Source organism: Lycium barbarum, chromosome 4 (assembly GCF_019175385.1).
Source record: "Lycium barbarum isolate Lr01 chromosome 4, ASM1917538v2, whole genome shotgun sequence".
Taxonomy (NCBI): domain Eukaryota; kingdom Viridiplantae; phylum Streptophyta; class Magnoliopsida; order Solanales; family Solanaceae; genus Lycium; species Lycium barbarum.
In genome coordinates, this window is record NC_083340.1 from 111,003,289 (window position 1) to 111,075,377 (window position 72,089).

The window sequence follows — 72,089 nt, forward strand, 5'->3', positions numbered from 1 at the left end:
TAATACATTCGATTCTTTTACCGGGTTTTGATTTATGTGCACCTAATTTCTTACTACTCCGCTCGTATATATGCTATGATCCCTTTCACCGAGTTCCGGGCCGGTATGTATCGTGCGTATGGTTCGCCGAGTACCTTGTCTAGGAGTCGGGTTCCATGTATGTAATTTTCGAACTATGATGTATCCGGCTCTGGGGTACTGTGGTATATGTCCGTCCCCAGTTACTGTGTATATGGATTATGATGTGACTAGTTCCCGAGTTCTCGTGTTATATGTCCGGTTCCCGAGATACCGTGTACATGTTATGGAATCTTCTGGAGTATGGTGTGTTATGGCGCCAGAGACGGGAGTGACGACCATGTTCCTGTGCCCTTTGCATGACTTTGATATGTATCCTTTGTGATTGAAAAGTAAGTGTTCTGATGTTCTGGATAAGCTACTTACCTTCTGTATTTTTCTGATATACGATTTTGGCATACATGAATCTAATCACCGAGTCCCTCACCGAGGGCCGGGGCACGTTGTATGTATGTGTAATGCCTGATTCTGACATATGTGATTTATGTTTGGAAAGTAATAAATTTGGTTATTGACCGCTGGATTCTTGACCGCGGTGTGTGCGACATTGACCGCTGGATTCTTGACCGCGGTATGCCGCATTTGTGATGTTGACCGCTGGATTCTTGACCGCGGTGAGTGCGACATTGGCCGCTGGATTCTTGACCGCGGTATGCCGCATTCGTGATGTTGACCGCTGGATTCTTGACCGCGGTGTGTGCGACATTGACTGCTGGACTCCTGACCGCGGTATGCCGCACTATGTGACAGTGACCGCTGGACTTTTGGTCGCGGTAATTGTGTGTCTGGTTTTCTGCGTGTATGAGACGGAAATGTTTTTCAAAGGAAAGCAAGCATTTTGGCATTTTGATTACCGTATTTGTCTTCCGGAACCTCCTATGTATGATTTGTACGTCAAATGCAACACTTTGGTATTCTGGTTATTGTGCTCACCTTCTGTACATTTTACTTCGGTTATGACTTCGTTTTCTGTACTTCATGCTTTGCATACTCAGTACATATTTCGTACTGACCCCCTTTATTCGGGGGCTGCGTTTCATGCCGCGCAGGTACTCCCAGGTGAGTTGAAGACAGTGTAGAAGATGTTCCAGTGCAGATGGCAAGCTCCATTTGTTCCCGGAGTGCTGCCGAGTCAGAGTTGGTATGTTTTGCTTTCTGGATTATGTTAGAGACTTTGCAGACAGCGTCGTGGGTATTGGTTGTCAGTCTGTAAGCGGCTCCGTCAGCCGATATGTCGGTCGGTGTTATGTACTGAATTTTGTATGATTATAGATTTGTTCTGCTTGGAAGCTACGTGAAAGAATATTTCTGAAAAAAATTTACGATGTATTTCATCTCATTTGATTTGAAAAGTTTGATGTGATTTTATGTGCAGCAAGAGTCTGAGGGTTCGCTCGGCCCTATGTAAGGGTCGGGTGCCCATCACACCCTAGCGGAAGTAGGGTGTGACAATTTCCCCAAGTCTTAAAAGCCCTAGAACCTACTCTCAAGCTTATTCTCCACAAACCCAAGGGAGATTAGAGATCAAATAGCAAGAATCAAAGAATCCAAGTGTTGGAAGGCTCAATAGGGTTTGTAAAACTCAAGATATTCTTTGGTATTGAAGCTAGGGTTTTCATACAAGTTGGTAACTTGATCCAAAGCTCGTTATTATGATATATAAGGTTAGTTTCCATGTTTTTAAGAATGTTTGGTTGTTGGATAGCTTGATTGAGGGAAAGAATGCAAAAGAACACGTTCAAATGTGGGTTTGATGATGCTATGAGTAGTAAATTGGCTTGAGTCATAATTGTTGAAGTACTTGAGGTATAATCTTGAAAATAATGGTCGTAATGATGATGAGAGAGTGTGGTATACGAGTGTATATAGAGTTGTATTGAAATTGTTGTTATGTGTTGGTTATGAAAAGGAGTTTTGAGCATGTAATGAGGTCTCTTAATTACGAAATTGATGATAATGTAATTGTTGCTTGGGAGCTGTTTTATGATATGATGGAAGTCTATAAACAGAGGAAATGCTGCCCAATTTTCTCTAGCTCATGAATTATTCTAGTTTGAACTTAAGAATGTCTTTAAGACTTAACCTTAGTATGATCCTTTTTAATTTAGATCTTGTGAACGTGAGAGGAGAACGTTAAACGATTGAGAGGAAGTTAAGGTATGTTAAGGATATTCCTTCTTCTTTTGGCATGATCCTATGTTATGAGCCAACAAGTGATTAAATGAGCTTCCATAATACTCTACTCTTAGAAGCACTAGGAGTATGTCAGTCTTTGATGTTCCCATACCCCATATGGTTGTTCCTTCTGTTCATGGGTCTTGAGATTACTTATGTTGATAATGTTAGCTCAAAGGTTGTCCATCGGGGGTAATATGACCTTATGTCACTCTAAGAGTTCAATGTACACACTTCAGTTATGCATTGCATTCATATACATATGCATATTGACCCATGACCAGAAGGCGTTATATACGCGTGCATTATATGTATACGAGGTGTGGGGAAAGGGATAGGCGTTATATACGCATTACCACCTGATCAGCTGGTGAGCCTTGATGATGATATATGGAGCGAGTTGTACGTTCCTCGGCATTGTTGTATGATATATGGATAGGGCCGTACATTCCTCGACACTTTTTATATGACATATGGAGTGGGCTGAACGTTCCTCAGCACTATGACCTATATTTATATACATGAGCATGATTGTCATTGAGAGCATGCCGATTATGCACCCACAGAGGCATTGTTAGTTATACAGATACTTGTTTATACAAATATATGCAAACAGTCAGTTTAGCTTTGAGTTCCAGATTTCGTTTATGTTTCTCATGTTTATACTTATGTTGCTCTTATGCCTTACGTACTCAGTAAATTATCTGTACTAACTCCCCTATTGCTCGAGGGGCTACGTTCATGCCCGCAGGTTCAGGTAGATAGACAGGTGGTACAGCTCCGTAGGCCCTTCACTCAGCAGTAATGGTGCGCTCCTTTGATCTGGGGCTTCAGTCCATTTTGGTATGCCATTCTTTTGGATATGTATATGCATATGGGTATGACGGGGCCCTGTCCCATCCTTTCTGTAGTTTTCTATTCCACTAGAGGTCTGTAGACAGATGTATGTGTATGTCAGATGATGTAGCCTTGTCGGCTCAGATTCTTTTGTATACAGTATATGTAGCAGCCTAGTTGGTTGGCACTGTTTTTTTCAGCTTGTATGTATGTAAATGTACAAAGTTCATTATGTCGCTCCTTCATGAGGCAATTTGAGATTAGTCTAAGTCACTTATGGGCCCTTGATGTTTAGATTTGAGTGCAGGGGTGTTTGGTCACTAGAGGTCAGACACTCGTGTCACGACTCATCGGTTTGGGTCGTGACAGTAACACCTCCAAGTAATATTGTGAGTCAACTAATACCAATATACGATATCTCTGAAAAGCCATGGACATGGAATATACCAAGATATAGTCGCACTATAGTCGACCGCGTAAGCACCTATCGTGCAACCATTGATCAGCTGGGTATTCACACCGAGTCTCATTGTGGTCGGGTAGTTTCACACCGAGTCCTATTAAGGCCGAGTAGCATATATTGATGACATAGCCCCACTGAGTGTCTTATATATAGTATACATATATGATTTTTATTTAAAGGAAGCATGCTTAGTTTACACCCTCAGAGGCATTCAAACATACTGGTTGTTTCTCTTATCTCATATTATTTCTATGTTTCTCATATACTGTCTTCCATGCCTTACATACTCGCTACATTATTCGTACTGACTCCCCTATTGCTTAGGGGGCTGCGTTCATATCCGCAGGTTCAGGTAGACAGACGGACAGTCTAGCTCAATAGGATCCTCACTTAGCGGTTGTTGGTGCGCTCCACTTAGTTCAGAGCTGCTGTCTATTCTGGCATGCTAGTTTTGGTGTACATATGGGTATGACGGGGCCCTGTCCTGTCTTTTCTATAGTGACGTACTTTCATAGAGGTATGTAGATAGTCGTATGTAGTTGGGATGTTATATAGCCTTGGTGGCTTTTGTTTTTGTTATACAGTATCTACGGCGTCTTGGTCGGCTTGCACTGTTGCTTCCATTATATATATATATATATATATATATATATATATATATATATATATATATATGTCTTTTACGCATGATTCATTATGCTTTTCATACGGAAGTCACTATAATACAGATATGAGTCATATATAGGCCACCCTTTCAACCTTATGAGATCTAGACGCAGGTATGGGAGTGTTTGATAGGTAGAGCTCAGGCACTTGTCACGATTCATCGGTTTGGGTCGTGACAAGCATCTTGCTGGGCTTTGCTCCAAGCTTCAATGAGTAGACGCCAGGTGCACACCATAGAATCGACTGCTACCAGGGAAATAAGGGCATCTCTTGACTTACGTTTCTGGCTAGAGGAGGCAGCATTGAGAATGTTCAACAGAGAGGCCTTCTGTGTTTGGACTCTCCGGGGATTAGGTTTTTGAACCGAAAGATCTGCAAAAAGTAAGCGTTAAAAAAAGGGGAGAGTGAAACAGAACAAAAGGGTTGTCGAAAGATTGAAATACGTCTCACCATGGTTCTTTCCTCTCTATCAGTTAGATGTCATGCTCCTCCAGGAGCGAATCAAATTAGGAGAAGCGCTCCTTAACGCTACTACCCATTCAAATATCCCAACCAAGAGTTCTGGCTCAATGGGAACCGTTGAGGAAAATATAATAATGTTCAAGGAAAGGGTGAATGAATTATGATCCATACTGATGATTCAAAAGGAAAGAAAGAGAAATATCAGTGTGAAGACTTACAAGTTGGATTCTAAGCCTCCGGGAAGGGCTTAGGCTCAAAAAAATGGAGATGGCTGGTCCGGATCATGATGAACCTGTGAAGCCAACCTCGGTCAAAATCATCCTCTGGGTTAACCAGGCTGCATCTTCCCTGAGTATACAAGTGAACTAACCCTCCTCGAAAAACCTGAGGAACATATCAATGCATCAGATAATCATGGGCGAAAGGAACTCCGGCTTGATCAGCCAAGAATTGGATGCAATAAACAAGGGGCCAGATTTGAGGAGCGACTTGGCCGACTTAAACTCGATACCAGCGATAGAAGTCTTCAATTATATGAGGAATAGGAAGGCTGAAATCTATTGCAAAAGGATAGATATAAACCATAGAAAAACCTTCTGAATGATGGTTCATCCTGGCCTCATTACCGATAACAGCAATTGCAATTTCAGGAGTGAAATTGCAATCTGCACAAACTTTGGGGATGGTTTCAGCAATGATGAACGACTCAATTTCTTTAACATTCTGGTGATGATCGGCGGTGCTAAAGTCATCGTGGTATTTAAAACCAACGCGGAGAATATCAACAACAAGAGAATTCAAGTCAACTTCTTGACTTGTGGATAAAATCAGAGCCTTTCCAGAGTGACGTCCAGGGGATAAGGTATTGTTGTGAGAAGAAGAGATGAATTTTAGAGAAAAAGGAAAAGATGTTGGCAATTAAGGTTGCAAAAATGGGAGTACTTTGTTTTAGGAATAGAATAGATTTGATTGAGTTTGTGTTTTGATTTTTTGCCTTATTTATAACCCAAGCGGGGAAGACGAAACATTTGGTATTCAAAGGGACACAACTTCCAATGAATGACATCTTTATGTCGATCGTCTTGATTAAAGGGTTGCCGGCATTTTGCAGTAGATACATTAACTTCAAGTTTGACGGGTTCCTTTTCTAATGAATCAATGGGACGATTCATTTTCCCGCCATTAAGTGACAGGTCTTGTGACATTTTTAAATTCCACTTCCTGGTATCACTTCATTACACTGGAGATTGGGGGGACTATCTACATGTCAAAATATAGCTCGACACATGGCAAAATGGTATTAGAACACGTGTCAGTAGAAGGGGGACGTTGCAAGTTGTCTCATCTAATTCAGATAAGGAACCCAGAGTCATCCAGAGTAAATCTGTGAAGGCAATGTCACTGGGTCATTAATGGAAGAATGGTGTTATATGGCTGGTCCAGATACGGAACAAGCTTTAAGTTTTAGAATTAAGACACCATTTATCACACATTATTATTCATTCTTAGAATTTAAACATAGCTTAAGAGAAGATGTATTTTTACTATAAAAGGAGCTTAACAACCCTTGGAGAGGGGCATCGAATAACAATCATTTTCTACTCATTCTTTGTTATTCAGTCTTTCCAAATTAGCTATTTGTTTTATACTTTAATACCGGAATAATTCTCATCTTCTTAGAACCAAAGCTATTATTTGTTACAGCGGAGGAAACCCTATGAAGGATTTGCTCCAAGGATCCATAACATACAGGCTTATTTATTCAATTATAGCTTATTTAACCTTCAATATATTTTTACCTGACAAATTATAATAGTTATTATTGATTTTATTTCATCCATTTATAACAAAACAAATTACGACTCCTTTAAACCACAAATAAATTCAACTGTTCTCCTTGTTAGGGTAAACACCTACACAAAAAGAAAACGAAAAGGGAAAAACAAAAGCAGCCCTAGCTTGCAATAATGGAAGTATAGAAGAAATTATCAAAATCTAAATCTTGGTGTTGAATTAATCATGGGTAATGTAAATCCTCGATCAGGTTTGAGTGGTGCAATTTGATGTATTGATGATCAATTTTCATCTCATCTTGGCCCTTCCATTTCTAGTTACAATTCAAATCTCCTTGCAAGCTCAGTTGAGAAAATATAAAAATAACTTAGAAAATATGAAAATAGTACATAACGGTTTCAGTGTACGTACTTTTCCTCAGTTTCACTAGTTCTCCTTTAGACGACCGGGGGAGGTAAGGGACAATCCAAAACTCACCTTAATTCCATGTCGGATCAGGCATTCTAGGATGTTATTGTTACACCTTGGAAAATTTTTCGTTGGTACGCAAGTAAACGAATTAGTGATGTGTGCGAGGAGTGCGAGTGTATAATGTTTCATGAGCAATGTGCGTATATGGACGAGAATGATTAGAATGCAAAGTCGAGAAATGTGAAAAGTTGAAAGTTGGCAAAACTGCCAGTGGTCGTAAAGTGCAAAATACGAACCGTATAATGGAATACGGTCCGTAAACTGGCAGTCGTAAAGTGGCATGCAAAAACTTCAACTTTCTGTCAGTCGAGTAAATGGTTAAAAACGACCTGGTGGACGGACCGTAAAGTGATTTACGGCCCGTAAACCATGGTCATAAATCACCATGCATGCAGCCAAAGTTTTTGGTTCTGCTTAGGGTTAAAGATGACCACGAGGGACGGTCCGTAAACTGGAATACGGACCGTAAACCTCCATGGACGACCACTGTTCACCTCAGCACAAATTTTCAATTCATTAAATATGAGAACCAAGACTTGTTTTAATTCATTACAACATTACACCACTTCTCTCTAAAACCTCTCTCTACATTTATTATACAAGTTTTCAAGGATATTTATGGATCAACAACACAAAACAAGGTGAATCGAGAGTAAGAACATCATCAAAGATCATCTAGGTCAAGAAATCCAAATGGAGAAAAACTAGGGTTTTGCTCAAAGTGGAGTATTATTAACCAAAGCTTGTTCCTACAACTTCTAAGGTAAGATTCATGATTTTTACATGATTTTTAAGGTATTGAAGAGTTGAAATACATGGATTGTAGAAAATATGGTCAAGTAGGTCATGAATGATAAATAGTGACATTTTGAGGAATAGTTTGAATTGAATCATGAATGTTGTTGTGTTGTGATATGAATGCATTATAAATGGTACTAAGATCATGAACTAGACACTTTAGGCGAATGGATGAATTTGGATGTTATGACCATGAATATGGGTGAATTAGAGGCAAATTAAGGAATCTAAATAATGTGGATAAAATGAATGACTAATGGCCATTGTTATGATATTAATGAAGGTATAGACGCTAGCATTGGAAGGAAGCGTGCAAGTGTAGAATAGTCCGACGAAAAGGTATGTAAGGCTAACCCTTCTTTCATAAGGCATGGTTCTTTGGCCAATTCTATAAATCCTCTATACGCGTATGTTGCCTTCAATTGATAAATTTTCCGAGCTTGTGAGCTCACGATCCTTGATACATACTACGATTGCACTACGCTCCTCGTATGACGAGTAGGCCCATGATCTAGATGTAACGAAAATGAAGAGGATAATAATGATGACGATAATAATAATGATGCTAAAGGTGCCTATGGGCTATTATACGTATGTGTGCCTATACAGGGCTATAATGAACCCCGAGCTTATAATGCCGGGTATAATATATGTATATGGATGGCTATATATATGTATGTATATGATTACGTAACGCGCGCACACATCTGCAGATGGTACGGATAACCCTGAAGCCTTGGCAGGGCCAGGTAGAAATAACATCGAGCCTTGGTTGGCCAAGTATGTATGAAACACCGAACCTTATGGTCGGGTACGCTATGTATGTATATAAGTGTATGGCTATGTTTATAATATGAATATGAATGTGAAAAGGCTATGTATATAAATGCGAATAGGGGCATGTATACGAATACGAGCACTATTATGAAATACGCATGAAAAATGGAAAGTTCCTATGAAAGGCAGGTAAGTGCCATGATGATGATATTGTTGTCTTCCCTCATATGCCACTTCATATATTGTCTATGATGCTTCTATATTGATGTTGATCATGCTTTACATACTCAGTACATTATTCGTACTGACGTCCTTTTATTTGTGGACGCTGCGTCATGCCCGCAGTTGCACAGGGAGACAAACCTGATCCATAGCTGCTTATTCAGAGATTACATAGCGGAGCTCCATTTCCTTCGGAGCCATAGCTTTTGGGTACTTATTCTTTTGTTTATATAAGTATGGGCATAGCGGGGTCTTGTCCCGCTCATGTGATATGTTTTACTCTTCTTAGAGGCTCGTAGTCACGTGTATATGGTTAGATATGTTTGGCCTTGCCAGCCTATACTTTGTATATCATTTTGTTGGCATCGTCGGCCCATGTACATTGTTGTGGCATATATGCCTATGATGATTGAAGATGTTGTCGTTCAATTGGACTAGCATGGTCGATGCTTAGAAATGTATGATTAATGATGTGGCTCACCTAGATGCAAGTCTAAGTGTAAGCTAAGGGGTGCCCGAGTGGGCTAGCACTGGGTGCTCGTCGCGGCCCCCTAGTCGGGTCGTGACAGTTATGGCCCGTGTACTTCTTCATCTTGACGGCCAGCATGCCGTAGGTGGTGCCACTACTACGGGTGGTTCCCAGACTTGAATGGGAGTCTAAAATCCCGACCAGGGCCAGGCTATGGGGATGCATCCTGCTGCTGCTATGGCCCTGCGTTTGGGTGGTATTCCAGTCCCTGAGGGTGTTCTCAGTTCCGTGGCAGTTCTAACCTTGACTGTTGCTGATCAGGAGCTTGTTGGGAGTTTTTTCAAGATACAGTGGCTGCCTAAGTTCTTTAGCTTGTGTAGTCAGGATGCGTATGAATTTATAGTTGAGATACATGAGAGGCTTTATAAGATGGGTATTGTGGAGTCCTATGGGGTGGACTATGTATCGTTTCAGTTTCGCGGTGACGCGAAGACTTGGCGGAGGACTTTTATTGAGGGCAGACCTGTAGGTGCACATCTAGTTACTTGGACCTAGTTTCATCAGGATTATTTGGAGAAGTACGTGCTGCATACTTTGAGGGATGAGCGTAGAGATGAGTTCCTTCATTTGCGACAGCGAGACATGGCAGTGTCAGAGTAAGACGCTAGATTTCTGTTTCTGGCTAGGTATGCTACCCGGTTGATTCCCACAGAAGAGGAGAGGGTTCATAGGTTTGTTGGTAGGCTTGTGTATCCGCTCCATGTTGCTTGTCTCCAGTTGGTGACTTTGGGATCTTCCTTCCAGGCGGTTGTTGGTCTTACTATAGGTGTTGAGTCTGCCAAAGCTCAATCTTTGGGAGAGTCTAGTGAGAAGAGGCCGCGTTATCATGGTCGTTATAGTGGTTCTAGCTACAGGGGTAGGGGACAGTCATCCAGGCCTTATCAGTCAGCCCCCAATTACTCTATTCAGTTCGCGTTGCAGGTTCTTTCAGGCGCTCCTTCTAGACCCAATGGTCATGGAGCTGGACAGTCCTATAGTGGATCTTACTCTCATCCAATTGATCGTGGTGGACCCTCTACTTCATCGGCTTCCGTGTTTCGACCTCCAACCCCCAGATCTTACTATATTTGTGGTGCCTCTGCTCACCTGATAAGAGATTATCCCAGATCAGGATAGAGTGGGTCCCAACAGGGTTCTCGATTCCAGACTTCGAGGACTCCGGCACCATCAAGTGGTCGGGGTGGCTCGTCAGCTAGAGGTGGTGCTTAGTCAGCCGTGGTGGATCTTATCAGTCTAGGAGTGGACACTAGTCAAGTAGAGGAAGTTCTTAGGCCTCCAGAGAAGGGGCACGGTCGGGCCAGAGTGTCTGTGGTGGTGGTCTTTGCTATTTCTTTTCGGGTAGGCCCGAGGTTGAGCCCTCTGATTCTGTGATCTCAAGTAATATATCTATTCGTCATCGACCTCCTTCAGTCTTGTTTGATCCAGGGTCTACTTTCTCATATGTATCTGCTTATCATGCTGTTGGTTGGGATTTGACTAGTAATCATCTTGTTGTACCTATCTATGTATCTATTCCGGTTGGAGATTTAGTTGTTGTTGATCGAGTCTTTCGGTCTTGCTTAGTTACTTTTATAGGATATGATACTTGGGTAGATTTGATGATATTGGACATGGTAGATTTTGATATTATCTTGGGTATGACTTGGTTATCACCTTATCACGTGATCTTGGACTGTCACGCCAAGACAGTCACGTTAGCCATGCCTGGGATTCCTAGACTAGAGTGAAGGGGTACTCCGAGCCCTGCTCGAAAGAAGATCATTTCTTATCTCCGCGCGAAGAATTTAGTTAGCAAGGGGGTGCTTGGCTTACTTGGCCCATGTTTGTGATGCTAGCATTGATTCTCTGCCTCTTGAGTCCGTGCCCATTGTGTGTGGGTTTGCAGAGGTCTTTCCTTCTAATTTGCTGGGTATGCCACCCGACCGCGACATTGATTCTGTATCAAGTTGGATCCGGGAATGCGTCCTACCTCTATTCCTCCTAATAAGATGGCGCCTGCTGAGTTGAGGAGTTGAAGGAGCAGTTACAGGATCGTTGAGTAAGAGGTTTATTAGATCGAGTGTCTGTCACACCCTAATCTATCTAGGGTGTGATGGGCACCCGACCCTTACTTAGGGCCGAGCGAACCCTCTGACTCTTATTACATACATACTCTTTTGGACTTTTAAATCAAATAAAGATGAAATGCATAGCACAACTTTCAGAAATATTCTTTTTCGTTGCTTTCAAAATCAAACAAAATCTGTAATCATATAGAACTTATATCATAACACTAAATGACACATCGGCTGATGGAGCCGCTTACAGAACTGACAACCAATACCCACGACTATGTCTGCAAAGTCTCTAACATTAATCCGACATCATAGCACACATACTCTGACTCGGCAGCACTCCAAGAACAAGTGGAGTTTGCCAACTTCGCTGGAACATCTTCTATAATAGCTTCAGCTCATCTGAGTGTACCTGCGAGGCATGAAACGCATCCCCCGAAGAAAGGGGGTCAGTACGGAAAATGTACTGAGCATGTAAGGCAAGAATCACAGTAAAAGAATCATAACTGATACAAGAGGTGCCGAAACATATACAATGTCCAGAATACCAAAACTCTCGAATTTAGAGCGTAATCATGCATATCATTATCACATAGCGTACCCGGCCTGTTAAGGGACTCGGTGGATAAAATCATGTCATCATACTTTCATATCATCATGCATACATATATATATACCGTACCCGGCCCTCTAGTGAGGGACTCGGTGAATGAAGTCATACCGTACCCGGCCCATTAAGGGACTCGGTGAATAGAATCATGCATGTGAACATCATATATCATATACATACCGTACCCGGCCCTCTAGTGAGGGACTCGGTGAATCAAATCATCATATGCCCTCCTGGCCACCATAACACATCATCATCATCATATCACATCATCATATACATATACCGTACCCGACCCATTAAGGGACTCGGTGAACAATGCAATGGAGTGCGCACGATAACATACCCGACCCGGGACTCGGTGAAAGACATATTGAGGGTGCACGAGCAGAGTAGTGAGAAACTATATGCATATAAATCAAGATTCAATGGATAAGTATTCTTACCGACATCTGGAGGCTCAAAAACAAGTTTCGGGTCAATCCGACTTAGTATAAGAAAGTTATGAGCGTTTGAAGTACAGAACGTTCTACAAGCGTTTCAGGAACCATTTTTGGAAAATCAAAGCCATAATCATGTCAAGTACCTCTCGGATATCGTTATGGATCAAATCGGATAGAGCTTTTGGAAGCGTATGTACGTATCAAAATAGATTACAGACTCAATGGAATACTCAAACATGTTATCATTTGACAATCAAGACATTAGCCATATCACTTATCTTTCGAATGCCAATTCGGAAACATATCAAATAGAACTTCGGACCATCATGGATAGTATCGAAATCATATGAAACAGCTTATGGAAATCAAGAACGTTAGCCATCCTAGTGGCTCTAGGAATTGGAGTTTCTTTGAAATCATACACATGCTTTGTCATATTGGTTTCACAAAGATCATGCCAAAAGAAAGAAAGGATAAGCCTTACATACCTGTCCCACGTCCAATTATCTACGCTTATTTGTCTAAACTTGCTAATCTACATTAAAGAGAATTGACATAATCATTAGACTCATCGACATATACTTGTCTTAATCTTTCAAATGAATTCGCTTATAATCTGCCAAAATTTCGGCAGCATTTTCCCTGTAAATACACCATCCCCGAGATTCTAACTCGGCCAATTTTTATCAACAACAATCCGAGAATTTAACTCGGCCAAATTATCAACAATAATACCAACAATCATACTAGCAACTTTAACAATCAATCCAAAACATATTCTAACATTAGCAACTCTTGTCACACAATTCAACGACGTTTCATTTATATTCAATTCAATCACATGTAATCAAGCCAATACCAATGATCTCACATTCGAATACTTGCCCAAGACCTTACAACCACAATTCAAGAATACTTCAAACAAGTCATACAATATTCAAAACAATCTAGCCAATATGCCATTTCACCCGAAACCTTCCAAATGCAACAAGAACCATAACAACACGCTTCCTTCTTTCAAATTCAATTACAACAACCCAACTTACAATCTTCCAAACACATGTCTCATTTCCAAATTTATGAATTATATCAACAACCCATACATTAACAAATTTATTCTTACAAATATAAGAAACCACACTAATGTCACACTAACTTCTTCAATAATGCACAAACAATTTCAAATTCATTTCAAGCCACCAAACCTTCATTTTACATCATGGAATCCACAACACAACAATCAACTACTAAATAAAATTAATTCATCACTTCTATACCACACCACTTCCATTCGGCCAACACCTATACACACATATTTTATGAATTTCATCCTTTTCTACACACTTCAACAGACATAAGTCATCCATAACACAAGTAAAAGAGAATTGAACATATACCTTTTCTCCACTTATCTCTTCTTGCTCAGCTAGGTTCACAACTTGCACAACAAATGCTTTGCTTACTTCAACAATCACTCCATGTTGTAGAGGACCTTCAATTGGTAGAAAAGCTAGGAGAAAACAATTTTTGATCCATTTTTTTCCAAGGCTTGCTCGGCTAGGCCCCTTGGCCGAATAGCCTTGTGTGTCTCTCTCCTTCTCCAAGCTTCTTCATCTTTCTAAAAGATGAAGATACTTATGTCTTATTTATCTTCCTTTTCCCACCATTTATCTATATTTATATTTAAGTCCCTCAAGTAAGAATTATGGACACATGGCCCTATTCTTTCTCTCCAAGGTCCTAGAATTTTCTTACTTTGAAAAGATGACTTAATTGTCTTGCCTTGTAAGCATTGGTCTATATATAATTGTTGACCAAGCCTTGGGTGGCCCACACTAGAGTCACACGGCCACAATTGGTCCTTCAAGAAGTTTCTTGAATTGTTGTGAAATTCCCATTTTGCCCCTAGCCTTTTCACAATATTACCATAAGCCACTTTGTGAATTTCCCTTTTTGCCCTTAGCCTTTCTCAATATTTTCATACTAATAATATTCATAAATAATATTCATAACAACTTGTACATTAAAATAGTTTTTTTGAAATGGTCTTACCCTTAACTTGCCACGACTATCTCGAAATGTCCGAACGTACCAAATACGGGTTATAACAGTGTCTCCCCTTGGGGTGCTCTTGTTTTGTTTGTGATGAAGAAGGACGGTATGATGAGGATGTGCACAGATTACCGTCAGTTGAAAAAGGTCACCATTTGTAATAAGTATCCCATTCCTTGTGTTGATGATTTGTTTGACTAGTTTCAGGGTGCTTTGGTATTTTGAAAGATTGATTTGAGGTCAGGCTACCATCAGCTGAAGATTCAGGCCGAGGATGTTCCGAAGATGGCCTTTAGGACTCGTTATGGTCATTACAAGTTCCCTGTGATGTGATTTGGGCTTACGAATGCCCCAGCTGTGTTTATGACTTTGTTGAATGGCATTTTCAAGCCATAGCTTGATTCCTTTGTCGTTGTCTTCATCAATGATATTTTGGTGTATTCAAAGAGTAGGGAGGAACATGAGCATCATTTGACCATTGTCCTTGGGTTGTTGAAAGAGAAGAAGCTTTGTGCCATGTTTTTGAAGTGTGAGTTCTGGCTTGAGTCTGTGACATTCTTTGGCCACGTTGTGTATAAGGATGGGATCATGGCTGATCCTAAGAAGATTAAGGCTGTTAGAGCTTGGGCGAGGCCCACTACTGTGTCTGAGATTCATAGCTTCATGGGATTAGCCAGCTATTAACGTTGATTTGTGAAGGGTTTTGCTTTTATTGCTTCTTCGATAACTAGATTTACTCAGAAAGAGGTTCCCTTCTAATGGTTCGATACTTGTGAGGAGAGCTTTCAAAAGCTTAAGACTCTTTTGACTTCAGCCTCGATTTTGGCATTACCCATGGAGGGTAAGTATTTCTCAGTGTATTGTGATGCATCTCATGTTGGTTTGGGTGCTGTGTTGATGCAAGAGGGTAGAGTCATTGCCTATGCTTCCCGAGATAGTCTTTGCTTTGAAGATTTGGAGGCATTATCTGTACAGAGTCCATTGTGAGGTATTCACCGATCACTGTAGCCTCCAATACGTGTTCAGTCAGAGAGATCTAAATTCCAAGCAGCGTAGATGGATGGAGTGTCACGACCCGACTAGGGGCCGTGACGAGTACCCGATAGGGGCCGTGACGAGTACCCGATACTTGTACCGAGCACCCCTTACCTATCATGTTACCTTTACCTCTTAGCAAGCCGTATAAACAGTGCCATATTTGTTTTTTGAACATTATTGAACATTAACATTAGCCGCGTCGTCATAAACATAAGTAGTAAACTTTCTGCTATCGCGTTACACATGGACGCGAACATCTCAAAATACAAGACGTCTAACTGTACATATCTGACCGTGCATATCTGTCTATGAGCCTCTAGACATAGTACACTTATACATAGAAAGGGCCGAGTACTGTCGTGCCCGAGAATACATACACAAAATAGTACCACGGAAATGAGGCTCCGGAACAATTGGAGTGCTGTCAACACTGCTGGTAAGGCTTCTAAGGATCAAGTCCACCCGTCTGCTGACCTGCGCGACATGAAACGCAGCGTCCACAAGAAGGGACGTCAGTACGAATAGTGTACCGAGTATGTAAGGCATAAAAGATAATATAAACAGGAGCATAGAGTACAATTAACAATATCAAGAGGTCGTAGGGCATGTAATGAGGTAAGGGAGTCACCTGTACTTAGGAAGGCCCCTTTTTCAGGCCGGTTATCATAAAGGCTTATCTTCTCCTCTTTGAAACATTGCTTTTTCACAGGCACAGAAAACTGTGTTTATATCATGTCATGTTTCATCGTATTATATCCTGCCCTATCATAGCGTGTCGTGTCGTATCACATCTTGGTATATTATGTCATAGCGTATCGAGTCATAGCATAGCGTTTCTTAGCGTATCATATCATAGCTTAGCTTTCCTTTGAAAATCTTTTCTTGTTCATATATATATATATATATATATAAAATAGAACATGTCATATTGCCGAGGCGTCGGCAGCCGATCCATTTAGCCATAAATACACATCCTGTGTCCGGGACAATATCATGTCATATAATGCCAACTGATCAGGTGGATATGCGTATATAACGCTCTGCCCTTATCTCCATCTTCCCCGTATACATATGCATATATCATGTACATATATCAGCATCTATAGCGCTCTGGCTCTTTCATCATATACGTATACATGTATCATGTACATATATCAGCGTCTATAGCGCTCTGGATCTTTCATCATATACATATACGTGTATCATGTACATATATCAGCGTCTATAGCGCTCTGGATCTTTCGTCGTATACATATTTTATAAACATATACATGTCCATACACATATACCTGTATCATATAACCAGCATGCATGGGAGTTCAAGGAAAGTTACATGTCCATCGGAGTGACGTAAGGTCGGTGACCTCCGATTACACTATGGAATACTCGTGATGGCTTCGTCTCACCTTGAAGGGACGAGTATTTTAAGGTGAGACTATCAACGGAGAATAATATTAAAGTAAACGTAAAATGAAATCGGGGCATCATAGATGTCAGTTCATAGGCTTTGCAATCCTTAGAAAATAATGTCATAGCTAAGGAATATAAATAAGATTCAAAAATTAGTTTATTACTTTCATATTCACATAGAATACTTAGCTTAGGAATCTTAGTCATAGAATCGTTCCGGTAGTACTTATCGTAGGCATATCCTCTCGTCTAGCATCATTGTTATCATTATCATCATGGAAGTCTCCTCGTTAGAGTAGTTATAGTACTTATCATTTGGTAACGAAATCGGGATCAAAGGATTCCCTTGGATTCAACTTCTAGTAAGTCAAACAGAACTATAAGGAAATTCCGAGAGCAACGAGCCCACCTCGGCCCGAATAAGGTAGCGTATACGATTTGCATATGGTACATGTCATGGCGTTACTTGTGAGGTTTTTAGGGTAGACGGGTCCCATCTATGCAAGTTCTAGGGGTTTAGGAGGTCTTTTCAACATTTCGCACACTTTATAGTTCAATTCTACTGAAGGAAAAAGGAGAAACTTTAGGTGCGGATTCCGGGGAATAAAGTTGTCCCCGAGGCTCGTACCCAACTTATTATATCTAAGACATGCCATAGAAAGAAGGGTGAAGCCTTACATACCTCTTTCCGCTCCTTTTGCTATTCCAAATTCACGTTGCAATTTCGTCAAAATCTGCAATTTGGTCACATTTACCAAAACTTTTATTAGGGTATTTAGAGTTGGATTCTTAAAGTAACACTTGGCTACCGAAATTCCGGCAGCATTTCCCTTGTACATACTCCATCCCACCAAGTTCAACTTGGCCAACTTCAATCAACAGCAATCCCGGGAATTCAACCCGACCAAATTATCAATCACAATGCCAACAACAATACTAACAATTTCCATATTCAATCGAAATTACATTATAACAACTCAATCAATTTACTACTTCTTTCAAAACCTTCCAACTCCAATAATAACCTAATAATCCATATCACAACAACATCATACTAACCACATTATCTTTCATACATGTAAAAACCTAATATTCAATTTACATAATCTTCCAAAACAAGCTTTCAACTACTAATATCTCACTAAGCTCATTAGGCTTTCATTTGTAATATAAACTCCACAACACAACAACCAACATACTAAATAAAACTTGCTCACTATCCATTCACCATACCACACACATACACGGCTACACACACACATATATCACACGGCCAACATCATGCATTCACAACTACAATCTCTCCAAACTCATTTAACTTCCATCTTCCACATAACATTCACAACAATAACAACCAAACACTAAATAAAATAATTAACACATGGTCTCTACACACACATAGGCATACACGGCCACATCTATATTCTTGTTCTTCAAAATTTTCATTCACTTTTGCCTACTACAACATGCATAAATATCCATAACATGTAAAAGAGCATAAGTTCTCACCTTCCTTTTCCTTCACTTCTTCACTTGACTACAACTTGGCAACTTGTATGATTATGAATTTTTCTTGCTTCAACAACAACTCCACCTTGTTAAGGACCCTCTAATTAGTAGAAAATGATTTTTGAAGGAATTTTGGTCAATTTTTCTTGTTGGATTGCACTTGGCCGAAATGGCCTTCAACTTGTCTCCTTCTCTTTCTTGTTTTTCACTTTCTTGAAAACTCTAGAGACTTAATGAAAAAGATGACTTAGTCATCTTTTTATTTAGCTCATTAAACCTTGATGTGGGCTTAAGCCCACACCAAGTGGACGGCCAAACAAGCCCAAACCTTAGCCCACTTATTTTTTTTTCTTTTGGCTAGTTCTTGTAATTTATGATAATATTTTTTTTTCCAACTTCCAAATTTGCCTTTCGTCTTCTTCCATATTTTCACGAGTCATATTGCGAATTCCCCTTTATGCCCTTGACCTTCCTCATTATTTCCACTTTTAAATTTTTCATAAGCAACTCATATGTCAAACAAATAAAATATGGCCTTGCTTGTTGTCTTCCCGCGATTGCCTCGAATCATCCGAATACGCAAAATGCGGGATATAACATGGAGCTTCTGAAATATTATGACATCACCATTCTCTATCATTCAGGAAAAGCCAATATAGTACCTGATGCCTTGAATCACAAGGCAGTGAGTATGGGCAGCTTAGCCCGATTGGTTGCTTCTAAGTGTTTGTTAGCCATGGAGGTTCAGACTCTAGCTAATAGTTTTGTGCGCCTTGATATTTCAGTTCCAGGCAGGGTCTTAGCTTGTGTGAAGGCGAGGTCGTCTTTTTTGGAGCAGATTCAAGCCCGGCAGTTTGAGGATGCCCAGTTGGGTAAGATTCGTGATAAGGTTCATAGAGGTGAGGCCAAGGAGACCATGCTTGATAGTGAAGGGATTCTGAGGATCAAGGGGCGCGTGTGCGTTCCTCATGATAGTGATTTGATTCGTTTGATTTTGGTGGAGGCTCATAGTTCCAAATATTCTTTTCATCCGGGTGCTACAAAGATGTATCGTGATCTGAGGCAACATTACTGGCGGAGTAGGATGAATAGAGATATTGCAGATTTTTTGGCTAAGTGTGGGAATGGTCAACAAGTCAAGTATGAGCACCACCGACCTGGTAGTGTGCTTCAGAGAATGCCCATTCCTGTGTGGAAGTGGGAGAGGGTTGCCATGGAATTTGTTATGGTTCTTCCGAAGACCTTTGGCAAGTTGATTCAGTTTGGGTTATTGTTGACCGGTTGACTAAGTCCGCTCATTTCATTCCAATTCAGGTTACTTACACTGCAGAGAAGTTACCTAGGATTTACATTCGTGAGATTGTATGGGGTCCTTATTTCTATTATCTCGGATCGAGGTCCCCAGTTTTCTTTCAACTTCTGGTGGGATTTCCAGGAAGAGTTGGGTACTCAGTTGGGCCTTAGTACATCTTTTCATCTCAAGACTAATGGTCAGTCCAAAAGGACTATCCAGGTGCTCGAGGATATGTTGAGAGCATGCGTTATTGATTTTGGTGATCATTGGGACCAGTTCTTGCCGTTAGTAGAGTTTTCATACAACAACAGTTGTCATTCCAACATCGATATGGCACCATTCGAGGATTTGTATGGTAGGAGGTGCCGTTCTCTTATTGGGTGGTTTGATGATTTTGAGGATCGCCCGTGGAGCACAGATTTTTGGATAGAGCCCATGGACAAGGTGAAGCTTATTCAGGAAAATGTTCTAGCAGCCCAGAGTCAATAGAAGACGTATGCGGACTGGAAGGTTCGGGACGTAGAGTTTATGGAGGGTGAGAAGGTTCGTTTGAAAATTTCACCCATGAAGGGTGTCATGCGATTTGGGAAGAGGGGCACGGTGAGCCCGAGGTACTTTGGTCTATTTGAGGTTCTCTGTCGAGTTGGAGATGTTGCTTATGAGTTGGCTTTGCCACCGGGCCTGTCAAGTGTTCATCCAGTTTTCCGCGTGTCTATGTTGAAGAAGTAACATTATGATGGTTTTTATATCATTCGTTGGGATTCTGTGTTACTTGATGAGAATCTTTCTTACGAGGAGGAGCCTACAACAATTCTAGATAGGTAGGTTAGGAAGCTGAGCTCTAAGAAGATTGCTTCTGTTAAGGTTCAATAGAAGCATCGTCCTGTCGAGGAGGCTACTTGGGAGGCCGTGTCCAATATTTGTGAGAGATATCCCTAGTTGTTTGCTAACTCTGGTATTTCCCCCCTATTTTTATTTCTTGTCGCTTGAGGATGAGCAGTTATTTAATTAGTATCTGATATAACGAACCTGATTGGTCGTTATAGTACTATTGACCATTTTACCCCTGTTGACCCTTTCCCGAAGTTATCAGGTGGGTTTGGTGTGACTCTTGGTATTTTTGAGCCTTTAAAGAAAGGTAGGTTTTACCCATAGTTGCCTTTTTGGAAACAGACTTTCCGTCAATTTCGAGAGGCTCGGTTAACCGTTTGTGAATTGGTAGTATGTTCAATTCGGTTCCTAATGCACTTGGGAGCATTTTGGGACTTGGGTTGGAAACTTGGCTTTAGACCATTGGGGGTTGACTTTGTTAAATAGACCTCCGTTGGAAATTCTGAGACCACGGATGAATTTGTAGCGCGTTTTTATGTGTGTATACATGTTTCTTATGTATCTGTGGGGCCTCGGGTGATAGTCTGGTTTCGAGTCGAGGATTGTCAAAAACTAGAAAAATCTGGTGTTTGGTGTCTGCTGCAGCGGCACCAGAATCGCTGCAACAGTCTCGCTGTAGCGAGGGAGAGACTATTGTAGCAGGCGAAGAGACTTCGTGGTGAGTCGCCCCAGCGGACTGGTATCCGCTGAGGTGGACTCACTGTAGTGAGAATGTTGTCGCCATAGTGGCTAGGTGAGATTTTGCGGGCCAGCCGTGGCGAGCTCGCTGCAGCGAGTGACAGGCAGTGTTTCCATATTTTTCTTAAGTTAAAACCCTTCCATTTCTCCTTATCACTTTCTAAGCAATCTTGGGGCGAATTAATCAACTTAAGGGTTGAAACTTCTTGGAGGTAAGATCTATGACCCTAGAATCTATCATCTACACTCCTAGTTCACTAATTCATGCTTAGAATCAATATAATCAAAGTATAGAAGTTTAATTTTATGATTATTTCTTGAGATGGGTTTTAGACTTCCTCAATAGAAATTGATGATGAAATTGACTAGAATAAATACAGAAACTGATGAATTCATTGTAGCTAAGCTTAGTTCTTCCATTATTTGGGTTGGATACTTAGGTTGGAATTAATGTTGACTATGGCTTGTCGCCTTATTTTGTTCTATTGAGCTATTGCCTTATTGTGACTTATTGGCTGATCGCCTTGTATTTGATTCTAGAATTGATGCTTAGAGTTTCCTTATGATTTGGAGAGCGTATTTATCATAGTTGAGGATGTTGGAAAGGGAGGTAAGTTATGATATTGATATTGTGATCGAGATATGTGTCTATGTGTGGCACAATTGACTCTTGTGTTCTTGTTGTTGGCATTGGTATCATGTATACACTCATTTATACATATATTTTGGATCGGGCTGCGCGCCCCAACACTTACTTGGATCGGGTTGCACGTACCGCAACATTGACTAGGATCGAGTTGCACGTTCCGCATCATTGACTATTGGATCAAGCTGTACGCCACAACAAGTACATGGACTTAACGGTCCCCTATGGGTCATGACTGTCGAGGCGACGAGATATTTCTGCCCAAAGTGTGTGTGTATCACTGCATTTGCATTGCATTGCATTCATCTCATACTTACATATGGTGTTGTATTTGGACTTTATGGTTGATCTTTTGGTAATATTTAGACTTGATAGTGAATCTTGAGATTGCACTCCGAATTTGTAGATGATTTGAGGAGATATGCTAGATTAGGTAAATTTGGTACTAGATTTGATACTTTTGGATTGTGTTGAGTTATATCTGTTTGTGAGCATGTCTATCTTTCAGTCTCTTCCTTATGCTTATGTCTAACTGTTGTCGGCTTATGATATCTAGTCAGTACCTGTTGTTGTACTGATTATGTCTTGCTGCATTCTTTTATGAGTGCAGAGTTTGAGACAGGATTGACTTCCGCTCCTCGTGGCTGATTTCCCGAGGCAGACTTGCGAGCATTTTAGGGTGAGCATCTGACGCACGCTACCCGGAGTCTCGTCTATTTTACTATCTTTATTTCCTATTCAGAGACAGATTTGTTATTTTAACACTTGTATTTTCAAGACATATCATTTAGCGCTCTTGTATTTTTCAGACCAGATCTGGAGGATGTATTTATGGATTCCTCACTTTATTTATATTAGTATTATTTAGACTTATGATTCTTCTTTTGCTATATCCTTATTGTATTGAGTAACGATTGGTTAAGGGTTCGCCTATCAAGGTGGGAAATGGTAGGTGCCCACGATTTAGCAAATTAGGTCGTGACAGATATACAACCGAATATACTACCAATATACAAGGTGTATACATATTATATTATTCTATGGGTGTATACACTATATATTGGCTGTATATCTAGTTGCCTTTTGTGATTAAGTAGCAAAATGCGTCAATATCTTTAATCTATTGTTTGCTAAGCAAATATACCTTCTAATCTTTTTCTTTCTTTTTTCCTTGCGTACCAACTCATATGATAGTCCAAATGGACTCTGTTCCAACCCCTATGCATTATCTCATTGGGTTGGAGGCCCAACACATATTATTATCGAGTCAGCAACAGATTTAAGGCTCAACAATAGGTGAAAATTTTCAACATTTACTTTGATGGGCCTAGTAAAGCCGTCAACACACTTTGCTACTGTTTTACATTATACTTAAGTGTATGTATTTGTAAACCACTTGTATATTATTGAAATCCTTTAGGACTTAGTTGAGATTCTGAATAGGCAAGTGATCGCCAGTTTGGTAGATTGGCCCTATCTAGACCCAAATTCACGGGTCATGATGACACATATACTATCCCACCATAGGCGAACCATCCCAAAACTTTAAGTCATTTGGAAGATAAAACCAAAATAGTAAGTACATTTGAAGATAATCCAACCGTCTCACATATATAAAGGAAGAAGTACAGAAAGTAAATGAGTATAATACATCCCAAAACCTAGTCTAAATCCTACAAGAGCACTAGAAAATCTGATACATGTCTCGTAGGGAAAAATAATTGTCTGAAAAATCAAACTGAAAGTAAATAAGGAAGAGGAATACAGGGGCCACGAGTCAATCATGTAGCTCACCCTAAATATCTCGAATGATGCGACTTGGGATCAGCCATGAGGTCACGAACTGGAACAGGGGTCTGTTTCTGCACCTGAAAAGTGCAGATAGTGTAGGTGAGTACATACCACTAGTACTCAGTGGGTATCATAGGCCGACGACGATGGAATTATGTATAAAACATATAAAGACTGAATAAGCACCAAGTGAACCAATAAAGCTAAAGTACCTTATCTATGACCATTTAAGTGTCACGACCCAAACCCCGTGGGCCGCGACTGGTACCCTAACTGGGTACCCATACGTACCTACCCGATCGAATTCGAATCATACAGATTTTTTTTTTTTTAAAACAGAAGTTACAGAAGTAGGCCGATACAATTACGGCACGCGCGCAAACATATATATATCTGGACATACAGAAACATACAGATAAGCCGATAAGGCTAACATACAGACGAAACCCGTAACCCACACATCTATCTACAGGCCTCTACAGACATACAGAATCATATGACGGGACAGGGCCCCGCCGTACCCAAAATATCCATACATACAGAGTATACAGAAGACAGAAGCTATATATACCAAAAGTATACGCTCCGGATCAAAGGAGCTCTTCAAACAGCAGAATTAGAACCCTACGCTGGCGGCGTATCACCTGGTGCGTCGGTACCTGCGGGCATGTGGCGCAGCCCCCGAAGAACGGGGGTCAGTACGAAAAATGTACCGAGTATGTAAAGCAGAATATAACAGATATAAACATAGTCCGAACCGGAGTCACAGAAATATAACGAACAGAACCATAAATCAGACTGACGGACAGAGTCATGATCCAGACAGACATACAGAACCGTATACCATACAAATAAACAGAATTATGGTTCGGACAGACAAACGGAATCATAATACGGACAGACGAGCAGAATCAGAATCTATACGGACATGCAGACGTAGTCGTCTTTCAGACGGACAGACAGAAGTATGTCGGACAGAATTATGCATGCAGAGTAGTACAGAGTCATACAGAATCATACAGAGGCATGTGCTTATATAAATATAGATAGCACACGCATACATTCATACAGATCCCGGCCCTGTCTGGGGGCGCGGTAACAGAACCCGGCCCTCTTAGTACGGGACGCGGTGGACAGACAGAATCAGATCAGATCATATGCCATCCTGGCCGCCATCCCCATACACAAATCATAATATCGTACAGACATACAGATCCCGGCCCGCACGTCGAGGGACGCGGTGAACAATGCAGAGAAATATGCACGATAACAGAACCTGGCCCGGGACGCAGTGAAGGAATGCATTGAGACAGACACGAACCGATAAATGAGAAACTACTTACATACAGACTCAATCAAACTGAAGGGTGCCAAACGGCGAGTCAAAATCAGAGTATCCAGATAGTATGCATAGTACGCGCCTATATCCTACTTGGGAAGGCACGACAGATTATTAGCAGAATCAGATTCTCAGATGTTCAAAAATCATTTTGTATAAATTACACAAAAATAGCCATATCATACACAAAATAATAGTCCAGAAGTTTTTAGAGAAGATCGGACCAAAACGGAAGTATTTAAAATCATACAGAAAGTATCGGGCCTTGTGGGCCCGCCTCGGACCAACTCGAGGCTACATACGTAGATTATTGATAATAGACCTTATGAGGTCATCCATAATCATTTGGAAGTGTCCCAACTCCGTTTAGGGAAGTTTTGCACAAAACTTCACTTTAAAGGTAATTTGTAAGAAAATAGCTTCAATTGTATTGAAGGAATTGGAGCGGTTTTCCGTCTCGAATTCCGGGGAACGGAGTCGTACTTAAGGCTCGCGGCCGAGCCTACCACATCCAGAACATGCCTAGGAACATAGGGGAATGCTTCACATACCTCGATAGCGCCTTACGCTCGCTTGGCGTCAATCCCAATTTCGTCAAAAATCTAGAAATGGTCAAGTTTACCATTTGTTAGTTTCAAACTTTTCAATAATCCAACTTAACACATACTTGCCTACCGAAATTTCGGCAGCATTTCCTCTGTATATAAGACATCCCCGAGACTTAGCTCGGCTCAATTCATCAACACAACAACCCAGAATGACATCAAAACAACAACAAACATCAAGACATACACTAAGGCATCATTAGCCATCTTTCGACATAACGAAACATTTTTCGTTTCAAACTTGCATTTCCAAACCAAACTTATTATTTTCATATCCATTATCCATCAAAATCATTACGACATACATCGGAGGCATCCATACCAATTTCACATAATATTCATAAGATACACAAACATTCAAACTTTCCATTAAGTCACTACTTTTCCAATCTTTTCCTAACTTTCGACATACAAGTTCATAAACACATTTCCATATTCCCAGTTCATTATCATTAATCATAATTTCAAGAAATCACGCTAAAGCGACCTACTTTCCGACAACAACTTAACCAACAAATTCTTCGTTTTAGCTTAACCATTATCCTTCCATCTACTTCACAAAGTCTTGACAACACAAGTATTGCATTAAATAAATTCAATCCATCCACTTTCATACAAGGCACCACACGGCCAACATGCAATATCCCCCAACTTCCATTAATTCATCCCACTTTCATTCCTAATACAATTACCACCATACTATAACTCAATTACAACATGAATTCAAACCATCAAAATCATGCAATATACATATATGTATTCGGCCAACACACCCTTAGTTCCAACACACAAAATTTCCATGTTTTTCATTCATTCACACATACTACAACATACATATACCATTTATAGCATAACAAAAGCATGAAATCCTCACCTTTCTTCAAGTTCTTCACTTGGAGGATAAAATTGCTTTCTTGCCACAATACTTGTACCAACTTGTAGAGGGCTTTGCACTTGGTAATAATTTCACAAAAGATGAAATTTTTAAACCAAAGAATTGGCTCCAAATTTTTTTTCTTTCTTTTCTCTCTTCTTTTCTCCTCAAACCCGAAATGCCTTGTTCTTTTTTTTTTTTTTTTGATTTTTCTTGCTTTCTTGAACATTCTATGGATATGTATCACCATATATAATATACCTAATTAAATTATGGACTTGGGCCCCCTTTTTTTTCATTGAATGGCCGGTTGGGCCATCCCTTAATGGGCCTTGTTTTTCTTATTTCTTTTAGAGCCCAAAATTGTTGGTTACATATTGTAGTTCATGGGCAAGTTTCCAAAATTCCAAATTTGGCCCTTGGCCACCTTTCGTAATTTCACACCATTGAATTCATAACCTACACATTCATACCAAGTAAGGTCCAATTGTGGCCTTATTCATCACAAATCAATTTATCTTGAATCTTTCGAATAAACAAAAATGTCGGATGTAACATCCTCCCCCCCTTTAGAAACATTCGTCCTCGAATGTTAAATTTACCTTATGGGGCGTCATACTACTTCGGGAGGGTTCTCTTTATAGTCGTCCTTTACTGACTTTCCGACATGGCTTCTTTACCAACATTATGGGGTAATTTTTCACATTACTGATTCAAATGCCTTCATAATATACTCTCTCATACCCCACATAATCCTCGAACCATAAGCTATATTCTTGTAACAGACAAATGCTTTCCAGACGTCATAGTCCATATCATTTCTTGTGACACTGCTGAGTTCCCTACCACGCTATCATAGTCCCACTTCAAACCAGACACTTCATACCAAACAGATTCAGAACTAGGACCGGACGCGTAGAAGCATATCAGACGGATTCGTAATCGGAGGCAGACGTACTAAACCATGGCGGACGGATTCGTAGTCAAAGTCAGGCGGACAGAAATGTATCAGATAGGGTCGTAATCAAGATCAGACATACGGAGATGTATCAGACAGGCGTACGATCGAAATCAGACGCACAGAAGCATATCAGACGGATTCATATCCGGAGTCAGACATACAGAGATGTGTCAGACAGAAACGTATTCAGGATCAATCATACAGAAGTATGTCGACCAGAAACATATTCAGGATCGGATGTACAAAGATTTATCAGGTGGGGACATAATCGAGTTCAGAAGCATAGAGGCGTAATAGACAGAGCCTTAGCAGAATCGAAGTGCAGAAGCATAATAGATAGAATCTGAAGCCGAATCAGATCACTCTTAGTAAGGCTCCAGTGCTTTATGGAAAATTCCCTTATTAGTACCCTGGTCAACCAAGTTATCACACAAATCGTCTCGCGTGTCGCTTATCGACTTTTTCCTACCATCCATACTCATTTTCTTTTTCAGACCTCGTCATACCAGACTGAGTTATAATGGAATAGGGTTTTTTTTTTCTGGTCCTTGACAACATTTGTGTCCTCACCCCCGCTTCGCTTCATGTATTCGGTTTAGTAAACCTTTCGTCTATCACAACGTTAGTTGCCGGGACTCGGCTCTTAACCCGCATGGGCACCAAACGAAAATCATACATACACACATACACACACATACACATACACACATACAGATATATTTACTAATATCTTACTGGCGAGCGTCTCTGACTGTTATTCGAATTCGCTCAATTTCCCGAGCGGTATCGCACCTTTCCTTTTTGCCCATTTAATCCGCGTCGGTCTGTGTGGCTTCTGTAAAGGCACTAATTACTCCACACATTCTCTTTTCCTTTAGATTACCCCAAATTTTTCATTTATATCCATCATACCTACACTCGTGCAAAACTTTGCATTACTTCCCAGGGGGTCACCCATCCCAGAATTACTCTGGCTTGAGCACGCTTAACTCCAAAACTTTCATGCATTTCGACGCGCTAGGGGGCTGATATAATTTCGTCGATCGCCCCGCACGACCTTTGTCGCGTAATTTTAGAGCAAATCGGGGTCTTAGCAAATTTTCGGAAATTTTTTTGTAGCGGGTCCCATCCCCGGCTAAATCGTACAATTACCATGTCGGCTTTTGAATCTCGGTATCTACCAAGTTAACATTTACCTTACAAATTCTAATACCCAGAAGTATAAGATCACGTAATGCAACAAAATACAGACTTATCCATACATACATCTCTCAAAAAGAATCGCTGGCGTACCTGGGCGTGCGCTCGCAGACGCTCCTGGGTCCTGCCGGCCGGTTAAAGCAAAGACGCGGTTCGAAGGACCGCTGTAACCAGAAGATGCACCACAGCCTCTGCCACGACCCGCTGGCGCTGGTGCTGGTGCTCCTCGCCCCGTGGGGTGTATAGCTGCTGAAGGAGAAGATGAGCCTGCAACGGACCCAGCAGGCCGGGCTGAACCTGAACTGCCCTTAAGCGGGCACTCTCTGACTCGATGGTCTGGGCTTCCACAAAAATAACAAGCGCCCGTAGCGCGATAACACTCCCCCGGGTGGGGTCTCCCACAGTAAGAACATGGGGGTATGGGTGGCCTCGACTGACCGGGACCTCTGCTCACCTGTGGGCCTGGGACTCTGGAGCTCTGTCCCGAGAACTGTGGGGGTGTACTGTAGGCTGGCTGGGACGAATACCTGTTACCCTGCCGCTGGGAAGGCTCACCCTGAAATCCCCCTAAATATCCAGCCGATCTGGCTCTCTTAGGTCGGCCCCTATCGTAACCCCTATCAGGCCGACGCTCCCTACGTCGGTCCTCCATGCCCTGGGCGTATGCCTGTACCCGGGCTACATGTATCCCTGGCTGAGAAGCCATGGCCAAGCAACCATCAATCAGATAAGAGCCTAGTCCCATCACATACCTGTGCACCCTGTCGGCCATCTCGGCTACTATGGCGGGCGCATACCTAGCTAGTGAGTCAAACTCTAGGCTGTACTCGCGAACACTTCTACCATTCTGTCTCAGGTTCAAGAACCGATCAACCCTAGCTCTCCGTAGCTCTGGTGGTAGAAAATGGTCAAGAAAGGCCTTAGTAAACTCGGCCCATACCGCTGGGGAAGCATCGTCACCCCTGGAGAGCTGCCAAGACTCATACCAATTTGCCGCCACCTCATATAATCGATACGAAGCCAACTCCACAGACTCAGTCGGCGAAGCCTTAATCAATCGTAGTGTGCTCTCCATCTTTCTAATGAACTCTTGGGGGTCCTCCTCAGGTTTTGTCCCGCAGAATTCTGGAGGCTTACATGTCAAAAACTCCCGAGCCCTGGAGCTCTCATACCTGTCCGCACGACCACCCCCAAATCCATGCCTGCGAACCTGCTCCGTCATCAACGTGGTCAATAACTGAACCGCATCTCGCATGGCCCTACCCTCCGCCCCTGCCTGTGGAGCTGGAGGCTCGGGCACTGGAACCTCAGGAGCTTGCGGTGGAGCCGTCTCCCGATTAGCAGCTTCTGCTGCTCTGATATCTTCCGGCAAGGGGGGTGTAACCGATCCAGACGACGGGGGCACATCCTCAAATGCAGGCTGCACACTGGCCCTGGTAACCCTCGGGGCCCGGCTGGTCTCTCCTGCCTCTATCCTCGCCTTGCCCTTCTGGGCAGCTGTTGCCTTCTTCGGAGGCATCACTGAAACATAGCAGATCGTTAGGAGAGTATCATCCTACTAATACAGTTCTATCGCACGATCTAAGAATCCAAAGAAGAGTAACATCCTAGATGCCCTGTAGCCTCCTGTTTATAGATGTGGTGCACAACACACCGATAAACAAGACTCTACTAGACACGGCCTGTAGACATACCGAGGACTAACCGCTCTGATACCACTTTTGTCACGACCCAAACCCCGTGGGCCGCGACTGGTACCCTAACTGGGTACCCATACGTACCTACCCGATCGAATTCAAATCATACAGATTTTTTTTTTTAAAATAGAAGTTACAGAAGTAGGCCGATACAATTACGGCACGCGCGCAAACATATATATATCTGGACATACAGAAACATACAGATAAGCCGATAAGGCTAACATACAGACGAAACCCGTAACCCACACATCTATCTACATGCCTCTACAGACATACAGAATCATATGACGGGACAGGGCCCCGTCGTACCCAGAATATCCATACATACAGAGTATACAGAAGACAGAAGATATATATACCAAAAGTATACGCTCCGGATCAAAGGAGCTCTTCAAACAGCAGAATTAGAACCCTACGCTGGCGGCGTATCACCTGGTGCGTCGGTACCTGTGGGCATGTGGCGCAGCCCCCGAAGAACGGGGGTCAGTACGAAAAATGTACCGAGTATGTAAAGCAGAACATAACAGATATAAACATTGTCCGAACCGGAGTCACAGAAATATAACGAATAGAACCATAAATCAGACTGAAGGACAGAGTCATGATCCAGATAGACATACAGAACCGTGTACCATACAAATAAACAGAATTATGGTTCGGACAGACAAACGGAATCATAATACGGACAGACGAGCAGAATCAGAATCTATACGGACATGCAGACGTAGTCGTCTTTCAGACGGACAGACAGAAGTATGTCGGACAGAATTATGCATGCAGAGTAGTACAGAGTCATACAGAATCATACAGAGGCATGTGCTTATATAAATATAGATAGCACACGCATACATTCATACAGATCCCGGCCCTGTCTGGGGGCGCGGTAACAGAACCCGGCCCTCTTAGTACGGGACGCGGTGGACAGACAGAATCAGATCAGATCATATGCCATCCTGGCCGCCATCCCCATACACAAATCATAATATCGTACAGACATACAGATCCCGGCCCGCACGTCGAGGGACGCGGTGAACAATGCAGAGAAATATGCACGATAACAGAACCTGGCCCGGGACGCAGTGAAGGAATGCATTGAGACAGACACGAACCGATAAATGAGAAACTACTTACATACAGACTCAATCAAACTGAAGGGTGCCAAACGGCGAGTCAAAATCAGAGTATCCAGATAGTATGCATAGTACGCGCCTATATCCTACTTGGGAAGGCACGACAGATTATTAGCAGAATCAGATTCTCAGATGTTCAGAAATCATTTTGTATAAATTACACAAAAATAGCCATATCATACACAAAATAATAGTCCAGAAGTTTTTAGAGAAGATCGGACCAAAACGGAAGTATTTAAAATCATACAGAAAGTATCGGGCCTTGTGGGCCCGCCTCGGACCAACTCGAGGCTACATACGTAGATTATTGATAATAGACCTTATGAGGTCATCCATAATCATTTGGAAGTGTCTCGACTCCGTTTAGGGAAGTTTTGCACAAAAATTCACTTTAAAGGCAATTTGTAAGAAAATAGCTTCAATTGTATTGAAGGAATTGAAGCGGTTTTCCGTCTCGAATTCCGGGGAACGGAGTCGTACTTAAGGCTCGCGGCCGAGCCTACCACATCCAGAACATGCCTAGGAACATAAGGGAATGCTTCACATACCTCGATAGCGCCTTACGCTCGCTTGGCGTCAATCCCAATTTCGTCAAAAATCTAGAAATGGTCAAGTTTACCATTTGTTAGTTTCAAACTTTTCAATAATCCAACTTAACACATACTTGCCTACCGAAATTTCGGCAGCATTCTGTATATAAGACATCCCCGAGACTTAGCTCGACTCAATTCATCAACACAACAACCCAGAATGACATCAAAACAACAACAAACATCAAGACATACACTAAGGCATCATTAGCCATCTTTCGACATAACGAAACATTTTTCGTTTCAAACTTGCATTTCCAAACCAAACTTATTATTTTCATATCCATTATCCATCAAAATCATTACGACATACATCGGAGGCATCCATACCAATTTCACATAATATTCATAAGATACACAAACATTCAAACTTTCCATTAAGTCACTACTTTTCCAATCTTTTCCTAACTTTCGACATACAAGTTCATAAACACATTTCCATATTCCCAGTTCATTATCATTAATCATAATTTCAAGAAATCACGCTAAAGCGACCTACTTTCCGACAACAACTTAACCAACAAATTCTTCGTTTTAGCTTAACCATTATCCTTCCATCTATTTCACAAAGTCATGGCAACACAAGTATTGCATTAAATAAATTCAATCCATCCACTTTGATACAAGGCACCACACGGCCAACATGCAATATCCCCCAACTTCCATTAATTCATCCCACTTTCATTCCTAATACAATTTCCACCATACTATAACTCAATTACAACATGAATTCAAACCATCAAAATCATGCAATATACATATATGTATTCGGCCAACACACCCTTAGTTCCAACACACAAAATTTCCATGTTTTTCATTCATTCACACATACTACAACATACATATACCATTTATAGCATAACAAAAGCATGAAATCCTCACCTTTCTTCAAGTTCTTCACTTGGAGGATAAAATTGCTTTCTTGCCACAATACTTGTACCAACTTGTAGAGGGCTTTGCACTTGGTAATAATTTCACAAAAGATGAACTTTTTAAACCAAAGAATTGGCTCCAAATTTTTTTTCTTTCTTTTCTCTCTTCTTTTCTCCTCAAACCCGAAATGCCTTGTTCTCTTTTTTTTTTTTTTTTTGATTTTTCTTGCTTTCTTGAACATTCTATGGATATGTATCACCATATATAATATACCTAATTAAATTATGGACTTGGGCCCCCTTTTTTTCATTGAATGGCCGGTTGGGCCATCCCTTAATGGGCCTTGTTTTTCTTATTTCTTTTAGAGCCCAAAATTGTTGGTTACATATTGTAGTTCATGGGCAAGTTTCCAAAATTCCAAATTTGGCCCTTGGCCACCTTTCGTAATTCCACACCATTGAATTCATAACCTACACATTCATACCAAGTAAGGTCCAATTGTGGCCTTATTCATCACAAATCAATTTATCTTGAATCTTTCGAATAAACAAAAATGTCGGATGTAACATTAAGAATGTTCCATTTAATTCGACAAGAAATCAGGTAAGATAGATAAAAAATTATCACATGGAAGGAATGAGTAATGAGAATAAAGTGCAATGCATTGGCCAGAGAACTATCCTGACACACATGCTATAGGCCATGCCGTATAGTCATAACCCATGGGATACTCTCGAGGTCCATATACCTGTCACTGTATCACCTGAGGTCCTTTTCCTTTGGACTGTGACCCCTTACTGTACCACCGAACTGTGAGAAACTTACTATACCGCCCGACTTTATCGTCGAACTGTGAGAACAATAACCTTACCTTTATTCCGGTCTTTATACCATCTCATATTCTCCATTTTTCCATAACTTATTAAAAAAGTGCTTAAAAAGAATAATATGAGTGCAACACGCGTAATAACCTATGCAAAAAAATATTATGAGATTAAAGAGTGGATATTCAACACCAAGCAATTTCTTGCATCAAGTCACATGTCCGAAATAATTCTCTTTCCATAGTTCATACTGTGATGAGGAGTGATGAGGTAAACTCAATCAATCATACCAAGTATAAATGAAACATGGCTATCAAAGGCCACATAAGCAACAACTATACCAACCTAAGTTGATTTATCACCACAACCAATGCCCGAAGGCTCAACATGCAATTCTCGTCATAATATACTTCATTTCCCTAACTACTCAAATAATATACACTAGTACCCACCCAAGTGCTCGTAACAGTCAATAAGGTGGGACCCCTTCACGCTTAATACCCCTTCCGAATTTATAGGCTAAATACGCACCCCAATTGGAGTCTAAAAGAGTAAATCGTAACTACCTTGAAAGACGAGTGGGTGCCACTAACACTCAAACTTGAGCCTTCCCTTTCCGGAGTGCCTCCGAATGATTAAAGTCTATCAAAATACGAATTCTACATTAATACACTATTCTAAGATACCATTATGCCATAAAAAGTATTCAGGTCCAAAAAGTCAACCAAAAACCTAACCCAAACCCTGAAGGTCAAAACAATAATTTTATCATGAAATCGAATTCAACATAGTAAAAATAATATTCTACGAGGTCACACGAATCAAACAATATCCATTTTGCTATACTTAAGTCCGAAACCCAAAAATTAACCCAAAATAATGATACCTGAACCCCAAGGCAAAACTAAAAATTTAACTTAAGTTTATTTTACCCATGGTCTAACTAATCATAATCATAAATCTCATTAAATTCTAATCACAATTTAACCTTCAATTTCAAGAAAACCCCAATTTCAACCTAGGGCTAAATCCCCCAATTTTCCAATTCCTAAATCATGATTTCTAAAATGGAATTCCTTAACAATTGATGATATAAAGGTAAGAGGAGGATTAAAACTTACCCACTAGAAGACACTAGCAAATCCCTATAAAATCTCCATAAACCGATGTCTCACTCTCCAAATATGTGAATGAATAGCCTAATCTCAAAATGGAGTAATAAATATCTAAATGTTTAGCGATTTCCACAAAGTGGTCCTATCCTTGCACCTGCGGGCCTGCCCAAAACCTTGCAGGTGCGAGGTCCACTTAACTGGCCCAGGTTCACATATGCGGACCATTTCACGCAGGGGCGGCTCCTCTCCTGCGGCCCATTTCACGAATAAGCGGCTCAACCCACCTAAGCCAATCTCGCACCTGCAGCCTACCTTGCGCAGGTGCTGCTCCAAGCTCGCGGAAGCGAGACACCAGAACCAGCAAAGCCAAATCAAGTTCAAACTTTAATCCAAACCCGAAACTCATCCGGAATCTCCTGAACACAAACTAAATATGCAAATCTGTTCTAAAACATGCAACGAACTCAGTCGTGCACTCGAAATTTCCAAAAGAGGTCACCTTGGTTCGGTGTTGACCGAGGTTAACTCCTAAAACCATAAATTCTCATAACCCCAACCCATGACCCAAAGCACACCCGAACACCTATTCAAACCAACTATTCTACCAAGTAAAAAATCGCATTGCGGACGTAACAGAACTATGAGAATTCTATTCCGGACACGTCTACCCACAAGTCAACTATTGGTCATGTTTTTCCTAGAATCGAACTTAAGAATTCAAAACTAAGATTCCCTCTTCGATTCTAGTCCGATTGCCTCGATAACTGCGCCACCCATCCTCGAAAGTCAAATAAGTCAAAATAAAGCTAAAGTAAAGGTCATGTGGGCAAAAATAGGTAAAATTGGCAAAACGATCTAACGGGTCGTTACATCATCCACCACTTAAACACACGTTCGTTCTCAAACGTAAAAAGAAAGAAAGTACCTGAATCGTCTAAAAGCTGGGGATATCCATGCTGCATGTCTGAATCGATCTTTGAAGTAGCTTTCTGTCACGACCCAGCCCCGTGGGCCGCGACTGGCACCCTACCTGGGTACCCAGACCGAATCACACATTCATTTTCAAATCCAAACTTATTTCATAATTTTTCGAAATCATATCGAACATAATTGATATCAAATATGTCTTAAGCGGTCGTGCCAAATCAAAATATCATATCAAATACAAACTGAGCGGCGGAATGGACATCGCCGGTCAAAAGTGCAAATATAAGCATAAGGGCCATTTGGGGCCATCATGACAAACGGACCGCTTTAAGACCAGAAAATAAAATCAGACCAACATATGCAGGACCCTCACCCCACATATATGACTACAGGCCTCTATGAGTTCGAAACAAAAACATATGGCGAGACAGGGCCCCGCCGTACCCAAATAGTAAAATATACCGAATATATACAAAGCAAAAAGAGTCTGTACCAAAAGTGGACTCCGGATCAAATAGGAGTACTCCGGAATAGCAAGAAGTGAAGCCTACTGCGGAGGATCACCGATATCTGCACCTGCGGGCATAAACGCAGCCCCCGAAGAAAGGGGGTCAGTACAAAATATGTACTGAGTATGTAAAGCACGGAGTACAGAAATATGGATCAAAACCGAAAGCAAATCAAATGTCAAAGTGGAGTACAAATGGGTAGATCAAAATCTATATCGAAATCATATACGTATACATAATGCAAATGAAATCATGCAAACGCTTAGGAACGTGGTCGCCACTCCGACGCTGGCGCCACACACAGCATAACACCAGAAGGTTTCAAATCTCCGTACATCCCCGAACACAAACATAATCATAGGTGAGCGTATCGCATCACGTGCCATATCACAGCATAACTCCAAACGGAACCCGACCCTATGGCGAAGCCTCGGGAACCGTAACACAGCATACGGCCGAATTATCATAAGGCGCACGAATCAAAACCGGCCCGGGAACCGGTGAACGAAGTCATCATAAGGCACGAGCGGAGTCGTGAGCAAACAAATGCAATCCATATTTCAAAATAGCCTTTCAAAACTTAGTAGTCTCATAAGTCATTTCATAGTACAAAATAATCGAATACTTAGTCGATACAAAGTTTCATTTCACAAAACGTTTCCAAAATATTACGTATGGCTCAAAACGTAACTTAGCATATCATAATATTCAAAACATAGCCCATAGCAGAACGTTTCAAAATCAAAGGATTCATATCAAATCTTATTCCAAAGGAGAGCCCGATAGGACAAATAGGGCGTCTCGGGGTTAGCGGGCCCACCTCGAGTCAAATTGAGGTGGCGAACATAATTCACGAACATTAGCAGGCCAAAAGGGTCATACATAATCATTACCAGGTGACCCGATCACATTTCGATAGGTTTCGGACGATAGGTGGCATTCTAGCCAAAATAGAGCCCTTAGGCTTCAATCGAATTGAATGAATAGTAACTTTTCTGTGGATCGGGTTTCGAGGAGCAGAAACGCTTCGGAAGTTCTCATATTCGCCTAACATACTAAGATATGCCAAATAAAGGAGTGGGAAGCTTTACATACCTCACAGACGTCGTAAGCTCTCCCGAAAGTCCAGTCCCGTTTCGTCAAAAATCTGCAAATGGTCAAAGTTACCAATTGAGATTCTTAGGCTTAAAAATGCCTTTAACTCCACTTTTGCCTACCGAAATACCGGCAGCATTTCCCCTATAAATCTAACATCCCCGAGGCTTAGCTCGGCTCAAAATACATCAATCACAACAGCCCACACGTCAACAAACAACACAAACAACAATCAAACCATTCTGGCTTCAAAATTCTACTTTGTTATCTAAGTTGGCAACTTTCATTCAAACTTTCAAAACTCCAATTCTACATCTACATAATTGTATTCATTTCCTCATTCAAACTTATACAATCACATCCTAACTACAATCCAAGCCAAACACGAAATTGCCCCAAAATCCATTACTTTCCATAATTCTTCAAAACATCAAAAATTCACGACGAACATTCTAACTCACGTCGTTTCATTCCGAATTCATTAACATCATTATAAATTCATATTTAAAGTCTCTAGCACCCTAAATATACAATGATATACATAATGATACCATAGGTATACGCTTTCCGATAATATCCGAAATCATTTTCCAACGCCAATTTAATTCATCAATCAATCATTTACGACACAAGGATCACAACAACACATTATGCCAACTAAACAAGATCAATTCACCTCACTTTCTTCTCCCTATGGCTCACGGCCAATACACACTATACACACACACCCACGGCTTTCTATTTACATCAAAATTACGGGATTCTCGTCTATTCCCAATCCTTAACATATTCATATCAATTCTATAACATTAGAGGGGCAAAATTCTTACCTTTTCTTGAATTTCCGACTTGTCGCAAACGTGGTTCTTGTGCCAACAATTTGTATCACGTCGAAGAGCGTCTTGTGCTTACTATACTTACCAAAGGGACACGATTTTGTGATCAAAACAAAAGGCTAGAAAAAATATTTTGTTGAGGAATATGTGGTTCGGCCGAGAGCCTCAAGAGAGGCATTCTTCAATTTCTTTTGATTGACAACCTAGAATCGCATAACACTTGGAAATCTAGTCTATTCCCATAATCACTTCAAAGTTCACTATTCCTATTTCCAACAAATTAGTAGTCTCATGGCCCTTAACTATGGCTACACAATCTCTATAGATTGTAGAAGCAATAACGAGAATACTAGTCCTAAAAATTGCTTGGCTTCCACACCAAAATCAAGGGCAAGATACTGAGTTATATAAGAAGGAGTCGAACTCGAATCGATCAGCAAATACGCTTCAAGAGAACATATAGTTAAAATACCTGTGACCATGGCGTCAGGGTCTTCCGCTGCCTCTCTACGAGTCAAACCATAAAGTCGAGCTTATCCCCCATTAGTGGTGTTAGCAACTGCTTTACCAGCCCCATTACCACGAGCATTAGCAGTCTTGTTAGCATTACCATCAGACGGATTATTCCTCTTGCCATAAGAGTTAGCCATTTCATGAAGCCACTTGCTACAATCTTTCTTGATATGACCCCTAATCCCATAATGGTGACAAACACGATCCTCTCACCTAAATGCTTGTCGATTACTACCTTGCGAATATCTATTCTAATCATTGTTCCTCTGAACTTGTCCACTAGATGGAATGACCATATTAGACTGAGAAACAAACTGTTGAGGTGCAGAATTTCCTTTCCATTTCCCTCCATCATATGAACCAGTGAAACCACCCGCAGATCGGACCTTCTTACTTTGTTCCCTTTTAAGCATCTCTTCGCCCTTCCAATTCTCTTGTTGCTCAGCGAACCCAACCAAAGATGAAAATGTACAAATAGGAGACATAGCAGCAGCAACACATGCAGACGTGATACGTATCACTAAACCACGAACAAATTGGGTCAACTTGTGCTTTTTAGTCAGAATCATATATGCCGCATACCTCGCCAGACGGGTCAACTTTAAGCGGTACTCACGAACAGACATAGTGCCTTGCTCAATCTTCTCAAACTTAGTAGCCATAGTAAACCCCTCCTCATCATATAGAAACCTCTTCATGAATGCCCCCTCAAATTCAGCCCAAGTAGGAGCATGAGCATTATTATCTCGCTCAGTGTCCCACAATTTGAACCAAGTATGAGCAACATCTTTCAATTGATATGATGCGAAAGTCCAGTCCCGTTTCGTCAAAAATCTGCAAATGGTCAAAGTTACCAATTGAGATTCTTAGGCTTAAAAATGCCTTTTAACTCCACTTTTGCCTACCGAAATTTCGGCAGCATTTCCCCTATAAATCTAACATCCCCGAGGCTTAGCTCGGCTCAAAATACATCAATCACAACAGCCCACACATCAACAAACAACACAAACAACAATCAAACCATTCTGGCTTCAAAATTCTACTTTGTTATCTAAGTTGGCAACTTTCATTCAAACTTTCAAAACTCCAATTCTACATCTACATAATTGTATTCATTTCCTCATTCAAACTTATACAATCACATCCTAACTACAATCCAAGCCAAACACGAAATTTCCCCAAAATCCATTACTTTCCATAATTCTTCAAAACATCAAAAATTCACGACGAACATTCTAACTCACGTCGTTTCATTCCGAATTCATTAACATCATTATAAATTCATATTTAAAGTCTCTAGCACCCTAAATATACAATGATATACATAATGATACCATAGGTATACGCTTTCCGATAATATCCGAAATCATTTTCCAACGCCAATTTAATTCATCAATCAATCATTTACGACACAAGGATCACAACAACACATTATGCCAACTAAACAAGATCAATTCACCTCACTTTCTTCTCCCTATGGCTCACGGCCAATACACACTATACACACACACCCACGGCTTTCTATTTACATCAAAATTACGGGATTCTCGTCTATTCCCAATCCTTAACATATTCATATCAATTCTATAACATTAGAGGGGCAAAATTCTTACCTTTTCTTGAATTTCCGACTTGTCGCAAACGTGGTTCTTGTGCCAACAATTTGTATCACGTCGAAGAGCGTCTTGTGCTTACTATACTTACCAAAGGGACACGATTTTGTGATCAAAACAAAAGGCTAGAAAAAATATTTTGTTGAGGAATATGTGGTTCGGCCGAGAGCCTCAAGAGAGGCATTCTTCAATTTCTTTTGTGTTTATCTTTTTTTTTCTTGAAAGTTCAAAGGGAACATAAGGATATATATTGATTAAGGGTCATGTGATAAACACATGACCACTTAAAATGAAGCTTGGGCTTGGCCTTGGCCGGCCACCCTAAACATTTGGGCCTCAATTTTTATATTCTAATTCTTGGTCCAATTCACAAAAGTCCCGCTTTGTAATTCCCGAAACTAATTTCCGAAATTCCAAATTTATTCTCGGCCTTCCCCGAGGTCTTAACATTAATAATTCCATAACCAACATAGTCATATTCACTAAAATCAAAATATGTCCTTATAATCCACAAGTCGTAATTATTTCACGATTTCCAATTATACGAAAACACGGGACATAACATTCTCCCCCCCTTAAGAACATTCGTCCCCGAATGTTAAATTAATCTTATAAGGTCTTATGATCAAGGCAGGAGTGTCCCTTTTTAATAATGACATACATAGTTCATTTTATCAATCAACACAACAAACTGAAAAAGAAATTAGATTACCTGTGGATGTCGGAAACAAGTGGGGATATTTCTTCTTCATCTAGTCCTCCGCCTCCCAAGTCATCTCCTCCCGATTATTGTTAAGCCACAGGACTTTGACGGAGGGCACTTCTTTAGTGCGTAGTCTCCGCACCTGTCGATCCAGAATAGATACAGGCTGCTCGTCATAAGATAACTGCTCCGTCACCTGAATGTCATCTACTGGGAATATCCTGGCAGGATCACCAATACATTTCCGCAACATAGACACATGAAACACCGGGTGTACGGCCTCCAAGTCGGATGGTAAGTCTAGCTCATAGGCGACCTCGCCTATCTTTCGCACGATCTGATACGGCCCAATGTACCGGGGGCTCAACTTACCCTTTTTACCGAATCTCATGACACCCTTCATGGGCGACACCTTCAGGAATACCCAGTCGCCAATCCGGAACTCTAACGGTCGACGTCGTCTATCTGCATAAGCTTTCTGTCGACTCTGAGCAGCCAATAATCGCTCTCGAATAAGCTTTACCTTATCTACAGCTTCCTGGATCACATCTGGCCCAATCAGCTTAGTTTCGCCCACGTCAAACCAACCAATAGGAGATCTGCATTTCCTGCCATACAGGGCTTCATACGGTGCCATCTGGATGCTGGAGTGATAACTGTTATTATAGGCAAACTCAATAAGCGGCAAATGATCATCCCAGCTGCCCCTGAAATCAATAACGCAGGCCCGCAACATATCTTCGAGCGTCTGAATAGTGCGCTTGGCCTGCCCATCGGACTGAGGGTGAAAAGCTGTACTGAGACTCACCTGAGTCCCTAATCCCTCCTGAAATGACCTTCAGAAATTTGCTGTAAACTGGGCACCTCGGTCAGTAATAATAGATATAGGGACTCCCTGAAGTCTGACTATCTCTCTGATATACAATCTGGCATAGTCCTCAGCCGAATAAGTAGTCCGAACCGGAAGGAAATGGGCTGATTTCGTCAGCCTGTCAACAACAACCCAGATAGAGTCGTACCTGCGTGGAGTGCGCGGTAATCCAACAACGAAATCCATATTAATCACCTCCCATTTCCAGGCTGGAATTTCCATCTCCTGTAATAATCCACCGGGCTTCTGATGCTCGATCTTAACTTGCTGGCAGTTCGGGCACTGACTAACAAACTCAGCAATATCTTTCTTCATGCCGTCCCACCAATAAAAACACCTGAGGTCCCGATACATTTTTGTGGAACCAGGATGAACAGAATACCGTGCATTATGGGCCTCGCTCATAATCTGCCGCCGTAAGCCCGCAACGTCCGGTACACAGAATCTACCGTCATATAATAATACTCCGTCATGCGAGATCTCAAACTGAGTCTTTGCTTTATTAAGGGCCACCTCTCTGTACTGAATCAAAAGAGGATCCTCAAACTGGCGCTGCTTTACTTCCTGGATAATAGATGACTCAGCAACTGGACGAACAGAAATCCCAGAATCTCCAGAATCCACCAAACGGACTCCGAGGCTGGCCAGCTGATGAATATCACGAACCAAATCTCTCTTATCAGATGGAACATCAGCCAGACTGCCCATGGACTTGCGGCTAAGCGCGTCAGCTACCACATTGGCTTTCCCTGGATGGTACAGAATATCGACGTCGTAATCCTTTAGTAACTCAAGCCATCTCCGCTGCCGCAAATTTAGTTCCTTCTGCCTAAAAATATACTGGAGACTCTTATGGTCCGTATAGATATCAACATGGACCCCATATAAATAATGCCGCCAAATCTTCAAAGCATGAATCACCGCGGCCAACTCAAGATCATGAGTGGGATAGTTCTTCTCGTGCGGTCTAAGCTGCCGGGAAGCATAGGCTATGACTCGACCGTGCTGCATCAATACACATCCTATCCCAATACCAGAGGCGTCACAATAGACAACATACCCGTCAGATCCCTCTGGAAGGGCCAAAACTGGTGTTGTAATCAATCTCTCCTTCAGCATCTGAAAGCTGCGCTCGCAGGCATCTGTCCACTGGAATTTTGCTGCTTTCTGGGTAAGCCTCGTCAGTGGTGCTGAAATAGAAGAGAAATCCTCCACGAACCTGCGGTAATACCCAGCCAATCCAAGAAAACTGCGCACCTCTGTCGGTGTAGTAGGCCTGGGCCAATTCTGCACAGCCTCAATCTTCTGCGTGTCGACCCGAATACCGTCTGCGCCGACAATATGGCCCAAGAATGCCACAGAAGTCAACCAGAACTCACACTTAGAGAATTTAGCATATAACTTCTGCTGACAGAGGATGCCAAGTACCGTCCTCAAATGATCTGAATGCTCCTCGGCTGATCGCGAGTAAATCAAAATATCATCAATAAACACAATAACAAACATATCCAGGAAAGGCCGAAATACCCGGTTCATCAGATCCATGAATACTGCTGGAGCATTAGTCAGCCCGAAAGACATAACTCTGAACTCATAATGCCCGTACCGGGTCCTGAAGGCAGTCTTCGGGATATCTGACTCCCGTACTCGCACCTGATGATAACCAGAACGCAGATCTATCTTTGAAAAATGTCTAGCACCCTGCAGCTGGTCAAACAAATCATCAATCCGGGGGAGGGGATATTTATTCTTAATAGTCACCTTATTCAGCTGCCGGTAGTCAATACACATCCGCAACGACCCATCCTTCTTCCTGACAAACAATACCGGCGCCCCCCAGGGTGATGTGCTGGGCCTGATAAAACCCTTATCCAGCAAATCTTTCAGCTGCTCCTTCAACTCCTTCAACTCAGCTGGTGCCATCCTGTACGGAGGAATAGATATAGGCTGTGTATCCGGCATCAACTCAATAGTAAAATCAATCTCCCGCTCAGGCGGAAGGCCAGGAAGCTCGTCAGGAAATACATCTGGAAACTCACTGACGACCGGAACAGACTGAAGGGTAGGTACCTCCGCGGCAGTATCGTGCACACGAACCAAATGATAGATATATCCCTTCTGGATCATCTTCTTAGCCTTGAGGTATGAAATAAACTTACCCCTCGGCGATGCTGTAGATCCGAACCACTCTATGGCTGGTTCTCCTGGAAACTGAAAACGGACTACCTTTTTCTGGCAGTCGACATTAGCATAACAGGAAGACAACCAGTCCATGCCCATAATGACGTCAAACTCAAGCATGTCTAACTCTATCAAATCAGCCTTAGTGCTACGATCATAAATGGTCACAGAATAATCCTTATAAATCTGTCTCGCTATAATAAAATCCCCAACTGGCGTAGCTACCTCAAATGGTTCTATAGGCTCAGACACTATCCCAATCTTACTAGCAATGAGCGGGGAAATATATGATAAAGTAGAGCCAGGGTCAATCAATGCATATACAGATCTGGAGAAAACCAGCAATGTACCTGTGACGACATTTGGCGAAGCCTCCTGATCCTGGCGGCTGGCCAAAGCATATATGCGGTTCGAGGGACCGCTAGAACCTGAAGCGCCACCGCGGCCTCGACTGCGTCCTGCCGGTGCTGAAATACCTCGCCCTCCAGGGCGTGCAACTGATGGAGCAGAAGAAGAACCGGCGGCTGACCCTGTCGGCTGAGCAGCACTACCAGAACCGCTAGCCAAAGGACAATCTCTCATAAAGTGGCCCTGACCACCACACGCAAAGCAAGCTCCAGTCGCTCGGTAACACTCCCCGGGATGAGACTTCCCGCAATGAGGACAACGGGGTCTGGGTGGTCTGGCCTGGCTGGGACCCCTGGGTACCTGTGAACCTGCCACTCTGGAGCTCTGACTGGCCCCAGACAGTCCTGTACTATCGAATCTCCGGCTGCCTGACTGAGTACCCCGGCCGGAGGGAGGGAAATGCCTGTCTGACTGCTGCTGCTGAGGCTGTCCGCCTCGAGAATCTCCCGCATAACCTGCGGACCTAGCCCTCTTGGGCGGCCTCCTATCTCGATCTCTGCCAGCCGGATCAGACCTGCGACGGTCCTCCATACCCATCGCATAGGCCTGAAGTCGAGAAATGTCCATGTCTGCCTGCAATGACACTGCCATACAGCTATCAACCAAATACCGGTCCAATCCCATAACATATCTGTGCATCCGATCGGACATATCTGCTACCACTGCCGGTGCATATCGGGCCAGAGAATCAAACTCAAGGTTATACTCGCGAACACTCCGACCCCTCTGCTGCAGACGTAAGAATCGATCAGCCCGTGCCCGCCGTAACTCTGGTGGAAAAAAGTGGCGGGTGAATGCTGTCACAAACTGATCCCAAGTGGCTGGAGGGGCACCCTCTCCTCTAGACAGCTCCCAAGTTTCGTACCAGTGGGTAGCCACATCTCGAAGCCTGTGCGAAGCCAGCTCAACTGACTCGGTCTCTGAAGCCCTGACCAAGTCCAGTGAGCGTTGCATCCCCCGAATAAAGTCGTGGGGGTCCTCGTCGGGCTTAGACCCGAAGAACTCTGGAGGGCCACATAGCAAAAACTCCCGAACTCTCAGGCTGTCCCGCCTGTCATCATCATCGTCGTCCCTCCGCCCGCGCCTGCGAGCCTGTCCTGCTACCAGTGTAGTCAACAGCTGTATAGCCTCCCTCAGGGTCCTATCCTCCGCCCCTGGCTGAGGAGCTGGAGTCTCAGGTGCGGGTACACGGACCTCTGGAGCTGCTGAAGGTCCTGCTCCAGGCTGTACTAGTGGGGGTGTAGCAGACCCCTCAGAATGAGGCACATCCTCAGGCAAATCATAGACACGAGCCCGGGTAGCTCGCTGTGCCTGGCTAGTCTCTCCAATCCTCGCCTTGCCCTTCTGGGCCGCCGTTGCCTTCTTCGGAGGCATCACTGCAAACACGAAGGCGAGTCAGATCATAATCATCCTAATAGCACAGCTCTATCGCACGATCTAAGATTTCAAAGAAGGTAACATCCTAAATGCCCTGTAGCTTCCCGTTTATAGATGTGGTGCACAGCACATCGATAAATACGAGACACGGCCTGTAGACATTCCGAGGACAAACCGCTCTGATACCACCTTTGTCACGACCCAGCCCCGTGGGCCGCGACTGGCACCCTACCTGGGTACCCAGACCGAATCACACATTCATTTTCAAATCCAAACTTATTTCATAATTTTTCGAAATCATATCGAACATAATTGATATCAAATATGTCTTAAGCGGTCGTGCCAAATCAAAATATCATATCAAATACAAACTGAGCGGCAGAATGGACATCGCCGGTCAAAAGTGCAAATATAAGCATAAGGGCCATTTGGGGCCATCATGACAAACGGACCGCTTTAAGACCAGAAAATAAAATCAGACCAACATATGCAGGACCCTCACCCCACATATATGACTACAGGCCTCTATGAGTTCGAAACAAAAACATATGGTGAGACAGGGCCCCGCCGTACCCAAATAGTAAAATATACCGAATATATACAAAGCAAAAAGAGTCTGTACCAAAAGTGGACTCCGGATCAAATAGGAGTACTCCGGAATAGCAAGAAGTGAAGCCTACTGCGGAGGATCACCGATATCTGCACCTGCGGGCATAAACGCAGCCCCCGAAGAAAGGGGGTCAGTACAAAATATGTACTGAGTATGTAAAGCACGGAGTACAGAAATATGGATCAAAACCGAAAGCAAATCAAATGTCAAAGTGGAGTACAAATGGGTAGATCAAAATCTATATCGAAATCATATACGTATACATAATGCAAATGAAATCATGCAAACGCTTAGGAACGTGGTCGCCACTCTGACGCTGGCGCCACACACAGCATAACACCAGAAGGTTTCAAATCTCCGTACATCCCCGAACACAAACATAATCATAGGTGAGCGTATCGCATCACGTGCCATATCACAGCATAACTCCAAACGGAACCCGACCCTATGGCGAAGCCTCGGGAACCGTAACACAGCATACGGCCGAATTATCATAAGGCGCACGAATCAAAACCGGCCCGGGAACCGGTGAACGAAGTCATCATAAGGCACGAGCGGAGTCGTGAGCAAACAAATGCAATCCATATTTCAAAATAGCCTTTCAAAACTTAGTAGTCTCATAAGTCATTTCATAGTACAAAATAATCGAATACTTAGTCGATACAAAGTTTCATTTCACAAAACGTTTCCAAAATATTACGTATGGCTCAAAACGTAACTTAGCATATCATAATATTCAAAACATAGCCCATAGCAGAACGTTTCAAAATCAAAGGATTCATATCAAATCTTATTCCAAAGGAGAGCCCGATAGGACAAATAGGGCGTCTCGGGGTTAGCGGGCCCACCTCGAGTCAAATTGAGGTGGCGAACATAATTCACGAACATTAGCAGGCCAAAAGGGTCATACATAATCATTACCAGGTGACCCGATCACATTTCGATAGGTTTCGGACGATAGGTGGCATTCTAGCCAAAATAGAGCCCTTAGGCTTCAATCGAATTGAATGAATAGTAACTTTTCTGTGGATCGGGTTTCGAGGAGCAGAAACGCTTCGGAAGTTCTCATATTCGCCTAACATACTAAGATATGCCAAATAAAGGAGTGGGAAGCTTTACATACCTCACAGACGTCGTAAGCTCTCCCGAAAGTCCAGTCCCGTTTCGTCAAAAATCTGCAAATGGTCAAAGTTACCAATTGAGATTCTTAGGCTTAAAAATGCCTTTAACTCCACTTTTGCCTACCGAAATACCGGCAGCATTTCCCCTATAAATCTAACATCCCCGAGGCTTAGCTCGGCTCAAAATACATCAATCACAACAGCCCACACGTCAACAAACAACACAAACAACAATCAAACCATTCTGGCTTCAAAATTCTACTTTGTTATCTAAGTTGGCAACTTTCATTCAAACTTTCAAAACTCCAATTCTACATCTACATAATTGTATTCATTTCCTCATTCAAACTTATACAATCACATCCTAACTACAATCCAAGCCAAACACGAAATTGCCCCAAAATCCATTACTTTCCATAATTCTTCAAAACATCAAAAATTCACGACGAACATTCTAACTCACGTCGTTTCATTCCGAATTCATTAACATCATTATAAATTCATATTTAAAGTCTCTAGCACCCTAAATATACAATGATATACATAATGATACCATAGGTATACGCTTTCCGATAATATCCGAAATCATTTTCCAACGCCAATTTAATTCATCAATCAATCATTTACGACACAAGGATCACAACAACACATTATGCCAACTAAACAAGATCAATTCACCTCACTTTCTTCTCCCTATGGCTCACGGCCAATACACACTATACACACACACCCACGGCTTTCTATTTACATCAAAATTACGGGATTCTCGTCTATTCCCAATCCTTAACATATTCATATCAATTCTATAACATTAGAGGGGCAAAATTCTTACCTTTTCTTGAATTTCCGACTTGTCGCAAACGTGGTTCTTGTGCCAACAATTTGTATCACGTCGAAGAGCGTCTTGTGCTTACTATACTTACCAAAGGGACACGATTTTGTGATCAAAACAAAAGGCTAGAAAAAATATTTTGTTGAGGAATATGTGGTTCGGCCGAGAGCCTCAAGAGAGGCATTCTTCAATTTCTTTTGTGTTTATCTTTTTTTTTCTTGAAAGTTCAAAGGGAACATAAGGATATATATTGATTAAGGGTCATGTGATAAACACATGACCACTTAAAATGAAGCTTGGGCTTGGCCTTGGCCGGCCACCCTAAACATTTGGGCCTCAATTTTTATATTCTAATTCTTGGTCCAATTCACAAAAGTCCCGCTTTGTAATTCCCGAAACTAATTTCCGAAATTCCAAATTTATTCTCGGCCTTCCCCGAGGTCTTAACATTAATAATTCCATAACCAACATAGTCATATTCACTAAAATCAAAATATGTCCTTATAATCCACAAGTCGTAATTATTTCACGATTTCCAATTATACGAAAACACGGGACATAACATTCTCCCCCCCTTAAGAACATTCGTCCCCGAATGTTAAATTAATCTTATAAGGTCTTATGATCAAGGCAGGAGTGTCCCTTTTTAATAATGACATACATAGTTCATTTTATCAATCAACACAACAAACTGAAAAAGAAATTAGATTACCTGTGGATGTCGGAAACAAGTGGGGATATTTCTTCTTCATCTAGTCCTCCGCCTCCCAAGTCATCTCCTCCCGATTATTGTTAAGCCACAGGACTTTGACGGAGGGCACTTCTTTAGTGCGTAGTCTCCGCACCTGTCGATCCAGAATAGATACAGGCTGCTCGTCATAAGATAACTGCTCCGTCACCTGAATGTCATCTACTGGGAATATCCTGGCAGGATCACCAATACATTTCCGCAACATAGACACATGAAACACCGGGTGTACGGCCTCCAAGTCGGATGGTAAGTCTAGCTCATAGGCGACCTCGCCTATCTTTCGCACGATCTGATACGGCCCAATGTACCGGGGGCTCAACTTACCCTTTTTACCGAATCTCATGACACCCTTCATGGGCGACACCTTCAGGAATACCCAGTCGCCAATCCGGAACTCTAACGGTCGACGTCGTCTATCTGCATAAGCTTTCTGTCGACTCTGAGCAGCCAATAATCGCTCTCGAATAAGCTTTACCTTATCTACAGCTTCCTGGATCACATCTGGCCCAATCAGCTTAGTTTCGCCCACGTCAAACCAACCAATAGGAGATCTGCATTTCCTGCCATACAGGGCTTCATACGGTGCCATCTGGATGCTGGAGTGATAACTGTTATTATAGGCAAACTCAATAAGCGGCAAATGATCATCCCAGCTGCCCCTGAAATCAATAACGCAGGCCCGCAACATATCTTCGAGCGTCTGAATAGTGCGCTCGGCCTGCCCATCGGACTGAGGGTGAAAAGCTGTACTGAGACTCACCTGAGTCCCTAATCTCTCCTGAAATGACCTTCAGAAATTTGCTGTAAACTGGGCACCTCGGTCAGTAATAATAGATATAGGGACTCCCTGAAGTCTGACTATCTCTCTGATATACAATCTGGCATAGTCCTCAGCCGAATAAGTAGTCCGAACCGGAAGGAAATGGGCTGATTTCGTCAGCCTGTCAACAACAACCCAGATAGAGTCGTACCTGCGTGGAGTGCGCGGTAATCCAACAACGAAATCCATATTAATCACCTCCCATTTCCAGGCTGGAATTTCCATCTCCTGTAATAATCCACCGGGCTTCTGATGCTCGATCTTAACTTGCTGGCAGTTCGGGCACTGACTAACAAACTCAGCAATATCTTTCTTCATGCCGTCCCACCAATAAAAACACCTGAGGTCCCGATACATTTTTGTGGAACCAGGATGAACAGAATACCGTGCATTATGGGCCTCGCCCATAATCTGCCGCCGTAAGCCCGCAACGTCCGGTACACAGAATCTACCGTCATATAATAATACTCCGTCATGCGAGATCTCAAACTGAGTCTTTGCTTTATTAAGGGCCACCTCTCTGTACTGAATCAAAAGAGGATCCTCAAACTGGCGCTGCTTTACTTCCTGGATAATAGATGACTCAGCAACTGGACGAACAGAAATCCCAGAATCTCCAGAATCCACCAAACGGACTCCGAGGCTGGCCAGCTGATGAATATCACGAACCAAATCTCTCTTATCAGATGGAACATCAGCCAGACTGCCCACGGACTTGCGGCTAAGCGCGTCAGCTACCACATTGGCTTTCCCTGGATGGTACAGAATATCGACGTCGTAATCCTTTAGTAACTCAAGCCATCTCCGCTGCCGCAAATTTAGTTCCTTCTGCCTAAAAATATACTGGAGACTCTTATGGTCCGTATAGATATCAACATGGACCCCATATAAATAATGCCGCCAAATCTTCAAAGCATGAATCACCGCGGCCAACTCAAGATCATGAGTGGGATAGTTCTTCTCGTGCGGTCTAAGCTGCCGGGAAGCATAGGCTATGACTCGACCGTGCTGCATCAATACACATCCTATCCCAATACCAGAGGCGTCACAATAGACAACATACCCGTCAGATCCCTCTGGAAGGGCCAAAACTGGTGCTGTAATCAATCTCTCCTTCAGCATCTGAAAGCTGCGCTCGCAGGCATCTGTCCACTGGAATTTTGCTGCTTTCTGGGTAAGCCTCGTCAGTGGTGCTGAAATAGAAGAGAAATCCTCCACGAACCTGCGGTAATACCCAGCCAATCCAAGAAAACTGCGCACCTCTGTCGGTGTAGTAGGCCTGGGCCAATTCTGCACAGCCTCAATCTTCTGCGTGTCGACCCGAATACCGTCTGCGCCGACAATATGGCCCAAGAATGCCACAGAAGTCAACCAGAACTCACACTTAGAGAATTTAGCATATAACTTCTGCTGACAGAGGATGCCAAGTACCGTCCTCAAATGATCTGAATGCTCCTCGGCTGATCGCGAGTAAATCAAAATATCATCAATAAACACAATAACAAACATATCCAGGAAAGGCCGAAATACCCGGTTCATCAGATCCATGAATACTGCTGGAGCATTAGTCAGCCCGAAAGACATAACTCTGAACTCATAATGCCCGTACCGGGTCCTGAAGGCAGTCTTCGGGATATCTGACTCCCGTACTCGCACCTGATGATAACCAGAACGCAGATCTATCTTTGAAAAATGTCTAGCACCCTGCAGCTGGTCAAACAAATCATCAATCCGGGGGAGGGGATATTTATTCTTAATAGTCACCTTATTCAGCTGCCGGTAGTCAATACACATCCGCAACGACCCATCCTTCTTCCTGACAAACAATACCGGCGCCCCCCAGGGTGATGTGCTGGGCCTGATAAAACCCTTATCCAGCAAATCTTTCAGCTGCTCCTTCAACTCCTTCAACTCAGCTGGTGCCATCCTGTACGGAGGAATAGATATAGGCTGTGTATCCGGCATCAACTCAATAGTAAAATCAATCTCCCGCTCAGGCGGAAGGCCAGGAAGCTCGTCAGGAAATACATCTGGAAACTCACTGACGACCGGAACAGACTGAAGGGTAGGTACCTCCGCGGCAGTATCGTGCACACGAACCAAATGATAGATATATCCCTTATGGATCATCTTCTTAGCCTTGAGGTATGAAATAAACTTACCCCTCGGCGATGCTGTAGATCCGAACCACTCTATGGCTGGTTCTCCTGGAAACTGAAAACGGACTACCTTTTTCTGGCAGTCGACATTAGCATAACAGGAAGATAACCAGTCCATGCCCATAATGACGTCAAACTCAAGCATGTCTAACTCTATCAAATCAGCCTTAGTGCTACGATCATAAATGGTCACAGAACAATCCTTATAAATCTGTCTCGCTATAATAAAATCCCCAACTGGCGTAGCTACCTCAAATGGTTCTATAGGCTCAGACACTATCCCAATCTTACTAGCAATGAGCGGGGAAATATATGATAAAGTAGAGCCAGGGTCAATCAATGCATATACAGATCTGGAGAAAACCAGCAATGTACCTGTGACGACATTTGGCGAAGCCTCCTGATCCTGGCGGCTGGCCAAAGCATATATGCGGTTCGAGGGACCGCTAGAACCTGAAGCGCCACCGCGGCCTCGACCGCGTCCTGCCGGTGCTGAAATACCTCGCCCTCCAGGGCGTGCAACTGATGGAGCAGAAGAAGAACCGGCGGCTGACCCTGTCGGCTGAGCAGCACTACCAGAACCGCTAGCCAAAGGACAATCTCTCATAAAGTGGCCCTGACCACCACACGCAAAGCAAGCTCCAGTCGCTCGGTAACACTCCCCGGGATGAGACTTCCCGCAATGAGGACAACGGGGTCTGGGTGGTCTGGCCTGGCTGGGACCCCTGGGTACCTGTGAACCTGCCACTCTGGAGCTCTGACTGGCCCCAGACAGTCCTGTACTATCGAATCTCCGGCTGCCTGACTGAGTACCCCGGCCGGAGGGAGGGAAATGCCTGTCTGACTGCTGCTGCTGAGGCTGTCCGCCTCGAGAATCTCCCGCATAACCTGCGGACCTAGCCCTCTTGGGCGGCCTCCTATCTCGATCTCTGCCAGCCGGATCAGACCTGCGACGGTCCTCCATACCCATCGCATAGGCCTGAAGTCGAGAAATGTCCATGTCTGCCTGCAATGACACTGCCATACAGCTATCAACCAAATACCGGTCCAATCCCATAACATATCTGTGCATCCGATCGGACATATCTGCTACCACTGCCGGTGCATATCGGGCCAGAGAATCAAACTCAAGGTTATACTCGCGAACACTCCGACCCCTCTGCTGCAGACGTAAGAATCGATCAGCCCGTGCCCGCCGTAACTCTGGTGGCAAAAAGTGGCGGGTGAATGCTGTCACAAACTGATCCCAAGTGGCTGGAGGGGCACCCTCTCCTCTAGACAGCTCCCAAGTTTCGTACCAGTGTGTAGCCACATCTCGAAGCCTGTGCGAAGCCAGCTCAACTGACTCGGTCTCTGAAGCCCTGACCAAGTCCAGTGAGCGTCGCATCCCCCGAATAAAGTCGTGGGGGTCCTCGTCGGGCTTAGACCCGAAGAACTCTGGAGGGCCACATAGCAAAAACTCCCGAACTCTCAGGCTGTCCCGCCTGTCATCATCATCGTCGTCCCTCCGCCCGCGCCTGCGAGCCTGTCCTGCTACCAGTGTAGTCAACAGCTGTATAGCCTCCCTCAGGGTCCTATCCTCCGCCCCTGGCTGAGGAGCTGGAGTCTCAGGTGCGGGTACACGGACCTCTGGAGCTGCTGAAGGTCCTGCTCCAGGCTGTACTAGTGGGGGTGTAGCAGACCCCTCAGAATGAGGCACATCCTCAGGCAAATCATAGACACGAGCCCGGGTAGCTCGCTGTGCCTGGCTAGTCTCTCCAATCCTCGCCTTGCCCTTCTGGGCCGCCGTTGCCTTCTTCGGAGGCATCACTGCAAACACGAAGGCGAGTCAGATCATAATCATCCTAATAGCACAGCTCTATCGCACGATCTAAGATTTCAAAGAAGGTAACATCCTAAATGCCCTGTAGCTTCCCGTTTATAGATGTGGTGCACAGCACATCGATAAATACGAGACACGGCCTGTAGACATTCCGAGGACAAACCGCTCTGATACCACCTTTGTCACGACCCAGCCCCGTGGGCCGCGACTGGCACCCTACCTGGGTACCCAGACCGAATCACACATTCATTTTCAAATCCAAACTTATTTCATAATTTTTCGAAATCATATCGAACATAATTGATATCAAATATGTCTTAAGCGGTCGTGCCAAATCAAAATATCATATCAAATACAAACTGAGCGGCAGAATGGACATCGCCGGTCAAAAGTGCAAATATAAGCATAAGGGCCATTTGGGGCCATCATGACAAACGGACCGCTTTAAGACCAGAAAATAAAATCAGACCAACATATGCAGGACCCTCACCCCACATATATGACTACAGGCCTCTATGAGTTCGAAACAAAAACATATGGTGAGACAGGGCCCCGCCGTACCCAAATAGTAAAATATACCGAATATATACAAAGCAAAAAGAGTCTGTACCAAAAGTGGACTCCGGATCAAATAGGAGTACTCCGGAATAGCAAGAAGTGAAGCCTACTGCGGAGGATCACCGATATCTGCACCTGCGGGCATAAACGCAGCCCCCGAAGAAAGGGGGTCAGTACAAAATATGTACTGAGTATGTAAAGCACGGAGTACAGAAATATGGATCAAAACCGAAAGCAAATCAAATGTCAAAGTGGAGTACAAATGGGTAGATCAAAATCTATATCGAAATCATATACGTATACATAATGCAAATGAAATCATGCAAACGCTTAGGAACGTGGTCGCCACTCTGACGCTGGCGCCACACACAGCATAACACCAGAAGGTTTCAAATCTCCGTACATCCCCGAACACAAACATAATCATAGGTGAGCGTATCGCATCACGTGCCATATCACAGCATAACTCCAAACGGAACCCGACCCTATGGCGAAGCCTCGGGAACCGTAACACAGCATACGGCCGAATTATCATAAGGCGCACGAATCAAAACCGGCCCGGGAACCGGTGAACGAAGTCATCATAAGGCACGAGCGGAGTCGTGAGCAAACAAATGCAATCCATATTTCAAAATAGCCTTTCAAAACTTAGTAGTCTCATAAGTCATTTCATAGTACAAAATAATCGAATACTTAGTCGATACAAAGTTTCATTTCACAAAACGTTTCCAAAATATTACGTATGGCTCAAAACGTAACTTAGCATATCATAATATTCAAAACATAGCCCATAGCAGAACGTTTCAAAATCAAAGGATTCATATCAAATCTTATTCCAAAGGAGAGCCCGATAGGACAAATAGGGCGTCTCGGGGTTAGCGGGCCCACCTCGAGTCAAATTGAGGTGGCGAACATAATTCACGAACATTAGCAGGCCAAAAGGGTCATACATAATCATTACCAGGTGACCCGATCACATTTCGATAGGTTTCGGACGATAGGTGGCATTCTAGCCAAAATAGAGCCCTTAGGCTTCAATCGAATTGAATGAATAGTAACTTTTCTGTGGATCGGGTTTCGAGGAGCAGAAACGCTTCGGAAGTTCTCATATTCGCCTAACATACTAAGATATGCCAAATAAAGGAGTGGGAAGCTTTACATACCTCACAGACGTCGTAAGCTCTCCCGAAAGTCCAGTCCCGTTTCGTCAAAAATCTGCAAATGGTCAAAGTTACCAATTGAGATTCTTAGGCTTAAAAATGCCTTTAACTCCACTTTTGCCTACCGAAATACCGGCAGCATTTCCCCTATAAATCTAACATCCCCGAGGCTTAGCTCGGCTCAAAATACATCAATCACAACAGCCCACACGTCAACAAACAACACAAACAACAATCAAACCATTCTGGCTTCAAAATTCTACTTTGTTATCTAAGTTGGCAACTTTCATTCAAACTTTCAAAACTCCAATTCTACATCTACATAATTGTATTCATTTCCTCATTCAAACTTATACAATCACATCCTAACTACAATCCAAGCCAAACACGAAATTGCCCCAAAATCCATTACTTTCCATAATTCTTCAAAACATCAAAAATTCACGACGAACATTCTAACTCACGTCGTTTCATTCCGAATTCATTAACATCATTATAAATTCATATTTAAAGTCTCTAGCACCCTAAATATACAATGATATACATAATGATACCATAGGTATACGCTTTCCGATAATATCCGAAATCATTTTCCAACGCCAATTTAATTCATCAATCAATCATTTACGACACAAGGATCACAACAACACATTATGCCAACTAAACAAGATCAATTCACCTCACTTTCTTCTCCCTATGGCTCACGGCCAATACACACTATACACACACACCCACGGCTTTCTATTTACATCAAAATTACGGGATTCTCGTCTATTCCCAATCCTTAACATATTCATATCAATTCTATAACATTAGAGGGGCAAAATTCTTACCTTTTCTTGAATTTCCGACTTGTCGCAAACGTGGTTCTTGTGCCAACAATTTGTATCACGTCGAAGAGCGTCTTGTGCTTACTATACTTACCAAAGGGACACGATTTTGTGATCAAAACAAAAGGCTAGAAAAAATATTTTGTTGAGGAATATGTGGTTCGGCCGAGAGCCTCAAGAGAGGCATTCTTCAATTTCTTTTGATTGACAACCTAGAATCGCATAACACTTGGAAATCTAGTCTATTCCCATAATCACTTCAAAGTTCACTATTCCTATTTCCAACAAATTAGTAGTCTCATGGCCCTTAACTATGGCTACACAATCTCTATAGATTGTAGAAGCAATAACGAGAATACTAGTCCTAAAAATTGCTTGGCTTCCACACCAAAATCAAGGGCAAGATACTGAGTTATATAAGAAGGAGTCGAACTCGAATCGATCAGCAAATACGCTTCAAGAGAACATATAGTTAAAATACCTGTGACCATGGCGTCAGGGTCTTCCGCTGCCTCTCTACGAGTCAAACCATAAAGTCGAGCTTATCCCCCATTAGTGGTGTTAGCAACTGCTTTACCAGCCCCATTACCACGAGCATTAGCAGTCTTGTTAGCATTACCATCAGACGGATTATTCCTCTTGCCATAAGAGTTAGCCATTTCATGAAGCCACTTGCTACAATCTTTCTTGATATGACCCCTAATCCCATAATGGTGACAAACACGATCCTCTCACCTAAATGCTTGTCGATTACTACCTTGCGAATATCTATTCTAATCATTGTTCCTCTGAACTTGTCCACTAGATGGAATGACCATATTAGACTGAGAAACAAACTGTTGAGGTGCAGAATTTCCTTTCCATTTCCCTCCATCATATGAACCAGTGAAACCACCCGCAGATCGGACCTTCTTACTTTGTTCCCTTTTAAGCATCTCTTCGCCCTTCCAATTCTCTTGTTGCTCAGCGAACCCAACCAAAGATGAAAATGTACAAATAGGAGACATAGCAGCAGCAACACATGCAGACGTGATACGTATCACTAAACCACGAACAAATTGGGTCAACTTGTGCTTTTTAGTCAGAATCATATATGCCGCATACCTCGCCAGACGGGTCAACTTTAAGCGGTACTCACGAACAGACATAGTGCCTTGCTCAATCTTCTCAAACTTAGTAGCCATAGTAAACCCCTCCTCATCATATAGAAACCTCTTCATGAATGCCCCCTCAAATTCAGCCCAAGTAGGAGCATGAGCATTATTATCTCGCTCAGTGTCCCACAATTTGAACCAAGTATGAGCAACATCTTTCAATTGATATGATGCGAATTCCATAGGTTCAGAACCATTAACACCTATGGCCCTTAGAGTGTTGAAAGTCTCATCCATAAAGTACTGGGGATCATCCTCTGCTCGCGAACCAAAGAACTTGGGCAGATTCAGCCCCAAAAAGTGCTTAAACCTTCCCCCCACCACCAAGTGTTCGATCCGCACCCCCATGCTATTGTTGGACTGCAACAAGGGTAGTAAGCATCTAGATCGCATTCTGCGTCGACCCTATATTAGCCACGCCCGCAACAGGGGCAGCTGGAGTAGGTGGTGCTTGGTCTCCATTACCGTTCTCAACCCCAGCAGCAGTCTCAGCAATGGTGTGGTTAGTAATCCTAACGGTTCATCCTCCAGACGATGAATCATAAGCACCATTGTTTCCTTGATTATCAGTCCCCACACGAGTTAAGGCTATTTCTGCGAGGCACGAATTATCAGACATGTCAGAATGATCCTAACGGAAGTTCAAGCTCTATAGCACAACCTAGAATAAAGAAGAATGAGAAACACTTATAAATGCCCTGGTAGTCTTTTGATCATGCAGATGATCGGGCTGCACAAGGAAGACTCCACTAGAAATAGCTCCACGGGCACAGACACATCTTAGGACACGTATAAACCTAGGCTCTGATACCAAGCTTGTCAAACCCAAAACCCGACCCTAGACGTAACAGGCATCCAATGCTATGAACAACACCGGAAACACCTTATTGTAATCAACGAACATGTAATCTTTTTTGTTAAACAACTATCTTAACAAATATCAAACAATTAATTTGTAATTAAATGAAAGCATAACCACTCTTAGAGATAATTCAGCGGAAGTCGAATCAAATACTCAGTTAATAAACGTGGCAAAATTCCTCAACGAGTAATACGAGACTCTAACACACTACCCACAATCTGACAACTATCTATGGAGCTTCTAAGATAATGAATAAATGTCTAACTCATCGGGACGCAGCCCCAAAACTAAAATACAAAAAGTAAAGATCGAATGGTTCCCCATGAAACATCATGTGGGCTCTCTGAATAGTCTCGAAAGCAGCAAGTTCTCCTAAGTCATAGGCGTATCACGGACATTCTCTTCTCCGTTACCTGACACACCATAAAAAACAACAATGGTATGCCTAAGTACTGGGTACTCAATGAATGTCTAAGGGGCAATAGTTAATAAAACCAAAGTAAGGTAGTAAAATCAATAAAACGATATCAAAATAAACAGTTCGAACTCCAGAGAATAAGTAAGCCAGTAAACTCGGGAATTCACCAATAAGAGTCAACAAACATGAATATATCAAGTTCCACTTATGTTACCGTTCACATCATTGTGTGTTTTATTTACGAACTCAAGGTTTCCACAAGCCACTCACAGGAAAAAAAGATACGAAGCAAGCCACACACAAGCAACCAAAATACGAAATAAGCCACTCACAGGAAAATCAATCAATAGATACTCCGGGCTAGGAAACCACGGAGGCTAATCGTCCTCTGGACTAGCACAGTAATAGATGCACCGAGCTACACCCCTCAGAGGTCAATCATCCTCTGGACCGACATAGCAATAATCGTCTCGATATTAGGATTCATAACGTCTAATCATCCTCTGGACTAGCACAGCATGCCCATACAAGCCCAAACATAAACAATTACAATCATGGCATATAACCGAATCATTAATCATGACTTATAGCCAAATTCACTTCTCAGACCATCTTCTCACAATAGAGATATTTCATGTCACATTCCGTTTAGAAATCATGTTCAAATCATCTATTTAATTTCCCAACACATTTGAAACTTCAATCTTTTAGAAATAAAATTCAATCATCCCATAACGGGCAAAACGTGTTCATTGGAAGAGTTTCATTCATTTAAGGTTCGATGCGGGCTTGATCGTACACGCGCATGACCTTGTTCAATTGTCATATTTTAGTTCGAAAACTAGTTCAACAAAGAACAACCACAAAAATAGGGTTTTAACTTATTCAAACAATCAAGGAAGTATTCTCAGATACAAATCAGGCTTTCACAATATACACGTACTTCAAAAGTAGACATACTTGAAAAGACAATTTTTGAAATATAGACATACTTCAAGGAAGATTTTAGAAATCTAGATATACCTCAAATCCCTCTCAAACATACTTCCCAAGGTTCAATAATCACACTACAATGGGTTTAGATAAGAAATATTAGAAATTTAATGGCTTCTTTAAGTTTTCTTGGAATTTCGAAAACGATGGTTTTTATAAGCCTTAGATCTTGTTCTTGAATCTTGTGAAAATCATTGGTGGATTCTAACCTCTTTGTTTACTCCATATTAGTTCAAACATCAATAATAATATCATAAATCAAAAGTCTTACCTTTTGATGGAATCCCACACGCCCTTTCTCTTCTTCTTTCCTGTAGTTTTCAAGAATTTAGGGTTTGGAAAGATGAATTAGTATTTAAGAGTAGTGATTTGATGTTAGATTGATGTAGTAATGATAGGAATTGATCAATAACTTACCTTATATGTTTTGGGGGAGCCTTGGGTTGTTTTCTCTCAAAAGGTCGGCCAAGAAGGAAGTGGGATTGAAAATTTTAAGAAAATCATGTTCTTATACAAAAATCTCACGCTTGAGTATGCTAAGGTGAGTTTGCGATCGCATCTCGGACTTGCGGCTGCATCCCAGCCGCATTACAGATGAAAATTCACTCCAGAAACATTTCAAAATTTTTCCAAGATGCGACGTCACATCTCGAGTTTGCGGCCGCATCTTAGACATCGCCCCAAACAAGCTTCAGTAAAACGGGCATAACTTTTTACTTACAGATCTGCTCAAGCTTCACTTTATATCATTGGAAAGGTATTTCAAAGATATACAACTTTTATCAAGGAGTTGTTCCCAAATTCAAAACAAATTTTCACGGAACTGGCCCATAATTCAGACCTACCGATACTTAGACGAGTAACTCATTCACACCTAACTCAGATTTTACGAGATATTACATAAAGCCCCAGAAGCTACTACTTGCAAGGTCACCAATCAAAGAGGAAAGATCAATCCCTTCACAAACTGCCTCACTCTATTTGCCTCAATGGGAGCGAAAACACAACATAAAGGGTTAAAGCATGAAACCTTAACTCATACACAGCCACAAATAACCCTCTCCACTCCAAATCACAGAGCTCGTCCCTCATCCTGATTAGCACTCCGTAAATCCGGGTTAGGTATGAAAGTGTTATGAGTCATAATGTGACATTTTAGCTATATGAAGTCCCATTGGGATGATTTTAGGTGGAAATAGTTATTTTTAAATTAAGACGAATAGTGAGGTGTATAAGATTCAATAAAATCGACTAAATTTATGTAGGTCTGCCTTTCGGACTGTTTACGAGAAATATCGTTGGGAATTTGAGAAAACTTAAAACACGTAAGTTGTATCCCTTTGAAATACATTTCCAATCATAAATGGATCTGCTCAATTGGAGTTCTGTCCTAGGATTTATGCCCAATTTACTAAAGGTTGTCAGTTTAGTGAAAATAAAGGCGTGTGCATTTCGTGGTGTGTCTCAGGCCGTGACTCGCCAGGCATAACTTCCAAAACTTCAAAAAAATATGCAGGCTTAGAAAAAATATGCCTAGTGCAGGGTGGGTGCCGCGCCAAGCCATTTTTTTCCTTGTGCAATTTTTCTTGAGTTATTTATATATATCCAACTCCAAAAAACTTTTCCAACTTCAGTCTAAACCGTCTTTTTGGCGAGAAAACACCCTAGGGTTTCCCCCAAAAGATCCAAGGTTAGTTACTACTCAAATCCCATTGATTATTATCTCAATCTAATAAAAATTAATTCTAGAATCCTCATGTCCTCCATAGATTGTGAGAATTCGATTCAAGATCAATTGAGGAAAGGCATTGTTAGGAATTCCCCATGAGGAAAGTTTCTATAATTCTAGTATTGTTAAGGGGATATTTTGGGGTTTATATATAATCTATATATCATTAGAATCCATAGGTGAATCGTATGAACGCAATAGCACAAATTTGGCTTTAAAAAACCCCAGTTTTCAAGAAGGGTGGGAATACTTGAGAAAGGTGTAAAGTTCTAATCTTTATCATATAAATCAATTGTAGAGTGATTGTTGAACCTTAGAAATTCCATTTGGTGGCGTTTAGCATAAATTGAGGTATGTAATACTTATTCTCTACGTGTGGTAATGTTATTGATTTTTCCCATTCCTCGTTCTTTCATGATTACTATGAATTGCCTCAGAAATAGAGATTATGTCTTAGTTTCATGAAAAGCTTAATAACTTCTATTCTTAAATGATATAGTTTCATAGTTGTTCATGATTGTAACTCTGAATATCGTTAACGCATACGTAATCAGTGTGAGCTCATGCTTGATCTATCATGAGTCTCAGTCACGAAAAATATGAATACTTATGAACAATTAATACTCTAAACTCTATGAACTGTCCGTGATTCCATGCCTCAGGATAGTAGTGCTCATCATCCATGTTAGAACTATAGTATGATTCCATGTCTCATGATAGTAATACTCAATATCCATGTTAGAAATATAATATGATGAACCTATGAAATCACATACTCATGTCATGATTAATAGAATAATGAATACTTATATGGGCCCATGGTAACATGTTATATGTGCCTGTAACCACACGTTATATGGGCCTGAGGCCACACGATATATGGGCTCGAGGCCATATGATATAGGGGTCCAAGGCATCATGTCATATATTATTTTATGTTCCCGAGGCCACAATTTATGAACTCAGATAAATAGGTGAATTTCCTCATGTTAAGTTCAGTTATCCTTATGTTTCAGTTTTGGTTCAGCCTTCAATGTTCAGATATATCTTATGTTTATATTTTGGGCTGCCCAATATACCAATCAACCCACAACTATTTATTCTTTCATTTGATTTTACATACAAGTACAATTCAAATGTACTTACATCCCTTTTTCCTCGGGGCTTGCATTTCACGATGCAGGTACAGAGACATATGACGATAAGACTTCTCGTTAGGATTTGCTCGTCTTAGCTTTTGTTAAGCCCCACTTCATTTGGGGTATTATCATTTATTTTATGTCATGTCATGTTAGACAGTTAAGGTATGTCGGGGCCTTGTCCTGGTAAAATATTAGTTTTCACGTACATGTCAAAGGTTTCATAGACTAGATTAGCAGTACAGTTAGTGTTGTTTAGATATTATGTTCGCCATGGTGGCTGTATTTTATATTCTCAGACTATTTCAGTAATTTATTTAAAGATAATATTTAGATATTTCAGTATCCATCACGACTCAAACTACAAGGCCATGACGGGCACCCGGGCCCTACCTGTCGAGCACTGCTAAACATTTTTTCTTATCATGATTATGAACAAGAGTGGACCTCAGGGGTTACCAGATGAAAATCTGCTAAATCATAAGAGATATATGTTGAGAGAAGGATGAGCCCAAGAAAACATACTATGCTACTATACTCGTCAAAAACTGAGCAAGCCGAAAAGGCCTTTGTAAAGTATGATATAGTGAAAATATAGGCCGAAAGGGCCCTACAAAATCTAGCTAAACTATGACTGTCTACAAGCCTCTACTAGAGTATTAGACATAAAGAGGTCGGGACAGCGCCCCGCTATACCCATCTATACACAAAACAATCATACCAAGCTAGACTGAAACTCCGGACCAAGTGGAGTGCTCCAGTACAAGTGCTGAGAAGGTAACCTAAGGATATGAACCGTCTCCCTGTCTACCTGAAACTAAGGGCATGAAACTCAGTGTCCACAAACAAAAGGACATCAGTACGAATAATGTACCGAGTATGTAAGACATGAAGAACAACATAATAGAACATATAACTATGCATATCTGTCTACGAGCCTCTACTGGAGTGCATAACATAATGAGGACTGGACAGGACCGCACCATGCCCAAATGTACACATAAGGGTCATACCAAGCTGAACTGCAACTCCGGAACAAGTAGAGTGCTCCTGTGCAAGCGCGGAGAAGACAACCTAAGGGTATGAACCATTTCCCTATCTACTTGCGGGCATGAACGTAGCATCCACAAACAAAAGGACGTTAGTACGGACAAAGTACTGAGTATGTAAGACATAAGAGTAAAATGAGAGAGAGAGAGAGAGGGAGAGTGACATAAGAAAACATAGGGTAAATGAGTGCAACCTATATGTCTGAACTGCTTCTGAGAGTCAATGATATGCATAAATACTGTGCATGAATGCATGAGGTCATACATATATATAGGCGTGTATAACGCCTGTCAAGCCTCTGTGGGAATCCCGTCGTATCGTATCGGCCTCTGTGGGCATCATCAGCATCGTTATCATCGTTATCATCTTATGACCAGCTGATCAGATGGTATTGCGTATATAACACCTTCACCTTCCCCATATATAACGCCTACACCTTCCCCATACCCCATATATATATATATATATAGTAGTTTGTGTAGTATATATATAGTAGTACCAAAAGAAGTAGAGTACTTTCTTCTTCTATGTCTTTTTGTAGCGTATAATTATAATTAGTAAAACGTATAGATGTTTCTCCCTTAGAATTAGTGTACATCAGGTGAGATTTTGGCTGTAGAATCTTTTTTCTATTAAAATCTTCTCTTTGTCAGTATTTTACAGACCGAAATTTAGACAAAAAATTTAAATTTTATGTTGTAGTTCACGGCATAAAAATTTTCAATCAGAAAAGGGGGGTAGGCTTGAAAACAATATTCTTCACAACATTTATGGAAACAAGTAAAGAATTATAGACATTATAGAAATTTCTATACTGAAATTTCTATATTCTTCACAACATTTATGGAGAAGCAAAGACATCATCTACATATACTAATACAAACCTTTTGTATTCCCCTATAATTAATTATCAAGTAGAAGATTTGTGTGGTTCGGTTAGAAATGCTGGAGATTGTTTAATGCCTATAGTACTACTCCTAGTATTATAGCTCTGATACCAGGATTGGATAGTAATGCATGTTTCTTTTGTAAATGGTATCCTAGTAGAAACAGAAGAGCTAAATGTAAAAATTGTTATATAGAAGGATGTACAATGTGTATATCTATGTCTTCTGTACTCTTCTGGTGTTCTTCTACTTAAAATTCTTGATAAGAAATTATTACCTATTCTATTATCTGAAAAACTTACTCTGGGTCTCTCTTGTCCTTGCCTTTCTAATCCTCCTTCGCTTCTTGGTCTAGCTGAAAGAAAGTCCATTTTTGTGGTTTCTTAATTACTTTAACTTTTTCTTTTTGAGGTGTTATTTCAACCTTCTTCAATTGTTCTATTAATTCTTCAACTTCTTTGTTTTTGGGGGTCTCTTTATTTCTCTCTTTTTGTTGTTCACTTAACAACCGAACGCGCTCACTTATTAATTCTAACCTTGGTACTAATATTTCTATTTTCTTTATTATTTCTAATATTAATGAAGTTATAGTAATATTTTGTTGTAGTGTTATTTGATCTGATTTGGCGTTAGGTATATAATCTTTATAGTCTGCTGGTAAAGGTATAGACTTTTCTATTAATTTCGAGGCTTCTTCTTGAACTAATGTTGGTCTACTCATGAAAGAGTGATTTCTTTTAGTTCTGCTACTGTCTTTTTTAATTCTCGAATGTCACTAGTTAAAACTTCTACTTGTTGCGTTATTTTAGAGACTATGTGGGTTGTTTTTAGTTCTATTTCTTTTGGTTTTTCTGTAATAACTTTAACTAACTTTTCTATTTCTGTCTTTGTAGGTAATTTTTCTAGATTAAATTTATTAACTAGAGTCTGAACTTTCTTTTCTAACTCTAATTCTTGTGTTTTTAAGTAATCTAGATTTTTTTCTAATTTTTCGAATGTTTTCTTTTGCTTAATCTGAGATGCTTCTACCACCTCTAATATTCTAGTGATATCTTTATTATTTTCTTGTATTTTTTCACTAAAATTTATGATTAAATCTACTAATGTGTTCAACTGTTTGTTTCTAATGTTATTATTCTTAGATTAATAGTAGGGTCTTCAATTTTTTTATGAGTCGCCTCTTTATTTATTTTTGTTTTAAATTCTTTTTCTATACACATTGTACATCCTTCTATATAATAATTTTTACATTTAGCTCTTTTTTCTCTACTAGGATACCATATACAAAAGAAACATGCATTACTATCCAATCATTTATTTCGTTCGAACTCATGGTTACAGTCTTCCGCGATATTTGCTAAATTATCCATTGCTTCTAAGTCTATATTTTCTAATCCTATTTCATTAATTAATTCGTCTGCTTCTGAGTCTGATGAGTCTGTTTTGATTTTTTCTTCAGTGTCTACACTTACTATAGAATATATACTTTCTGTATCTGACATATATTCGTCTACATTTATTAATGTTTCTTGAAAATCTTCAATTAGCTGAGAATTTCTCGTCTTATTATTTATTCTTTTTGGACATGTATTTGCTAAGTGTTCTACACTTCCACAAGTAAAGCATTCTAGTTTATTTTTATGCTAGAAATAATAGAATAGGTAATAATTGGACGTCTGTATTTGAAAACAATATTTACCTGCCTACCCCCCTTTTCTGATTAAAATAGTCAATTATGCTAGAAATTATGCTAGAAATTTTATAAAAGATTTAGGAAAAATCTTGATTTATTATATCTAATTTACATACAATTCTATCATTAAGACATCAGGAATAGTCAATTATACTAGAAATTTTATAAAAGATTTAGGAAAAATAGCAGGACCATTGTATTCAATGTGCAAATAATAAAGGGAAAAAAGACAGTTGTTGTAAAGAATGTCAAGAAAATAATACATGTTGTAAAGACAGGCCAGAAATAAAAAGTTTAACTCTAGAAGAAAAAGAAATTCTAGGAGAAGAGGATTCGTTAGAAAAAGATTATACTTTAATAGCACTATATGTTTTTATATAGTCTGCTACTACTATTCCTTTCCAAAGATCTATTACCGAATTCCATCTTTGTGGATCATGTGTTGCTATATTTAATATTTTACCTTTATTACCTAAATTTTTTAATGTATCTGTATTTTTAAAATTTATGACTAAATCTACTAATGTTTTCACTACAACAAAATATTACTATAATTTCATTAATATTAGAAATAATAAAGAAAATAGAAAAGAAAAGCACACTTGTAAAAAAGAAAAAGAATGAAAAAATAGAAAGTATAGTAAAAGAGACACTAGAAACTTTTTTCTAGACAAAGGAACAAGATAAACATATAATTGTGCTAAAGAGTTTTTTAAGTAAAAATAGCCATAAAGATCTATTAGAAAGTTACTAATTTTTGGTTGCTCCTTGCGTAAGTGTTTTTGATAGTCTCCGTCTTGAACATCCCTCATCTTCACTTTTTGGCAAAGTGACAAATTTTGTATTACTACTGTTAGTCATTTTTCCTAGAAATCCTACGCATATTAATAAATTATTACCGTTACACATCTCTTCATAACCCTTGGTCTGTATTCCTATTTTTATGTGCTTTCCAAATTCTGCTAAATTCATTATAAAATCTGGGCTAATATAAAAGATTCCTCCATTATTTATCATGTCTACCTCCGTTAGTCCTATTATTGATTTATTTCATGTCTGACCATCTATCGTCGTAAATTACTATTAGACCAAGAAGCGAAGGAGGATCAGAAAGGCAAGGACAAGAGAGACCCAGAGTAAGTTTTGTACCTAGAAGAAGAGTTTTTAGAACAGCAGGAGAACCTATAGACAATGTTAAACCATCAGGAAAAAGAATGCCTATAGAAGAACCTATTATTCTTCAAGAAGGAGGTAATAAAGGTAAAATATTAAATATAGCAGCACATGATCCACAAAGATGGAATTCAGTAATAGATCTTTGGAAAGGAATAGTAGTAGCAGACTATATAAAAACATATAGTGATACAGACGCAGAAACAATCTTCTTTAACCACACCCTGGGAAATAGAGGAATAAGAGTAATAAAACCCATACAGATAAATCCTGAAGAATATGCAGGGATGGAATGAAATATAGAAGATTTTAATAGAAAAAAGCCTTAAGTGCGTAATGTTTAGAGTCTATTACGTATTCTGGTAATACTTTAAAAGTCCAATTTGATGGCTGGAAAGCTACTAAGTTATTGGCTCCGAATTGTATTCTTTCCATAGTATTTCTCTCTAATAAAGATGTAGGTCTAAAATGAAGGTTACCTAATACTGTCTATCTGTATGTGTCTTGGGTTGAGGCTATGCCTTTCCCCTTGTCCGCTGTCTGAGAACTGGAAGGTCTCATGCTGTCCAAATAAAAAATTAGTTAGCAGTAATCTTTAGTCTACTTAATTGGTCTGCTAAATTATTATCTTTTCCTTTTATATGTTCAAATTTTAAATTATAAATTGAAATGGTATCTAAAAAATTTAGCCATCGTCTTCTACTGCTATTTTTATCATTTATCTTTTGATAGAATTTAACTATAGCTTCGCAGTCTGTTCTAACTAGTATTTCTGGTTTATTTAGGATATATAGTCTAAAACTATTTAATCCATATATTACAGCTAAAATCTCTGTATCTATACTACTCATATTTCTTTTTTCTTTATACTTACCACTTTGATAAGCACATATCTTTTCTTCACTTTTGTTACTATATTTATTGGGTTTTGCTTTTAGTACTGCTCTCCATCCTTCAAAACTACCGTCTGTTTCTATAATTAGATAGTCTGTTTCTAGAGGCATGTTTAAATTACTATAATTTAAAACAAAAATAAATAAAGAGGCAACTCATAAAAAAATTGAAGACCCTACTATTAATCTAAGAATAATAACATTAGAAACAAGAATAAATGAACTAGAAACTAGATTTGTTGGCTCTGATACCAATAATACCAGTCTACATCTTGATTTGTTGCTTCAATCGAGGCTGTTTTAATTATATAGTCTGGATTTATTATATCTAATTTACATACAATTCTATTATTTTTCCAATGTTTTAGTTGAAAACAATATTAATTTCCTGCTTTGTCCTTTGAACTTTTCTGATTGAAAAATTTACTACCCCCCTTTAATATTTACTGTTCATTAAAAAAAAAATTGGGAGATAGACAGAAAATTTATTATAACTACATGATAATTATACACTTCCGTTACATTTATTAATGTTTCTAGAGGCATGTTTAGATCTGGTGAACCCGACGTGAACCAATATTAAAGGGGGTAGTAAATTTTTTTATTTTTTTTATTTTAATGTCTGCTTCAGTGAGGAATGTTCAAGGTTTTCGGGCTACTGATTTTCTAAGACAGCTCCACCAATTTTTCAAGGAAAAATGGATAGTATATTTGGAGAATACAAAAGGTTTGTGTTAGTATATAAAAGATTTAGGAAAAATAGCAGGACCATTGTATTCAAAGACTGGATCTAATGGTTAAAAACACTTTAATACTGAAGACATTAAATTAGTACAAAAAATTAAATAAAAAATAAAAAACATTCCCGATCTAAACATTCCTCTAGAAACAGACTATCTAATTATAATATATAGTTATTATAATTTATTAACTCTAATTCTTGTGTTTTTAAGTAATCTAGATTTTGTTATAATTTTTCGAATGTTTTCTTTTGCTTAGTCTGAGATGCTTCGACCACCAATAGTATTCTTAACTTATATATTTAGTAAAACTATGTTGTCTCATATAATCTTAGTCTTTATACAGGTTTAGGTCCAAGAGTTTCATAACTTATAAGGTCCAAGAGGTAATAAAATTATATAACTTTGTTTCTATGTCTATTAAAGTATGGAAATAAAGTTACTACAATAACACTACCCTTTGTTAATAGCTATTAATGTGTCTAAATTATGTAGTGCAATAATTATAATAGTAGTTTGGACCCAATACTCCTCTAGCATAGTCTAATGCTTCATTGAAATCATTAAATCCTTTAAAAAGAGGTTTTCTTACACATTAAAACGGCCTCTTTAAAACCTAGGAATTTACAGGTTAATCCATCGAGGTTATTAAGAAGTTAAGAGAATAACCATATACTAAAAATAACAAATTCATGATGATAAGGGAGTAATGTTGAATCCTCTAGGTACATCCAAATTATTATAATTTCATTAATATTAGAAATAATAAAGAAAATAGAAATAATAGTACCAAGGTTTGAATTAATAAGTGAGCGCGTTCGGTTGTTAAGTGAACAACAAAAAGAGAGAAATAAAGAGACCCCCCAAAAACAAAGAAGTTGAAGAATTAATAGAACAATTGAAGAAGGAGAGAGGTTTTTTTTTTTTTTTTTTTTATCTTAATCTGGACTTTGTCCAGTCACGAATCTTGTTATATTGTTCATCTCTTTCTCTTAACCTTTGTTCTTAATAACAATTATTCCGCTACAAATATAGACTTACGCAAGGCTGAACTTTTTCAATTATATAGACATTATAGAGAAGAACTTAAATTCTTTTTCTATACACATTGTACATCTCCCATAAAAAAAAATTACTGTTCATAGTATTGTTCACTTTTTACTGCTCATAAAAAAAAAAAAAATTGGGAGATAGACAAAAATTAATTATAACTACATGATAAGAAGAAATATAGGAGTGAGAAAGTACCGAGTAGGATTGTTAAGAAATTTATTTGAAAACAATATTAATTTCCTGCTTTGTCCTTTGAACTTTTCTGCTTTATTAAAAGCAACTTTAATAAAGCAGCCACAGTAAATGGACAGATCAGCTAACAGACGAGTAAATATAAAATATCTTTACGTCTTATTAAATATAAGAAAAACCAAAAGAAATTTACTACCCCCCCCCCCCCCCCTGATGTCTTTGCTTCTCCATAAATGCTGCTATTTATAGGCGTCTGGCGGACTTTAACTCCGCTCTGAAACCAATAACTTATATTCTAATCCTGATTTTATATCTATTAATTCTTGTAGTCTTAACTGGTTTTCTTTGGTACTACTTAATTTAATATATTCTGGGTATAGGTTATTTAACTCTTGCTTGACTTTTAGATAATTATCTTGCATCTACTAACCTAAAGGTATGAAGTTTACTGTTTGTTCTAGATGTCTAATACGATCTTCAGCTCTAACTATCTCGTCGTTGATGAAAAATAATTCCCAATTAAGATTATTTCTTAAACTTAGTATTGTTATATTATTATGTAAGTCTTGGCGATGGACTATGTCTATGTATCTACTATATTCAGTTAAAAACTTTCTTGTTTGTCTAAGATTTGCAAGTCTTCTTTGGGTGAAATATATCATACGATAATTATAACTTATATATTGAGTAAAACTATGTTGTCTCATATAATCTGATGTACACTAATTCTAAGGGAGAAACATCTATACGTTTTACTAATTATAATTATACGCCACAAAAAGACATAGAAGAAGAAAGTACTCTATGTGCTAAGTATTTTTTTTTTGCTAAGTGTTCTACACTTCCACAAGTAAAACATTCTAGTTTATTCTTTAACCACACCCCGGTAACCACGGCCAACGGGTTCCCTTTATTATTTGGACATTAAACGGCCTCTTTAAAACCTAGGAATTTACAGGTTAATCCATCGAGGTTATTAAGAAGTTAAGAGAATAACCATATACTAAAAATAACAAATTCATGATGATAAGGGAGTAATTACTTAAACATAATAATCACAAAATAATTTACATAATAGGGAGATTAGTACAGAAAACATAGTAAATAAACTTACATGGTTTGAAGAAGGAGAGAGGTTTCCCTTTCGGGGAACCCCAAAACGACTACTTCACACTAAGGGGTAGTGATGAAAAACTTAATACTAATTTACAATAGGAGTTTATATTATACAGGTTTTTGACTGGGCAAGGGATTGGAGCATTTGATGAAAGAGAAGGGGAATATGGAAGTTTTCTACAGAGAGGTGCTCTTGTTGATGATTTAAAAATTAGTCCTATTATTTTTAGATATAATAAAGGGGTTTTAACATTTATTCTTAAGTGATCACAAAAAATTATCTTGTCTGTGTCTTTTTGTACATTGTATTGAGGGATTTTGTCTGGGTTTTGTCTGAGAGCTGGAGAAATATAGTATGTTCCTTTGTCTGGAATTTTTTTTCTAGTGTCTCTTTTACTATAC